We start from the raw sequence: 71,394 nt of genomic DNA, 5'->3' as shown, positions 1-71,394 counted from the left end.
TCAGAGTGTTTTAAAATTCCTCTTTGAAGAAAGATCCCCTGTTGGGAAGAAAAAGAAGAAGAAAAGAAAAGGAATCCAGGAATCCAGATGGTTTTTCTTCTGCCTCCCCGGCCCGTCAGTCACTGCTTTTTCCCTGGGTCAGGGCTCCTCAGAGGAAAAGAGAAAGAAAAAGGCTTTCTGCCCACGATTCACATTAACCCCTCTTATGACCGTATTTTTTCCTTCTGAATTGATATCTCCCTGTGCCACATTTGTTAGTCTTCTAAAAAACTGCCAGAAATGATTAGACAGGAGAACAAAAGGATTGGGGACTCTGAAAGGTAAAGACTCCACACGTTTGAATTCAATCACCTCTTTTATTATGCAAATACGCCCCCCTTTGATTCTGCCTCCCGTGTGTGGTTCAGTGGAGACTCCCAGGATAAATGGGGCACAGATGCAGAAATGAAGGTTCCACATTTCGCAAGCCCCCTTTCCTTAGAAATCGCCTCCCCACAGCCCCAACTGGTTCCTTAAAATGTGGTCCATATTCCTGGGGAGTGGGGTGGGGGGTATAAATTTTGAACCATTGTCCCTGGCTAAGAACAAAACCCAAACCCCCATTCGCTGGTGGCCTAGAGCTGCTGCCTCCGCCGTCCAGGTGCAGATCCGGGTGGTGTTTCCTGCCTGGGACAGGACATCATGGCTTTTACACTTCTGCTGAGCGCTTCCTGTTTGCCAGGCAGGGCGCCAAGTACTTTCCGTCCGCCCGTTGTCTCCGTTCACCCCCCACAGCTGCCTGAGGTGAGAGCTCGCTCCGATGATCTCGTGTCGCGGATGAAGAACCCAGGACTTAGGTGGAGTCACTCTGGGATGGAAGCCCAGAAGCAGGTTCAAAGATCTGGCACTGCGACACAAGGTGCACAGGGACCGGGTGCCCATGCCTGGGGTTCTGTGTCGTTCTGGACACGGAGTTTGTAGAAACACAGCCAAACGAGGAAACTGGCACCATGTGCTCAGAAGGAACAAATGAATGAGTGAATAAGCAAATGAATGGATACCGATCTAAGAACACTGCGGGACGGAACTGCAGAAAGAACAGGAACCGTGGAGCCCGGCCTTTGGGTTTCAGTCCCAGCCGTGCCGGTCGGTGGTTTGCAGGGTGGTTTTGTGCAATTATCTACCTGTCTGGGTCTCATTTTGCTCATCCGTCAAATGGTGCCAGAAACAGCTTTATCTCAAGGCCGTGGGGAGGATAAAAAATTTTAAATCCACAGGGAAGCTCCTTGTTAACAGCATCCTATAGAGGGAGACCTACAATTTATTGTCAAAACCAGATGTTACATGTTGATTTGTTATGATTCCAGATCCACTTGTTCATGGCTTAAGTGGAGTTGTTTTGTTCGGGGGGTGAATTTGTTTACCCTGGGGAAGCGGCGTCAGGATAATGTCATCAAAACGGTTGTGCCACTGAGCGTTTATCCGTAGGAACATACGGGGTTGACATTAGGACTAACGGACAGTGAAACCTTAAATACCGGGAATCTGTGAGGACGTACCGAGAGCCATCAGGTCTGGGCAAAGCTACTCTTTGCTGATCTAAATAGCTCTTCGAAGACCTTGGGACATCAGTTCCTGCCATGGCAAGGCCACTCTTTGCCGGCGGTGGTGAAAACCATACAGTGGCCCCCGTGAAGGAGATCATCTTGCCTGCCAACACTGGGGTCTTTGTTCCGCTAAAGCCTTGTGCCCCAGCAACAGCCGGCTTTCAATTCACGCTGGCAGCTGGACGTCAGCTGTTGGTTGGCTAAGCCAGCTCTTCCAAGAACTACGTCTTAGAAAGCTATACCTCGACCACACCTGGGCTTTCTTTCTTTCATCTCCCCTTTGCCTGGGAAAATGGTGTAATTAACCTATCAGGGGAGTATGGTATTTCTCCATTGGTTTATTAAGAGACATTATCCTGCATGCTATTGATTGTGAAAAATTATCATACATTATAATTCCCACAGTGAACCCGTGTTAAGTAAATTATTGGCAAAGACGCTCTCAGTCTCTGAGCATGATTTGGACAAAATACCAGGGAGACTGGGACCGGGAGGGGGTGTTATGCAAAATGACACCTCGTCAACGCAAATGAGGGGTCACTCTCCTTCCCAGTGTGCAAACTGTGACTTCGGCTTCCCCAAGAACAGAAGAGCAATGCTTCAGGAGGAGCCTGGAAGTGTTTCATCAGGTCACTAACCTAGCCTTCTTGGCACCTGACTTTGAGTACCCGGCTCTGTCTCATCCGCTCACCGGTCTCAAGGGGCACTTCATAAAATCATACTGTTTTAGGTGTGTGGTTTTGTGGGGGTTTTTAGCATGCTGTTTCAGTTTAATTGAGCAGAGATCGAGATGATGGATGCCAGGAGTCTTATTGTGTGTTGGAGTCCCATTTCTGCCTCTTACAGGCTGTGTGATCTTGGGTACGATACGTCACCTCTCTATGCCTCAGTTTTGTTCCCTGCAAAATGGGGATGTTAATCCCCACGCTTATGAGTTGTGTGAGGATTGGGTGCTGAGCACAGCCCCCTAGCACCCAGAAGCCCTTGATAAGTGGCAGTTCCCCTCCTTCCCTTTGCATGAACCGGGGGGCCGGTGTGAGTACTGGAAATTGACAGTGAAATTGGATTGCGTGGCTGTGTGAGAATATATGACCAGGGCAGAAGCAACGGGCACTCTGCTCCACGTGCCCACGCCCCCCCCAGGGGGAGCCCACTCAGAACAATACCTTGCACTGGCCTTTCTGCCTTCACTTTCCTCAGTCTCCACCGTACCTCCTGGCCTCACCTATAAATAAACCACCACCCCAAGACCTGTTCTTTAAAGAACCCAAAGCGAGAAGGTAGCTGGTACCTGTTATAGTCTGCATGCTTATGGGCCCTCCAAATTCATACGTTGAAATCCTAACTCCCAAGGTGATGGTACTAGGAGGTGGGGCCTTTGGGAAGTGATTCTGTCCTAAGAGTGCAGCCCTCATGATCGGGATAATGTCCCTCATAAAGGAGACTTCAGAGAGAGAGTCCCTTGCCCCTTCCACTGTGTGTGGATACGATGTGAGGATGGCTACGAAGGACAAAGCACACTCTCTCTAGAGGCCAAAGCTACTGGCACCTTGATCTTGGGGTCCAGAACAATGAGAAATAAATTTCTATTGCTTATAAGCCACCCAGTCGATAGTATTGTTATAACGCCTCCAACAGACTGAGACGATAGCTGACATGCACTAAGTGCTGGCTGTGTGCCCAGCGCTGTGCTGAGCACTTTGCAAGCACCTTTTTATGCAATCCTTGTAAAAATGTTACGAGATAAGTATTATTATTACGTTCCTTTTACAGATGAGAAAACTGAGGCACAAAGAGGTAAGTGATTTCCCCAGGTTCTTATGGTGACTTAGTAATTTTCCAAGACAACGTACCTGGGCCAGAAGCCAGGTTTGCACTGGTTGATTTAGAGGAGTGGAAAAAATGTTTCCCTCTTCCCTTCTAGGTTCTTTGGCTGATCTAATAATTAAATTGACATAAGACAGATTAACGGGAGAAAAACAAATTTAATGTGTACATACAGGAGCCCCATAAAAATGTGAGACCCAGAGGCAATCAGGCAACGGAGGCTTATATACTTTGTGTGTGTGTGTGTGTGTGTGTGTGTGTGTGTGTGTGTGTGACAGGGCGGGAGGATTTGCTGGCAGCAGAGGAAGGACAAGGAGGTCGACAGAAGTGTACAAGGTACCAAGGGCAGCAGAGAGGGCATTCCTGTGGCTCAGGCCTCCCCACCCATCTGGGGGTGCTTCTGCCACAGCTGGTTGTCCAAGGTGGCACCCGGGCCAAATGACATGCCGCGGTGGCGACACGCAGAGTGGGAGCTGCCCGGCCCCAGACTGCGCATGCGGTAGTGGTATAGAGCTCACTGCTCTGGGCGCAGGCGTAGGATCAGAGCTCGCGTGTGCGAGCACCAGCGCACTGTCAGGTTGCTGCTGTTGGTAAAATGCTTCCCATACAACTCACAGACGCCCCCAGGCCCGCGGCTCTTGCCCCCTGGCTCTGGCATCTTCTTGGGGGGACGTCTGGCTCTTTGCAGGTTCATTTCTCTGTTCCACGGTGGTAGCTCCCCAGTTGGTCCCCCTGGGGCCTACCTGAGCCCCACCATCAGAAGGAGCCCCAGGTTCCTGGACCCCCGCTGTGATTGCGGCTCCAGTGCCTGTCCACCCCCCCCACCTCCCTCCACCACCTGTGGCATGGGAGTGTGCTGGCTTCAGAGGGGCAGTGGCAGAGGCCTGTTCCAAGGTGGCCCTGCAGGGCTCTGAGGCTGCAGCTGCCCGTGGGTCTTGGGCAGTTGAGCTTGGTGCTCCTTGGTACAAATATGGGGACACGGGTCACAGGCGTAGGGCCACTCGTAGGGCCTGTATGCAAGCACATGTGCACTTGGAGATTAATGAGGGAGCCGAGGGTCTTTGCATAGACGGGGCAGGTGGGGTTCTGCTCACTCGGGGGCCTGTGACCTCAGCTTCTGACTTCACCTTTGCCGAGACAGCGGCGGCCACCTCTGCCAGGCCCGGCAGCCGGGCCTCGGGGGCCTCAGGTCCTGTCTGGTGGAAGGACAATCCTTGGTCCCACAGGGCACGTGCAGCAGCTTCCAGGCCCCTGTGAACGGTCTCTGGCAGCTGATGCAGCTCAAGGCTTTGGGGTTCTTGCATTCTAAGTCCTGGCAGGGGTCGGACGTCTACGAAGCTGACAGTCAGGCTTCTTGTGTTCCGTGAAAGCAGTGATGGTCTCCAAAGGAAAGGCCAACAGGCAGCGGCCGAGGTCAACAGATCTAGGTGTTTGTCAGTCCAGGACTGGTGGTGGCGAGGGCGGTGGATCAGTGGCATTGACAGCACCCGCTCACTCTGCGCGCTGAGGTCACCTGTGCGTTGGGGGCACCCAATGGAGTGGCAGGGTTCGCTCCGGGACCGCCCTGGTGCAGGCACTTCCTTTCCGGGAGAAGGCTCCAGCCCTGGCGCCAGTAGGGGAGGCGCATCTGGCCTGGGCTTCACTGGATGACAAGGCCCGGCCTTTGCATCTCAACGTCTGTGCTGGAGGCTGGCGGCTGGGGCCCGGTCTTCTTGGCAGGGCGTGCAACTGGCCTTGTGGCGGGAGGGACATAGGGAGAGGGCCAGGCGGGCTGGCCGCTGGAGGTGGCCTGGGCCAGGAGCCCTCAGACCGAGGGGTTCAGGTGAGTTAGCAGCTTGGGGCTTCCAAGGGGAGAAGAGCAGATAAGCACAGATGTATGGTAATGAAACGTTTGCCCTGCCATGCAGATAAGTCTTTCAGATAAAAAGGTTTCTTTGGCAATAACTCTCCTTCTGACACAGGACCTTTATCTAAATTCTTTCAGGCGCGTTAGGGAGAGGTAAAAGTTTCCCTGAGTCGGGTGGGTCTTGATTGCCTTCAGCTCAAAATAATCCCCGCGTCAAAGTGGCACATTTCGCGGTGGCCTGCTCTGCTCCCTTTCGATTCTGTTCCGCTATGTCTGTTTCATTCGTTTGATGTGAGCAATCCCTGCAGGGAGTTTGAAGGATTCCCCCTCGCGGGCGGTAGCGGGCGGATATCTAGGAGGATATCTAGGCGACACAGATGTATGGGTCAGGCGTCACGGATGGAATGAGGATTCTGACCAGTGGAAGAGTTTAGCGGAGGCTTAGCGGGAGGCTGTCAATGTGTTCTGATGACACTACTCGAGGGGTACAGGAGTTGGTTCCCCACCAGAGGCGTTCTCGGTCCTCTTGACTCATGGTGAGGGGCTGGTCCTCCCTGGGGCAGGGAACCCTGTGCTTCTGTGGTGAGGCGGGCGCCGTGCGGGGAACCCCACCCCCCCGCCATGTCATTCACTGGGGTGCATTTCTGGTGCGAGGGGTCAACAGACCTCTCCCTTCCTCGAACCTGCAGCATCCACCCAGCTCGGGTCTTTTGGCTTGTGAGTCCCTGCCGAAGCTGGGGAAACTGAGCCTCGCTCATGCTCCACGCGCACGGGGTGCCTTCCTTCTGACTCAAGTCAGACTCAAGTCTCCGTGGGGGCCATTCTGACACAGGCACGCTGAGGAGAAGCCTTTAATTTTAGCTCTTGCTGATGAATGTCTGACCCGAGTCCCAGGAAACTTCATTCCAAAATTAGATTCCAAGAACTGAAGTGTGGTGTTTTCAGTTTGGAGGAAATGAAAGTCTAGAAAACCTGAGGCTGGGAGGCCATAGAAATGAGACTGCCCAGTCGCGGCCCAGGAACCTGCCCTCCGGAGGCGCAGACTCAAACACCTGGCCTGGCCTCGTACTGGCCGAAGGCCTCCGGGCCAGCCGTATAATCTCTCTGCTCCTCAGTTTCCTCACCCAGAGAATGGGGATGATATCAGCCCCTGCTTCATACATTGCCGTGGGGACTAAACGGCAACGCGCACAGATCACTTAGCACGGTGCCTGGGGCATAATAAATGCTCAATAATCATAGCAGAGCAGAGGGCTCAGGGGGCAGAAGGCCCATGAAAGATGAGGGCAAGGGGACGACTCAGGGAGACCCTCAGACGGTGGTACAGCTCTGACATTTGGCCAGGGCAGCATGCAGTTGTAGAGCAAAGATTGTTCTTAGAAGACTCACACTGGACAGAAATGGCCGGGCCTGAGTGCCCCTGCCACGCCCAGCCACTGGCGGGTACTTCCCAGGAAGAGCGTGGCCTCAGCTAGAGCTGGTCCTGAGCTCTGTCTCCCAGCAAGAGGCTGGCAGCCAGACGCACGTCTTGGAACTAAGAAACTGTCAGGCCTCTCTCCAGCTTTTGGAAACCACTCCCCCTTCCACGGGGACTGGCTTCTCCCCAGGACCCACCTTCCTTCCCCACCACAGTGGCTTTCCTCAAGTCCTATCCTGTTTAGCACTGAGGCTCGGAGAGCCTGGGGACTAGGGGACACCCAGGGGTGGTCTTGGGGCTCTAGCTTCCCTAGTGCAGGCCCAGGTGTGGGTGTCATCCACATCTGCTCCCTTTTTATTTTAATTTTTTTTTAATGTTTCTTTATTTTTGAGACAGAGAGAGACAGAGCATGAACAGGGGAGGGTCAGAGAGAGAGAGGGAGACACAGAATCCGAAGCAGGCTCCAGGCTCCGAGATGTCAGCACAGAGCCTGACGCGGGGCTCGAACTCACGGACCGTGAGATCATGACCCCTGAGCCGAAGCTGGACGCTTAACCGACTGAGCCACCCAGGCGCCCCCACATCTGCTCCCTTTGACATCTCCCCACCTATGGGTGGACACACCCATCTATAATCTCGCTGGTCCAGCAGCTAAGTGGGGATCCAGCTTTGTCCCCTCTGCCACTGCTCCCATCGAGGGGCAGGGGCCAAGCCTCCTCCCCAGCTGACGCTACTCTTGGCCAGGTGACCTGCTTTGGTCAATGGGATACCAGTAAACACTGGGTAAACAGAGGCTTCGTAAGTGCTTGGGGGACTGGGACCTTTTCCTCTTAGAACACCGTCCTGAGGCCCATGCAAGGAAGCCGGTCTAGCCTATTGGAAGATGAGAGGCCATACGGAGGGGCACCAAGGTGTCCCAGCCAACAGCCAGCCTAAACTACCAGGCAGGGGCCATCTTAGACCTTCCGGCAACCAACGCAGCTGCATGAGGGAGGCCAGGTGAACCAGCCGAAGATCACCCAGCCAACCCACAGAATCAGGCAAAGTAACGAACCCTCACTGTTTTAAGACACTGCTTGGAATGTTTATTATGTAGCAATAGATAGCCGATACACAGGTACCCATACAAACACCGCCCGAGGAGAGAAGCGAATTCTCTGAAACCTTACAAGTCCCCAGGAAGGAGACACGTGGTCCCTAGCCGCCTAATTTGTAGAGGTTGCCCCTCACACCTAGAGTCACGCGAGGGATCAGAGGGGGCAGAATTTGCTCCCAGACTGTGCCTTCCGCATTTGGGAGTGGGACACGGGCCCATCCCTGAGTCACATAGATGATGTCTGCTCTCTTAGACAGCAAAGACTCAGAGGAGCCCTGAAATTGTCACACATCAGGGCTTGCTGGAGGATCATGCCCATCTCTAGTTTCTGTGGCAGGGGAGCCGAGGGGGGAGACTTCTTTTGAATGCATGAGGGGCTTATGCTTTAGAAGTCAGCCAAGGTGTGTGTGAGGGTGTGCTTGACTTGTTAATTAATCAGTGCATTCAGCAGCCACTTATTGAGGTTCAACTATATGCCATCCACTCTGGAAATTTTCTCAGAAGGAAAGGACACCTACTTTGACCCCAATATAAACCAAAAAGCACAGACTAAAACGTTTCAGCTGAGACGTGTTCGAAAATTAGAGTTATTTTATTTTTCCTACTTATGAAAGTAATGGTTACTCGTTGCAAAACATTTAGAAAAAAAAGCATATAACAGAAATAAATATCACTTGAGTCTCTGTCACAGATAACATTTTGGTATTCTTGGTTTCACCTGGATTTTAAGAGGGGCCATTTTGGTTGGGCTCTGAAGGATGAGTAGGGGTTTTCTGGGCATATCAAAGATGGAAAGGCCGTTCCAGAGATAATGGCATGTCCATGTGGAAGTACGTGGATGTGGTTTGTGAAAGCTGATGGGAAAGGGACAGGAAGGCCAGAGGGAAAATGCTGACTTGGACAGGCTGGCAGGGCCTCAACGGTCAGATCCAGGAACCAGAACTTTGTCAAAGGGCTTCAGGAGAGGGTGAGCCTGTTCAGACAGTGTGAAGGATGAACTGGAAGGGGGAATCCTGGCAGCAGGTGCCCACAAAGGCTCTGGTCCAAGTGAAAGAGACGATGGTCTGAAACAGGGTTGTAGTGACAGGGACCGCAGAAGGTACGCAACCTCAAGGAGTAAGAAGCAAACCCAAAGAGAGGTACCTTTTGATTGTTACTTCGCACAGAGACCATTACATCCTCTGTTGGGGAAGATGTGAAGAAAGGGGTCCTGTTGCTACAGTGGAAATTGGCATCACCTTTTTGGAGGACGGTCTGTTTACTGGCCATGTGATTTGGGGCAAGGGAGCCAACCTCTGTAGGCCTCAAGGTCACTGCATGAGAAATGAGGACAATAAGAGGATGTATCTTATAGACTTGATAAAAGACCTCAATGAAATAGTGAGTAAAATGTGCTTATAATGCCTGGCACTTCAAAGTCAATGCTAAATGTAGTCAGCTTCTATCCTTATCGTCACCGCCATCACCATCAAAATTTGAAAAGGTCACAGCCTACGACCCAGCTAATCTCACTTCTAGGAATTTCTCTTAAAGAAACAACAGTGTCAGGGGAATAGAAAACTACATACAGGAATATTCACCACAGCATTTTTTTTTTTTTTTTTTAAATAGAAAAACCACGGAAATAATGGCACTGTCGATTGATTGGGGAAGGGTAAGTAAATTCTAGGAATTATTATTTCGAGCTTCTGTAAAACTCCTAACAAGAATGAGGAAGACCTACCTTTGTCACCTTGAAAAATGTCCACAGTGGGGGCACCTGGCTGGCTCAGTCAGAAGCCCAGGTGATTCTTTTTGGTCTTTGGGTTGTGAGTTTGAGCCCCATATTGGGTGTAGAGATTACTTAAAGAAAGAGAAAATTTTTAAAAAGTAAGAAAAATACCCACGGTATATTTTTAAGGGGAAAGAATGAGGTTGCATGTAATTTAATATGTATACTAAGATTTCTTTGATTTTTATTTTTAAGTTTTGAGAGAAGAGAGGGGCGCCTGGGTGGCGCAGTCGGTTAAGCGGCCGACTTCAGCCAGGTCACGATCTCGCGGTCCGTGAGTTCGAGCCCCGCGTCGGGCTCTGGGCTGATGGCTCAGAGCCTGGAGCTTGTTTCTGATTCTGTGTCTCCCTCTCTCTCTGACCCTCCCCCGTTCATGCTCTGTCTCTCTCTGTCCCAAAAAAATAAATAAACGTTAAAAAAAAAAAATTAAAAAAAAAAAAAAAAGTTTTGAGAGAAGAGAGAGCACGACCAGAGGAAGGGCAGAGGGAGAGAGAGAGGATTCCCAAGCAGTCTCCACGCTCAGCGCAAAGCCCGACCCAGGGCTCAATCCCATGACCCTGGGATCGTGACCTGAGCCAACCAGGCGCCCCCTAAAATTTCATTTTTATAGACAAAGCCAAACCACACCCATTACAGGTGAGCATGCATGTTTGCATCCGCACATACGCGGTCTGGATAAACACAGACCACGTTATTCTGCAGGTTTCCCTCGGAGATGCAGTGTTGGGAGCTGGGACTGGGAAATGAGAAGAGGGAAGCTATCACTTGATCCATTTCCGTGTTCTCTTAGTCTATTCTTCGAAGCATGTATTATTTTTGCAGTGCAACTTAAAGAGCTCTTTAGGCCGGAGAGGTTGAGGCTAGACAGAAGGCAGGGGGAGGGGGAGGAGAGCAACGTGGAGCCAGGGCGGTTGCTGGGATGGGAATGAACAGAGAAGCAGGTGCGTGCCCAGAACTGAGCACCTGCAGGGCTCCAGAAGCTTCATTTTTTTTTTTTTTTTTTTTTTTTTTTCAAAAAGCAAGCTCCCTTCCTACTAGAGTCTCTACAGAGACATCCTGTCCACAACCCACACGTTGCCTTCTTGGGGGCATCTACTGTTTGCATGCAACGCTCTTCTGGGGTCCTTTGCACAGGCTGCTCCGAACGGAGTCTTAGTGGTGGGGTTTGGGGTCAGAGGCTGGCTCCGTCCCCTCCTTCGGGTGGCAGGCAGGCTGAGGGGAGGGCGGGCCCGGGCAGGACACGAGGCGCAGCTGCTGTACTGGCTCAGTTCTGCCTCTGCCACGTATTAGCTGGAAGCTCTCGGGCCGGGGCCTGAAATGTCACACTTGCATCTGTGAAGCGGTTATTTCACAGCGTGTCGTGAGATTCAGTGAGGTGGTGAAAAGGCAAAATAATTGCGCGGGGAACGTTAGCCATCTCCGTAAATGGGGGCTCACTGGTGTTTGGGTGGATTTAAATTTTTTTTTTTTTCAACGTTTATTTATTTTTGGGACAGAGACAGAGCATGAACGGGGGAGGGGCAGAGAGAGAGGGAGACACAGAATCGGAAACAGGCTCCAGGCTCTGAGCGGTCAGCCCAGAGCCCGACGTGGGGCTCGAACTCACGGACCGCGAGATCGTGACCTGGCTGAAGTCGGACGCTTAACCGACTGCGCCACCCAGGCGCCCCGAGTTTGGGTGGATTTAAAGGATAACACGCGTCCGTCCGCAGCGTTAGCTCAGCGGAGGACATTCATACACTGCGGTGCCTTAAAAGCCCCCCTGAGCACCCCCAAAGTCATTAAATTATTTGCAAGTAGTGGGGTGCCTGGGTGACTCAGTCAGTTAAGCATCTGACCTCGGCTCAGGTCATGATCTCACTATTTGTGAGTTAGGGTCCCGCATCGGGCTCTGCACTGACAGTGTGGAGCCTGCTTGGGATTCTCTCTCTCTCTCTCTCTCTCTCTCTCTCTCTCTCTCTCTCTCCTGCCTCTCCTCAACTGTCTCTCTCTCAAAATAAGTAAACTTAAAAAAAAAAAATTTGAAAGTACCCTCGATCTCCAGAACAGTGGTTCTCAACCCTGGCATGACCTGGGGAGCCTAAAATGCCAGTCTCCAGGCCACCCCCAGATACTGATGCAATTGGTTTGGATAACACCTGAGGCATGGGAACTGGGGAATGTTCCTCAGGTGGTTTTGGAAACCGGGCGTGAGAAACCCTACTCAGATGGGGCGCCCTCTTAATACCCAGCTGACTTTTACGGACGCATCTCCCCATGGCTGCCTCTCTCTGTGCCCAAACCCTCTCTTTCCTACTCTCAATTCGCCGACTTAGAGCTGTGGTCCACGCTTCTCTGTCCTCTGCCTCTCCTTCCTCCCTCCACTTGACATTGTCAGTCTCTACCTGCAGCTTGGGATTCCTTCCTGTTTTTCCTCCACTGTCCAGATTTTGCCCTTGCAAAATGGGCACTCATTCTTCTGGCCAGAGGGAAACATCTGCTGTGTTCCTGTGCTTCCTGCGTCTGTCCCCATCTGCACCCACCCCAGAAAGCGCCAGCTGATGGGACTGTGCCCGGGAATGGGGTCCCGGTACCACCCCGCCCCTTGCATTCTGAGCCAACATTATTATTCGATCTGTGCCAGGAGGTTGCATCCTTTAGCATTTCAATACAGTAGCTGGTTTAGTCTCTATTTTTAGCTTTTTATTATGTTTTTCTTTTTTTTTAAAGAAAAACTGTTCTCTGTGTTACCATCTTTCCTGGAGATTGCACATGATTAAAATACATTTCATTATAAACGGGAATAAGAGGGCAGAACGTGTTCTTGATTGCAATCACACACGATGAAGTGATTTCCTGGCCACTGGAAGCTAGCTGGGATGACCCCCCTGGACTACTAATGTTTGCCAAGCCGACACCGTGGCCATACTGGAAATGGCGTTTGTCTGGTTTTTCCATTCGAATGCTCTTGCAGAAAAAATAAAAAGACCAGGGAAGGAAAGTCATGATTTGGGGTTCTCCGTTTACCTCTTTAAAAAAATTTTTTTTTAACATTTAATTATTTTTGAGAGAGAGAGAGACAGGAGTATGAGCGGGAGAGGGGCAGAGAGAGAGAGAGAGAGAGAGAGAGAGATACACAGAATTGGTAGCAGGATCCAGGCTCTGAGCTGTCAGCACAGAGCCCAACATGGGGCTCTAACCCATGAACTCTGAGATCATGACCTGAGCCGAAGTCAGAGGCTTATCCAACTTAGCCACCCAGGCGCCCCAAGCGTTTACCTCTTTTAAGCTTCGCAAGACCAAAGAGTGGGTTTTACTGTCTCCGTTTTACAGATGAGAAAACTAAGGCTCCGAGAGGGGAACTGGCTTTTCCCATATCATGAAAATAGCAAGTGGCAGAGCTAGGATTTGACTACTGTTTCTCCCCTGCACAAAACCCTTCAGAATGAGCCCAGGCTTTCAGGATGAACATGATGCTCCTTCTCTGGGCACCGAAGGGATCTCACTACTCTACCCCACCCCCCCATCCCCCACCCAGGAGCTGGCATCTTCCTGAGAGCGCTGGCCTTTGCACAGCGTATTTAGCCACCCTTTCTCCGCTCTCCAGGTCCTCCCATTGACTGTTCCCTCCAACCAGAAGCCCCCATTTTCTTCATGGCCCCTTTCTCTTCCCCATCAGTAATTCCTCCTCATCCTTCTGATGTCAGATGATGTACCATTCCCTAAAGTCCCCGCCCCCCATTCCCAGCTCCCCTCCCGGAGCTTTTAGGGTTCATCCTCCTGGTGTCACTGGCCTGTGTCACAGCGCTGATGGCCCTGAGGGTACACCCTGCGTCCGTCTACCATTGTTCTGTGTTCTGCCCCACCCCCACCCGCATCAGGTGCTTCCACGGATAGATCCTTCCCTGCCTGTCCTACGCCAAACCTGGCCATCTTTCCAGCTTGCAGCTGGAGAGATCGTCTTTCTCAAAGCGTCCTCTCCTCTCTTCCCGAGTTGGCCTCGGAAATTCAGAGATGCAAGTTCTCCTGCCACCACCGTCCCTTGCCTTGGGACACCTGCGGTCAGCTGCGGGGAGCGTGGGGGGCTCAGCCGCGCGATCTCGCAGGCAATGCTGCGCCCTAGTGGCGCGTCTTAGCGCTGCAGCTCTCTCCCACCGGAGCTCGGAAACCAGGGGAGCCCGCTTGGGACTGGCAATGATCCTATGAGGCAGATAAAGCCAAGGCATTATTCAGCAGCCTGAACTTGACGTTCTTCTGCTTATAAAAGGAATACAGATGCATTCCAGAAAATATGTGACACGGAAAACTATAAAGAAAACAAGGATTGCCTGTAAACCCAGAGACACCAACTGTTCACCATTTTGGTGTATATGCTTCTAATACATCTTTTATACAGATCCGTGCATTTATTATTAGAAAACTGGGGTTGTCCTACACAGAGGTTTTAAAAAATAGTATTTAATGTGTCCTGAATTCCGGAGCCAAAGTCTGAAAACTCAGAAGAGCATAAAGGAGAAAATTTAAAAATCACTTATGGGGCGCCTGGGTGGCGCAGTCGGTTAAGTGTCCGACTTCAGCCAGGTCACGATCTCGCGGTCCGTGAGTTCGAGCCCCGCGTTGGGCTCTGGGCTGATGGCTCAGAGCCTGGAGCCTGTTTCCGATTCTGTGTCTCCCTCTCTCTCTGCCCCTCCCCCGTTCATGCTCTGTCTCTCTCTGTCCCAAAAATAAAATAAACGTTGAAAAAAAAAAATTTTAAAAAAAATCACTTATAATCCCATCATCCAGAGATTGACTTTCTTCTCGACTTATTTATATTAGCGACAATGGACTGTTATTAATCCATTTATCTATCTTGCAAGAATCCCAATCAGAAAATTTTTTTAAAAAGTTCCCAAGGAAGGGGCACCTGGGTGGCTCAGGATGTTCAATGTCGGACTTCGGCTCTGGTCATGATCTGAGTTCGAGCCTCACATCACATTGGGCTGGCTGCTGTCAGCGAGGAGCGGGTTTCAGATCTTCTGTTCCCTTCTCTCCGCCCCTCCCGTACTTGTGGTCTCTCAAAAATAAATGAAACCTTAAAAAAAATGAAAAGTTCCCAAGGGAAAACGTATTGTTATATTTTAGATTACCCTACAGTAGAGTAACTTTTTTTTCCCTGCCTAGTAATTTCTCTGGAAATACCCCTCAACCTCCCCCTTCCTCCAACCTCCGCCTGACCTTGCATCCATATGGCTCCTGTGGGAGTAGGCGGGCCTTCCAAGAACCTGAGTGTGCTCATCTGTGGGATTAATTCTTAGAAGAGGAATTGCTTAAAACAGGGCATGTGCTTTTGTAAGTTTTCATAGATACCGCGGACTGTCTTGCAGGGAAATCATAGCAGGTTGCACACCCACCGGCGGTCATGGGAGTGCCTGTTTCTCACCAGGATCCCCCACAGAGTGTTGTCAAACTTTCAGCCCCTGGGATCCGCACTTGAAGCTTAGCTACAAAGTGCTGAGGGCGTGTGCCCCGCGCCAGGCACCCGGCTAGTGTTGTCTCTTTATGAACACTCCCCGAATTCTCACAAGTAGCCCGTGAGGGAAGCGGTGTTATTTTCTTGCTACAGAGGAGGACACTGAGGTTCAGATTGCTTAGCCTGCCTCAAATCACAGAATGGAGCTGAATTCGACCTCAGCCTTTCATCCTAACAACACCGTGGTGGTTCATTAACGTTGGATGCATCAGAATCGCGCGGGGGAGGCTTGTTCAAAGCTGGCTGTGCCCCACCTTCAGACTTTCTGATTCAGTACTTATGTAAAGGGCCTGAGAACACGCATTTCTAGTTCCCAGTGTCGCCGCTGCTGGTCCAGGGAATGCATTTTAAGAACCGTCGCTCCTGATTCTTATTTTAATCTGGGACTTTATCTGGAAATGACCTCGCAGACCTACATGTTCCACAAACCTTATGTGTGTGTGTGTGTGTGTGTGTGTCTGTCTATGGGAATGTGAACAATCTTTCATAGTTCTTTGAATGAACCAAGTTAGGTTTGTGGCCAGTCATCCCACTTCTCCAAGTCTCTTTTCCCACCTTTGTTTTTTTTAAAAAAAATTTTTTTCAACGTTTTTTATTTATTTTTGGGACAGAGAGAGACAGAGCATGAACGGGGGAGGGGCAGAGAGAGAGGGAGACACAGAATCGGAAACAGGCTCCAGGCTCCAAGCCATCATCCCAGGGCCCGACGCGGGGCTCGAACTCACGGACCGCGAGATCGTGACCTGGATGAAGTCGGACGCTTAACCGACTGCGCCACCCAGGTGCCCCCTTTTTTTTTTTTTTTAAATTTTTTTTTTATATGAATTTTTTCCAGGTTTAATAAAAATCATAGCAGAAAAAACAGTCTCACAAAGGTGTGACTTACAGGAATGGAAGAACAGATTTTTTTTTTTATTTATATATGAAATTTATTGTCAAATTGGTTTCCATACAACACCCAGTGCTCATCCCAAAAGGTGCGCTCCTCAATACCCATCACCCACCCTCTCCTCCCTCCCACCCCCCATCAACCCTCAGTTTGCTCTCAGTTCTCAACAGTCTCTTATGCTTTGGCTCTCTCCCACGCTAACTTTTTTTTTTTTTTTTTTTTTCCTTCCCCTCCCCCATGAGTTCCTGTTAAGTTTCTCAGGATCCACATAAGAGTGAAACCATATGGTATCTGTCTTTCTCTGTATGGCTTATTTCACTTAGCATCACACTCTCCAGTTCCATCCACGTTGCTACAAAAGGCCATATTTCATTTTTTCTCATTGCCACATAGTATTCCATTGTGTATATAAACCACAATTTCTTTATCCATTCATCAGTTGATGGACATTTAGGCTCTTTCCATAATTTGGCTATTGTTGAGAGTGCTGCTATGAACATTGGGGTACAAGTGCCCCTATGCATCAGCACTCTTGTATCCCTTGGGTAAATTCCTAGCAGTGCTATTGCTGGGTCATAGGGTAGGTCTATTTTTAATTTTCTGAGGAACCTCCACACTGCTTTCCAGAGCGGCTGCACCAATTTGCATTCCCACCAACAGTGCAAGAGGATTCCCGTTTCTCCACATCCTCTCCAGCATCTATAGTCTCCTGATTTGTTCATTTTGGCCACTCTGACTGGCGTGAGGTGATACCTGAGTGTGGTTTTGATTTGTATTTCCCTGATAAGGAGCGACGCTGAACATCTTCTCATGTGCCTGTTGGCCATCCGGATGTCTTCTTTAGAGAAGTGTCTATTCATGTTTTCTGCCCATTTCTTCACTGGGTTATTTGCTTTTCGGGTGTGGAGTTTGGTGAGCTCTTTATAGATTTTGGATACTAGCCCTTTGTCCGATATGTCATTTGCAAATATCTTTTCCCATTCTGCTGGTTGCCTTTTAGTTTTGTTGGTTGTTTCCTTTGCTGTGCAGAAGCTTTTAATCTTCATAAGGTCCCAGTAATTCACTTTTGCTTTTAATTCCCTTGCCTTTGGGGATGTGTCGAGTAAGAGATTGCTACGGCTGAGGTCAGAGAGGTCTTTTCCTGCTTTCTCCTCTAAGGTTTTGATGGTTTCCTGTCTCACATTCAGGTCCTTTATCCATTTTGAGTTTATTTTGGTGAATGGTGTGAGAAAGTGGTCTAGTTTCAACCTTCTGCATGTTGCTGTCCAGTTTTCCCAGCACCATTTGTTAAAGAGACTGTCTTTTTTCCATTGCATGTTCTTTCCCGCTTTGTCAAAGATTAGTTGGCCATACGTTTGTGGGTCTAGTTCTGGGGTTTCTATTCTATTCCATTGGTCTATGTGTCTGTTTTTGTGCCAATACCATGCTGTCTTGATGATGACAGCTTTGTAGTAGAGGCTAAAGTCTGGGATTGTGATGCCTCCTGCTTTGGTCTTCTTCTTCAAAATTACTTTGGCTATTCGGGGCCTTTTGTGGTTCCATATGAATTTTAGGATTGCTTGTTCTAGTTTCGAGAAGAATGCTGGTGCAATTTTGATTGGGATTGCATTGAATGTGTAGATAGCTTTGGGTAGTATTGACATTTTGACAATATTTATTCTTCCAATCCATGAGCAGGGAATGTCTTTCCATTTCTTTAAATCTTCTTCAATTACCTTCATAAGCTTTCTATAGTTTTCAGCATACAGATCCTTTACATCTTTGGTTAGATTTATTCCTAGGTATTTTATGCTTCTTGGTGCAATTGTGAATGGGATCAGTTTCTTTAGTTGTCTTTCTGTTGCTTCATTGTTAGTGTATAAGAATGCAACTGATTTCTGTACATTGATTTTGTATCCTGCAACTTTGCTGAATTCATGTATCAGTTCTAGCAGACTTTTGGTGGAGTCTATCGGATTTTCCATGTATAATATCATGTCATCTGCAAAAAGCTAAAGCTTGACTTCATCTTTGCCAATTTGGATGCCTTTGATTTCCTTTTGTTGTCTGATTGCTGATGCTAGAACTTCCAGCACTATGTTAAACAACAGCGGTGAGAGTGGGCATCCCTGTTGTGTTCCTGATCTCAGGGAAAAAGCTCTCAGTTTTTCCCCGTTGAGGATGATGTTAGCTGTGGGCTTTTCATAAATGGCTTTTATGATCTTTAAGTATGTTCCTTCTATCCCGACTTTCTCAAGGGTTTTTATTAAGAAAGGGTGCTGGATTTTGTCAAAGGCCTTTTCTGCATCGATTGACAGGATCATATGGTTCTTCTCTTTTTTTTTGTTAATGTGATGTATCACGTTGATTGATTTGCGAATGTTGAACCAGCCCTGCATCCCAGGAATGAATCCCACTTGATCATGGTGAATAATTCTTTTTATATGCCGTTGAATTCGATTTGCTAGTATCTTATTGAGAATTTTGGCATCCATATTCATCAGGGATATTGGCCTGTAGTTCTCTTTTTTTACTGGGTCTCTGTCTGGTTTAGGAATCAAAGTAATACTGGCTTCATAGAATGAGTCTGGAAGTTTTCCTTCCCTTTCTATTTCTTGGAATAGCTTGAGAAGGATAGGTATTATCTCTGCTTTAAACGTCTGGTAGAACTCCCCTGGGAAGCCATCTGGTCCTGGACTCTTATTTGTTGGGAGATTTTTGATAACCGATTCAATTTCTTCGCTGGTTATGGGTCTGTTCAAGCTTTCTATTTCCTCCTGATTGAGTTTTGGAAGAGTGTGGGTGTTCAGGAATTTGTCCATTTCTTCCAGGTTGTCCAATTTGTTGGCATATAATTTTTCATAGTATTCCCTGATAATTGTTTGTATCTCTGAGGGATTGGTTGTAATAATTCCATTTTCATTCATGATTTTATCTATTTGGGTCATCTCCCTTTCTTTTTGAGAAGCCTGGCTAGAGGTTTGTCAATTTTGTTTATTTTTTCAAAAAACCAACTCTTGGTTTCGTTGATCTGCTCTACAGTTTTTTTAGATTCTATATTGTTTATTTCTGCTCTGATCTTTATTATTTCTCTTCTTCTGCTGGGTTTAGGCTGCCTTTGCTGTTCTGCTTCTATTTCCTTTAGGTGTGCTGTTAGATTTTGTATTTGGGATTTTTCTTGTTTCTTGAGGTAGGCCTGGATTGCAATGTATTTTCCTCTCAGGACTGCCTTCGCTGCGTCCCAAAGCGTTTGGATTGTTGTATTTTCATTTTCGTTTGTTTCCATATATTTTTTAATTTCTTCTCTAATTGCCTGGTTGACCCACTCATTCGTTAGTAGGGTGTTCTTTAACCTCCACGCTTTCGGAGGTTTTCCAGACTTTTTTCTGTGGTTGATTTCCAGCTTCATAGCATTGTGGTCTGAAAGTATGCATGGTATGATTTCAATTCTTGTAAACTTATGAAGGGCTGTTTTGTGACCCAGTATATGATCTATCTTGGAGAATGTTCCATGTGCACTCGAGAAGAAAGTATATTCTGTTGCTTTGGGATGCAGAGTTCTAAATATATCTGTCAAGTCCATCTGATCCAATGTCTCATTCAGGGCCCTTGTTTCTTTATTGACCGTGTGTCTAGATGATCTATCCATTTCTGTAAGTGGGGTGTTAAAGTCCCCTGCAATTAGCACATTCTTATCAATAAGGTTGCTTATGTTTATGAGTAATTGTTTTATATATTTGGGTGCTCCGGTATTCGGTGCATAGACATTTATAATTGTTAGCTCTTCCTGATGGATAGACCCTGTCACTATTATATAATGTCCTTCTTCATCTCTTGTTACAGCCTTTAATTTAAAGTCTAGTTTGTCTGATATAAGTATGGCTACTCCAGCTTTCTTTTGGCTTCCAGTAGCATGATAAATAGTTCTCCATCCCCTCACTCTCAATCTAAAGGTGTCCTCAGGTCTAAAATGAGTCTCTTGTAGACAGCAAATAGATGGGTCTTGTTTTTTTATCCATTCTGATACCCTATGTCTTTTGGTTGGCGCATTTAATCCATTTACATTCAGTGTTATTATAGAAAGATATGGGTTTAGAGTCATTGTGATGTCTGTATGTTTTATGCTTGTAGTGATGTCTCTGGTACTTTGTCTCACAGGGTCCCCCTTAGGATCCCTTGTAGGGCTGGTTTAGTGGTGACAAATTCCTTCAGTTTTTGTTTGTTTGGGAAGACCTTTATCTCTCCTTCTATTCTAAATGACAGACTTGCTGGATAAAGGATTCTCGGCTGCATATTTTTTCTGTCTAGCACCCTGAAAATCTCGTGCCAATTCTTTCTGGCCTGCCAAGTTTCAAAAGAGAGATCAGTCACGAGTCTTATAGGTCTCCCTTTATATGTGAGGGCACGTTTACCCCTTGCTGCTTTCAGAATTTTCTCTTTATCCTTGTATTTTGCCAGTTTCACTATGATATGTCGTGCAGAAGATCGATTCAAGTTACGTCTGAAGGGAGTTCTCTGTGCCTCTTGGATTTCAATGCCTTTTTCCTTCCCCACTTCAGGGAAGTTCTCAGCTATTATTTCTTTAAGTACCCCTTCAGCACCTTTCCCTCTCTCTTCCTCCTCTGGGATACCAATTATGCGTATATTATTTCTTTTTAGTGTATCACTTAGTTCTCTAATTTTCCCCTCATACTCCTGGATTTTTTTATCTCTCTTTCTCTCAGCTTCCTCTTTTTCCATAACTTTATCTTCTAGTTCACCTATTCTCTCCTCTGCCTCTTCAACCCGAGCCGTGGTGGTTTCCATTTTGTTATGCATTTCGTTTAAAGCGTTTTTCAGCTCCTAGTGACTGTTCCTTAGTCCCTTGATCTCTGTAGCAAGAGATTCTCTGCTGTCAGCTATACTGTTTTCAAGCCCAGCGATTAATTTTATGACTATTATTCTAAATTCACTTTCTGTTATATTATTTAAATCCTTTTTGATCAGCTCATTAGCTGTTGTTATTTCCTGGAGATTCTTCTGAGGGGAATTCTTCCGCTTGGTCATTTTGGATAGTCCCTGGCGTGGTGAGGACCTTTCTCTCGCACGCCGGACGTCCGCGCCGCAGGGACCGCGGCCGGCGACAGGGTCGGGGGTGAGGCGAGACGACGGGGACGCGTTCTCGCAGGTTCCGGCGGCCCCTGGGCCTCGGCGCCGTGCAGCGCCGCGCCTCCAGCCGCCCGCTCGCCAGGCTGCGCTCCCCGCTCCCGCAGGTAACCTGTGGCCGAGCCCGCCGCGCCCCTAATTTTTTTTTTCAACGTTTTTTATTTATTTTTGGGACAGAGAGAGACAGAGCATGAACGGGGGAGGGGCAGAGAGAGAGGGAGACACAGAATCGGAAACAGTCTTTTCCCACCTTTGAATGGAGATGAAACCTTTGGGGGAATTCTAAGGAGTGATATACGCAAAAAAAAAAAAAAAAAAAAAAAAAGCACGCAACCACTTGGAATATCATAAAATGCTATTCCAAAGTCCGTTATAATTATTCCTATTAATGGAGAAGCTGTGAAATACAGTGGGAACTACTTGAGTTTGACAGGCCTGGATTGAGATGGTGGCTGGGCCACTGTGTGACACTAGACAAGTTAGTGCACTTTGCTGAGCCTCAAATTCTGTTTTTTTAAAAAGTTTGAGAGAGAGAGAGCGCGCGCATGTGTGCACGAGCGGGAAAGGGGCAGAGAGAGAGGGAGAGAGAATCCCAAACAGGCTCTATTCTGTCAGCACAGAGCATGGGGCTCGATCCCACGACCCCGAGTTCACGACCTGAGCCCAAATCAAGAGTCGGACGCTTACCCAGCTGAGCCACTCAGGTACTCCTTCTCCTTCTCTTTAAAGAGATGGGGATATGATGGGCTCCTTGAGGATTAAATGTGCATCGTCCCAAGTGTCCTTTCTGCTCCAGAGGCTTTAGGGGCAGTGATGTCCTCAGTGACAAAGGAATGCTCCTTTGTCAAAGGAACGCAGCGTCAAAGGAATGCAGCTTGGTTGCTGGCAGCCATTTCCCCACTCAATTTCCAGGGACGATGTTTGTTTTGGGCTCTAGCCCCAGAAAATCGTACTCCACTCCTGACACATCCTGGTGATGACACAAAATGGATTCTTTTCTGCAAGGAAATGGGAGGCCGCGTTTTCAGATTCCTGGAAAGAGTCCAGTTTGAACCCAATGATCACACGGATCCTTGCCTGGTACCGGTTGTTCTAGGTGCTGGAGATATGGCAGTGGACAAAACAGAAATCCCTGCCCTCATAAGCTTATTGATACTGGTTTCCTAAGTACGTCAACACTGAGCCTTGAACTTTCTCGGAATCTGGTGGGGGGCAAAATATGCAAGAGGTTCGGCTACAGCCAGAACTTGTCAAGCTGTCCCTGGGGCTCCTGTTATCCTGCAGATTCTGGTTTGGGAGGTCTGGAGTGGGACCTGAGAAGTTTCCTTCCTTCCTTCCTTCCTTCCTTCCTTCCTTCCTTCCTTCCTCCCTTCCTTCCTTTCTAATGTTTATTTTTGAGAAAGTGAGAGCGAGAGCGAGAGAGCGAGAGAGAAGGTGTGTGTGGGGGGGGGGGGGGAGAGGAAGAGAGAAAGGGAGGCACAAAATCCAAAGCAGGGTCCAGGCTCCGAGCTGGTAGCACAGAGCCCGATGTGGGGACTGAACTCGTGAACCAAGGGGTCATGACCTGAGCAGAAGTCAGACGCTTAACAGAGCCACCCAGGCGCCCCAAGAACTTGCATTTCTAACACACTTGGATATTCTGGTCTATGGACCACACTTTGAGTATCTACATTTTAAGTGACGTCTTATATTCATCACAACAAACATGACCTTATTTTTCTTCAGCTTTCAGTAAAATTCTGCATATGCAAAACAAAAACAAACCTAATTTTGAGCATTCCAGTGGTTTACTTTTTCAGACAGGGCTGGAAGTCTGGGTGTCTGATCTTGGCTGCCACCGCAGTTTTCTAGTGACCAGGAGCAGCCCTGGGCATGCGCTTCACCATTGGAAGCCCCGCTTTTCTCATCTGTGAGCACAGGCTTTTCCTACCTTGGTCTCGTTTAGGCAAAACCTTGTTAGACATTTGACAGGATGGATCCAAGTGTCTCCGTTTGACCATTTTAACCTGGGAATTGCAGTTAGGCTGTGGGTTATCTCTGGGAAGGTTGGTGGGGTTCTAAAATCTTACCATGAATACCGAGGAACTGGTATTCTCCGTGTCTCTAGAACTCGCAAATATACCACGGGCAGCCATTCATTGAATGTTCACGAGGTGCCAGGTGATATGCGAATTGCTGTACGGGGACAGTCTTGCTCATGTTTACAGCTCTATGAAGTAGCTTCAATTATTTTCTCCACATAACCAAAGCGAACAAAGAAAACTGAAGGTCACAGAGAATGTCAGCTGCCCAAACACGTCGATTGCCACAGTGGGTACGACCAAGATTCTACCAGCTGTGACTTCTGGACCCACGTTCTTGAGTATAATTAATCTAAGTGATGGACGGAGGGACGGTAGCAGAACAGATGCAGAGATGTGAACGACAAGGTTACAATGCGCAATCTTTTATTAAGTCTGTTAATAAGGCGCTCCCCAATCTTGGGTTAACTTAGATTTTCTCTCTGAACGACAGAAAATGCTAGTTCCACATTAGCAGCAGACAAACAGTATGAAAGCAAATTCACCTCACCAACCATGTGCAGTGGGACATCCCCCCCCAACACCCCCGTGCTCATAACAAATGTTCCTGGAATGACACCATGGGGCGGGGGGCAGAGGGTGGGTGCCCGGCGCATATGGTGTTCGAGAAGGTGGAAGACTGGTCGCCCCACACAGGAAAACATTTCCTGCCAAAGGCACCACAGAAAACTGTTTCCTCATTAGGAGTTCCTGATGGTAGCCAGATGTTAAGTCTGAACGAAAGTACCATCGACTGTAACACAAAAACTGCATCGCCCTTTACATACAAATAAGAGAGATAATTTATTTTCATTCTGAGTTTAACATTTCATCCAGTTGAACGGAAATAATACATTGACTCCAACACTGGCAAAGACACCGCGCTAATACTGAAGTAATAAGATCTGCCAGTCAGTAATATGTACAATCATAATTATCACGTGACTAGAAATATGAACAACTATTTACCTTTATAAGCTCATTGCACTTCATGTGGACTTTTCTCCAGAAAAGATATTTCTAAGAGATCAGCGAAATTGCCAATCTTGGTTCATTTGTTCCTTTTTATAAACCATGATTAAATGATACAGTTAATATTTCTATATAAAAGCATCAGGGGTTGGAAGCCTCAGTAAGTGTTTAAAAAGACACATCCCCATGTTCATTATCCCTTCTACAACAGTGCTTTGGTCCTACCTTCCTGGTGTGTACAAAATTTTGGTTAGTTCATCAAGCGTCAAGCCAGTTGCTAGTTGATTTCTCAATGAAGGTTAGGATTCTTAAAGGGACCTAACAGTTAATGGGGGAGGGGGCGGTGAGAATTCTGAGATTAGCTGGGGCAGGTGGGGTTGGCGTCAAGCGCTTAGTTAGGTTAAAAACCACCCTTTCAGCACCTCATGGAGATCTGCCTTCAATTTCAGGCTCTTACCGCTACTTAAAGAGAAGCATCTACGGCAACAAAATACATCAGAATGTCATGGGGAACCAATTTGCTTCAAATGGTTTAAGACAGAAAATCTCAAAGAGAAAATTCTGGTGGCACAAAGGAAGGCTCGAGGTGCCCCCAAGCTTCAGATCCATAATCCTTTCAGAGAAAAAGAGAAACACGGACACAAGGCACACCATTTTTTCTTTATGAGGAAATACAGACTGGTCACATCGTCGGGAAAAATCTGTCGAAACTAGCTTCTACATTTTCCCCCCCACTTACAAGTCTCTGAATTACAAGTGAACTGAGTGGTCTTCACTCAACAGAACAACCACCTAGCATATGCCTGGAACATCTACAGACGTGAAACATAACCTGTTACCTTAAAAACAGGTGAAGCTACTACAGATGATGTAAACAGTGGCCCATGGATTCGTTATTTTCAAACAGGGTAGAATGCAATAGACAATATTCAAGGAAAATTCATTTAGTCACTGATTCACATACACAACATTTCTGCATCTTTCTGAAAGCCAAGGAGATCTAGAAGAATGACCAACACATGTAGCTAGCTGGAGCTGGGCTCTCACTCCTAAAGAATCAAACAAACCAGATCCAACCCAGTCACAGAGCACTGGTATTGAATATACTTCCAAAATCCGACACGTGTAACATTTCTGTGATTTGATTATTTGGTGTAAATAACCGAATCTAAGGTCAACAAGTGCAAGGTAAGATGAACTTCGTAAGAATGTAAAACAGTATAAATTTAGAAGTCAACCAAAGAAATCCCCCAGCAATGTGAATGCACATAATCGTGGCCGGCAGGAACAGCTCATGGCACTTGTCTATTACCGTGCCTTTCGGGAAGTACATGGGGGAGCTTTCAATCCTACAACTCCAAAAGATATGTCACTTAGTTGGGGTTGCCCACTGCCCAGACTGGAAGTAAAGTTCCCTTAATGTTTATGAGTCCAGTTTTTTACAGCTTAGCCTCAGAGCTTTGTGTTTTCCCAAATCACTGCTGAGTGATTTGAAACAAGAACAGGATAAACATTCAGTATTTCAAACAGATTTCCTTTTCGCTCACTGATAATCAGTAAGTATTTATTGAGTATATACTGAACATCTACTCTATGCCTAACAGTGCTTTTTAAAACTCTGGGGGAGGGCTGGTATATTGTCTTTGAAAAACAATTACTATAAAAGCTACAGGAAGGGTATTTTTGTAAATTACACCGTGATTCAAATGTAAGGGAGCCAACGGGTGTCGGGCGCCAGGCCCACACCAGGTGCTGTGCTGTAGGTGGCAGCTTGACTCTAAAAGGCTAATGTGGATCTTGAAAAGGTTTCTGTCACTGGGAGAACCCGGGTTGAACAGGCTTCTCCTCACCAGGTCTGCAGTAGGCGGGACAAGCTGTAGAGTTTCTTCCCCTATTTTATAATCCCTTGTTAAAGTACACGCGCCGTAACTCAGGATAGGTCTCTCGGATCTTGGCTTGCAGCTCAGCCTCCAAGCTCGTCACAGACATGGAACTGGGATAACGGAGAAATGACAGGATTATTACATGGGCAGAGCAGGGAACTAGAATCTGCAGACGGCAGAGAAGGGACCTTTCCGTGCCACCCCTCACCACCCCCCCATCCCTCCCCGCCATGACTGGTATTGTAAAACAGGGTCCTGTTTGAAAATGCTTCCTGGGCCCTGAAAGTGAGTGTCCAGCTCCTTTTAGACAATTAGTTGTTGCTAAAAATCCAAGAAATACACTTAAGAACCCAACAATTCTTAGTTTTTTTAATGTTTATTTATGTTTTGAGAGAGAGAGAGGGAGAGAGTGAGTCCTAGAGAGACAGAGAGAGAGAGAGAGAGAGAGAGAGAATCCCAAGAAGACTCCATGCCTTCAGCGTAGAGCCCAATGTGGGGCTAGATCCCATGAACCATGAGATCATGACCTGAGCCAAAATCAAGAGTCAGATGCCTAACTGACTGAGCCACACAGGAGCCCTAAGAACCCAACAATCATTAAAGCTTACAAACTTCTTCGCTGGGAAAAATAAGCAACACCACTCTCAGACCCTGCTGGTATTGGGAAACGTGGTAATATGCCACTGCCCAAAGAGAACAATCTAATGTTCACCATTAATAAAAAAGACATGTATTTAGTGGATTTAAAAAAAAATTTTTTTTTAACGTTTATTTATTTTTGAGACAGAAAGAGACAGAGCATGAATGGGGGAGGGGCAGAGAGAGAGGGAGACACAGAATCAGAAGCAGGCTCCAGGCTCTGAGCCATCAGCCCAGAGCCCGACGCGGGGCTCAAACTCACGGACCGCGAGATCGTGACCTGAGCTGAAGTCGGACGCTTAACCGACTGAGCCACCCAGGCGCCCCTAGTGGATTTTTTTTAATGTTTATTTATTTTTGAGAGACAAAGAGAGAGCATGAGCAGGGGAAAAGCAGAAAGAGAGGGAGACACAGAATCTGAAGCAAACTCCAGGCTCTGAGCTGTCAGCACAGAGCGAGATGCAGGGCTCAAACTCACGAACCGTGAGGTCATGACCTGAGCTGAAGTCGGACGCTTCATGGACTGAGCCACCCAGGCGCCCCCCGATTTAGTGGAATTTGTAACACTAACAATTCACTGGCACTAATATGCTTTTGTCCATTGTATAATAACACGTTTATTGCAAAACTTTTAGAAAACACTAAAATGGGGGCGACTGGGTGGCTCAGTCAGTTGAACATTCGACTTCAGCTCAGGACATGATCTCAGTTCGCGAGTTCGAGCCCTGAATCAGGCTCCCTGCTGTTAGTATAGAGCCTGCTTTGGATCCTCTGTCCCCCTTCTCTCTCTGCCCCTTCCCTGCTCATGTTCTTTCTCTCAAAAATAAATAAACATTACAAAAAAAGAAAATACTAAAAATTGCAAGAGAAAAATATCACTCACAGTCACACACCGAGAGATGACCTCTGTTAGTCTTTGATGAATTTTAAAAAAGTACTTGAATGTATTATATGCGTATATATATTAAAGCTTTTTTTTGTTATAAATGCATATTTATTATACAGAAGTACGAAGAAAAACTGTCCAGAATACTTACTACAGAAAACCTGGTAATATTTTGATATGTAATTAATCTTTTACTTTTAAATGTTTATTTCTTTATTTTGAGAGAGAGAAAGAGAAAGCATGCGCTGGTGAGGTACAGAGAGAGGGAGACAGAGTCCCAAGCAGGTTCCGAGCTGTCAGAGCAGAGCCTGACCTGGGACTCGATCTCACGAACTGTGACCGAGCTGAAATCAAGAGTCAACACTTAACCAACTGAGCCACCCAGTCGCAAAAATAAATAAACATTTATAAATAAATAAATAAATAAATAATAAATAAATAAATAAAAACTGGAGTAATATGTTTCTTGGCAGCTGAGTAAACTCCACCTGTAAAACCACCTGATTCTTGTGTTTACTTTGTAGGAAGAAGTTTAAATAATCCTTCTGCTTCCTTAATGGTGATATGCCAATTCAGACTTTCTAATGTTTTAGCATTGTTAACATTTTCTAGGAACCTGTCCGTGTGCCTGTTTCCAAATCTACTGGTGTAATGATGTCGATAATATTCATTTACCTTTTTAGACTCTGCAAGGTCTCTAGTTATACCTCTTTTTCGTTCACAACACGACTTGTTCCGACTGGCGTCACAAGATGACCATCCATTACTACTTCCAAAGAACCAACTTTTGACCTTTTGTTTCTGGGCCTACCTCCTTCCTTTCTCTTTCCCCGGAGTTTATTCTTTTTGTTCCTTTTTGAACTTCAGTTGGACATTTAGCGCATTGATTTTCAGGCATTCTTCCTTTCTAATATAAACATTTAAAGCCAATCATTTCTCTCAGAGCAACGTTTTTGCTGCTTCCCACAAATTTTGATAAGGACGGTTTTTATTACTTCTCATTTGTACAGTAGAATGGGTAACTGTAACATATTTATACAACAGACTATTATATAGCAGTCAGGTAAATGAACTTAGCTACGTGCAATAATGCGGAGGAATCTTAGCTGTAGGACATTGAATAAAAAAGAACGAATACCAGAAGACTCTACATAGTAATGACACCCTTGTCTAAAAAGTTCCCAAAGAGGCAAAACTAAACATTAGTAATACATATATGTGTGTGTATATACATTATATATATAAAATAAAAAATTTTAAGGGGCACCTGGGTGGCTCAGTCGGTTGAGCAGCCGATTTCGGCTCAGGTCACGATCTCACGGTTCATGGGTCCACAGGCCCCATGTCAGGCTCTGTGCTGACAGCTCAGAGCCTGGAGCCCGCTTTGGATTCTGTGTCTCCCTCTTTCTCTGCCCCTCCCCTGCTTGTGCTCAGTCTCTCTCTAAGATAAACATTAAAAAAAAATATTTTTTAAATAAATAAAAAATAAAACATTTTAAATGCAATTGTATGATAACTATGAAGTTCTGCATAATGGTTAAATCTGCAGAGGAGGCAGGGACATGGGCCGGGAAGAACCTACAAAAAGATGTAACTGACCGGTGATCTTTTTATTCATGAGTGGGCAGTGGGTGCACGGATGTTCATTGTATCATTAAAGTAAACAAAATAAAATAGGGTCATGCTTGGACCAATAAGAACAGTGTGTAAAGAACCAAGGAATAGGAGTAATCCTATTCTATGGAACTTATGAGCAAGAAACAAAAAAGAAAAATAAGCAAATGTAGAAGCAAAAAAAAAACCAGAGTGATAAGCTTCATTTTTAGATAGGGGAACACAAAAGAGTGCCCTTGGTCTCCCAAATGTGGAAACCACGTACTCTCCAAGGACAGGTGACCTCATGGCACCAGTAGTTACAGAAAAACTTTTAAGGTCCAAACCTAGAATTTAAATCAATCATAACAACAAATGTTAGAACAAATACAGTGTTTTTTCTCATAACACTTAAACAAAACCAAGGCCTATGTAAGGAGCTCCTTTATGGATTTTCAAATCCTTTAATCTCACAATTACAAAAGCTATTATTTATTAAGGGTTTACTTTGTATCAGGTGCTCTCCTCGGCATTTGACATACACTATTTCTGAGTCACCGAGTACAAGGTCAACTGTTGGACACTGGTATATACTGGAGAAATAAACTTTTCTTGCGTTAAGCCCTGAGATTCTGGGGTTTGCACAAGTAAATAGGTATGATTACCCCTCTTAGGAGATGGAAAAAAAATGCATCTGCCTGGGCTTAGAAGAGGTTCTAAAGGTCCTGCCCTCTCCCAGGGGAGGGCAGGGCTCTAGGCATCAAAGTGGTACAAGGCTCCCTCTCCTGGAGATTTAGTGCCCTATTTAGTACCAGTAGGAGCCAAACACAGAAGTGAAAGAACAGGTGAAAAGTGGAGTTCTCTCTCAGGTGGAGGGGACCTGATACAGTTAGTTCCAGAACACTTCATCATGCTTTGAAAGCCTAGGGCATTAAAGACCCTACGTTTGAAGCCTGTCGGCCCGTGAAGGTGCCACAAAGGCAGCAGCAGCCTGGTAATCCTCAGGCAAAAGCCAAACAACAAAACGCTGCTCTCTGTGCTTTCATGTTAGACCAGGAGGAGGCTGAAGACCTAGATTTATCCGATGCTGATTTAATGCCCGTCAGTCCCGTTCTTACATCAAAAGCAGGATCGAAGGGTGGCCTGGGATGAAGGCACACGATAAGGCGTTTGAGGCGAAAAGCCAAGTAGGAAGAAGGGAAGCCAATATACCAATCACTGAGACTAAGTGTGTGTAGCTGCTGTCCCTGGGGCGGATCTCAAATTCTAGTGCGTCTGTGTTACAGCTGCATTTGCCAACGGACTGGGCGACCAGGAGCCGTATCTAAAGTTTTCTAAAAGCACACTTGTACCAGGAGTTAACGTGATTCTTACAAAAGAATAAAGCATTTTCAAATGTGATGGTAGAGCTGGATCAAGAGAGTTTTGAAATTAAGCAGATGTGTGTTTGATTTCTGCCTCTGTCTTGTCCTTTGAGGGACGTGGCTTCATTCATCTTTGTGAATCTCAACGTCCATACAAATGAAATGGAACAGCAGCACCTGCGTCTTCAAATGGTTTTTAGGATTAAAGCTGGTGATCACTCCGAAGAATAGCAAATACATACCTTTTCTGAGGAAACAGAGCACAACACAGCGGCGTAGCAAACACCAAACTTAGGAAAACAGAAAAGAAAAAGACAAGTCAGAGCCTTTCCAATGGCAACTTTCAGATCCTTTGTCTCACTTTTATAACGATCCTTCAAATATTACATTTCCTCCCAAAAAATACGTCCTGTTTGTGTAATTTTATCACCAGGGACTGTCAAAATAAGTTTAAAAAAAATCAGAGAAATATCCAGAACTTAAAAAAGAATCACACAGAGTCCCAAATGTTGTAGGTTTCCCTTTGCTTCTATCCAATTGTTGGGACCGTAAGTTCCCTAAGTTCCGGGATCTGTTCTGGGTCTCACTTTCAAAACCTGTGTCTCACATTATCTACCCATTGCTTTGCCTTTCTTATGCTGTATATTTACCTCCAAAAAGGAAATTAAGTATGTAAAAGTGATTCCACTCACCAAAAGCCAACTAATCCAACTTGAATAGGTGCACTCATCCACGGGAACCTCTGTGTGGAGAAATAAATTACTTTGAATGCTTTTTATACAGGCTCTTCGAGACAATTTCTCCTGATTAGCGGGAAGAAAACTCTCCACACTACAAGACCCAGATTAGTGAAATGTGGGGGGAACACTGCAGCAGGCACGTTAGTTCTGACTTACTGCAGCCTCCTTGATCTGTCAGTAAATGCCCATGCAGAGATCAAGTGGCTTCTCATTTTTTTCTCTTGCACATATAATCTGAGAGATGCTTGGCTCTAAACAGGTGGAGAAATCATTACCATTTAATTGTAATTCACCTCTTGGCTGGGGAGGCTATACAGCCTGGTGTCAAGGTTGGAAGACAAACAAACCTGTACTCAAATCTCTGCCCTGCCAGTTCGCTCCTGACAGTGGGGGAAAGACAGGCAGAGCCCAAGTGCTCCAAGCTTTTGGTTTTCTCGTCTGCAAAACGAGGATCACAGCGGGTTTCCCAACAGTGAATGAGAGAAGGTATGTCAGGTATCGGTCATAAGGCACCTAGAACGGTGCCTGGAATGTAGCAGAAACCCAACATTTCCCTCCTCCCCTGCATCTTCCCTTTCTTGCTTTTAGTTGCTGTCAATATGGTTAAAACTATTGCTGGCACAGAAAACTTGTGCCTTTCACATTTTTTTTTTTTTATATGGAAACGAAGGAGTTGGTTGGTCTTTCAGAGAATAAGCAGTTAGCTTTTTAGTTTTCCAAAAGAAGTGGTACCAAAAAACACAATATAAAGAACGGTGGGGTATATGGTTATAGAAACAAGGCCACTGAAACGTCTGCAACCAAGTTGTGAACCGGTCGTTATGAAATCAGCCAACTTAGTGAAGAGTCAACACAAGCTGTTAAAAAAATCATGACCCCCAAGATGCTTGCATGAGAGGCATACCCTCGTCCCCGAGAAGACTCCTCTGGAGAACAGGTACATCACGCAGGGTAGTGCGGGGGGGAGAGAGGCATGTACTAGAGAGGAAGGGAGAAATGTCATCAAGAGAAGACACACCCACCCCTCCAAGGACAGTAAGAAAAGGACACACGGTATCTTGGGCAACTGGCTTGGAGTGATGATGGATTTTCATCAGGAGATGTAAATCCTCGCCCTGGCACTGCCCAGACTTGTGACGTCCGTGCTGGGTGACAGGAAGGCAAGCTCAGCAAGGAGATTTTGTGAAGGATGAACTTGAGCCCCTGAGAGCAGCCTTCTTATTTCAAGTGGACTCTTGTCTGAAGCGAAGGGGGCTAACCTATTAAACCAGGGAGCAGCTGCAAGTAATCTCCAAGGACGTGTGCAAGTGAGAGGCCGACTGTGCCTCATGCCAATGGTTTCCATGGAAAGGCTCTCGGTAGTGACAAGGATCCTGGAGAACTCTGACTTCATCCAACCTGGATGTCATCCTCTCTCCTGACTCCTCTCCAGCACCCCGTCCGCTCAACTCATCCCCACTTTCTAAACAGCACTTAGCCTGAGACTCAGGGAGCTGTGGATGTTTGGTCTTCCCTTATATGCTCCCACACCTCGAACTGTGCCAACAGAGGCTATCCTAAATAATAGTTTCAATGAATTAGAGACACTACCCATCAATTTAAAAGGTATATATTCATGAGGCCAATGTGCAAAAAGTTAATATGACTCTAAAATCTTCCCTCCGCCAGGATCGTGATCTTTTCCCCAACAGCTTTGCTGACTTATGGTAAAACGCACATATTTGACGTATAAAGTTTTGATACATGTATTTGGCTGAGAAGCCATCACGACGATCAAGATAATGAACATATCCTTCCATCCCTAATGCTTTCCTTGTGCCTTGTGCCCTTGGCAATTTCTGTTTCTGAAACCGCCCCCCCCCCCCCCCCCCCCGCACCCCATTCCCTGGCAACCTCTGATCTCTTGTCACTATGTATCGGTTTATATTTTCCAGCATTTTATGTACAGAATATATTCTTTTGTGTAATCATTTTGAGGTTCATTCAGGTTGCTGCACGTTATCAATAGTTCCTTACATTTGCTTGCTGAGTTAGGTCTTCTATTGCATGGATACAGCACAACTTGATAACCTATTCTCTTGCTGATGACCATCTGGGTTGTTTCTGGTTTTTGGAGATTGCAAATAAAAACAAAGCTGCTGTGAACATCCGTCTTTTATAGACACATGCTTTCATTTCTCTGAGGTAAATACCTAGGAGTGACATGGCTGGGTCAGGTGGTAAACATCTGTTTCACTTTTTAAGAAACTACCAAACTATTTTCCAAAGTGGTTGTACTGGTTTTCATTCCCACTAGCAGGATATGAGAGTTCCAGTTTCTCCACATTGCCACCGACATTGGCTATGGTCAGTCTTTTTGACTTTAGCCACCCCTGGAGGTGTTTAGTGGTAGCTCATGTAGTTTTTACGTGAATTTCCCCAGTAACTAAAGACACTGAGCATGTATATGTATATAAACACATATATACATGTATATATGTATATATTTGGGGAAACGTCTGTTCAAACCTTTTGCTCATTTTTTTAAATTGGGTTGTTTTCTTGAACGAGTGTTGAAGGCTCTTTATATCTTCTGTATAGAAGTCCTTTATCAGATACAAGCTTGCATAGATTTTCTCCCAGTCTGTTTGCCTTTTCAAAACTATAAAGTTTTCAAAAACAGAACTTTATCATTTTGATGAAGTCCAGTGTATCAATTTTTCTTTTATGGACTGTGCCTTTGCTGCTGTGTCTAAGAAATCTTGGCCAAACTCTCAAGTCTCAAAGATGGTCTCTTCTATATTTTGCCAGAAATTTTACAGTTGTAGATTTTTACGTTTAGAGTCTATGAACCATGGGGAGTTAATTTTTATATATGGTACAGTCAATTCCCTATACATAGCCCACAACCTGGCCATCTGGAAGTTTCCCAATAAGCCATGCTGTGTGTCCTCTCTGAGCTTCTGTGGACCATGTATCCTTGGCCACCATTCAAGTCTCTGCCCACCTCCTGCATTTGGGGGAGACATTTCTAATCCCTCTGTGCTGCATTCTGTAATCACCAAGTGTTGGAACCACTGCCTTGTGCCTCTTCCTGTCACTGTGCTTTCTGGCTGTTGAGAGCAGGGCTCTGTCTCTATGACTCAATTACCCAGCACATTGCTTGGATTGTAACAGGGCATTCAGCAAAGGGCTGCTGAGTAAATACATGAGTGAATGAACAAATAAACGCTACACTCACACTTAATTAACAGAAAATCCTGAAAATACACTGAGTAGACAGAGCTGTCCACCTTTGTTAAAAGGAATAAGGAAGAAGCAGAACTAAGGGATGAGGAACTATTATCTGATCTAAACCACAGTAACTTTATTTATTCCTAATGAAAGTGCCAGCAAGGTAAAGAGACCACAGGAGTTATTCTTCAAGAATACCATTCTTCAAAGTGCCAGATTTTAGGCAGTGAACTTTCTTATTTATTGCAAAGATTTCTGTGAGTCACCTGCCCACAGCTGATGCTTTTTTCTAGCTAGCACTCCACTTGGAAAAAGATAAAGCGTAGGGGGGACGGATGAGTCATACCGAATGCTCCCCAAGCTCACCATTAAAAAAGCCAAGAACGTCCAATTCGTTTCATGTTGGCAGAGGAGTTTGGTCATGTCCAAGGTAAAAGCCCAGGCAAGTGCATCCTTACAGAGGGGCACATGCGGCCGCTAGAGCTGTGGGAACAAACAGGGGGCCAGGCGAGGCAGACATCACCCACATGGACGATACGAGCTGCTGAAAAATGATCTCTGAAACCTCTGTGAAAGGAGCATGGTAAAGCTTGCCTTTCAAGATGCACATGAAAGTGCTCCGAAGATGGAAATGTATGGCTATTAACACAAGCCACCTCTGCCTATGTTTTAGTAGCAGCTACACTATCCCTTCAGTCCCATGGGAACTCTCTACTGCGCAAAATGCAGGACTTCAGCCTAACAGCAACCCTGCACTCTTTCGGGGAGTGGAATGTGTGCATGAATAGCTCAACATTTAGCCACTGCTTTTTCAAAGCAACGCCCTCCACTGAGGTCTGAAGGGGTGCAGCCACAACCAGACCCCCGGTAGCTAGTGAGACCCTGGGACTGATCCACGAGCTACTCTGACCGCCTCTCCCAACCTCACCCGGGGGATCTGCAACCAGCGGCCTCTGCCAGCTCCAGGTGAGGGGCGGAGGGGCAGGCTGGGGAGCGGGGCAGGCAGAGGGCTTCTCCGTGAAGGATGTGTGAGGTGGCATACCTCCAAATTATTATTAAGTACATGATATCCAGCGAAGCTAAAAACTGCAAACTGAGGTGGGGGAGGAAAACAAAATATGTATTCATTTATTAACGTGAAAAAGCTTAAAAGAGAGTGGCAATGGGGGGTTAACTGCCTGGCTCATTTGCTGCTTCTTTCATGCAGAAAATGCTGTTAGGACGAAACAAGAAAATGATGCAATATGCACAACTACGTCCCCTGTCCAGTGTTTGTCACTCAGAGTAACTACGGCAACTTTTCCAACAATGCCGAGACCCCAGGAGTGCCAAGGCACGACTGAACTGGGAGAATGATGTACCAGCCTCATTTCCATGCGTTTTCTCCAGTGACCTAACTTTTCAGCATTAATGTAGCTTCCAATGCAGACTTTCCTTGAGAATTTCTGGGATCCCTAGCCATGATCGGGATACGTGTCAGCAGCCACAGGGCACCACGTGCCCCCAGGCTGCAGCCAGACTGCAGAATTGAGTCCCACCCGCGGTGGAGGCAGTGAGACTCGGAGCCCCTGCTCCAGAGCCAGGCTGCCGAGATTCTTCTGCTGGGTGGCCTTTGAGAGACAGAGAGAAGAGGATGGGAGGGCTTCGGAAGTGGGGATGCCGTCACTGAAGGTGGCCTCCCAACAGCTTTCACAGTCACCTGCAGATTCATGACAATCATAACCTGGTGACACGATCGGCAGAATGAGCCACACTGATGACCCATCTCTTACAAAAGCGTCACTTTTATCGTCAGACGAACTATATAAGATGACAGCTTCCAAGTCTTGTAACCAACCTAGAAATTTGGTCTTGCTTTAAAAACCTGATTGTTTCTTCAGTTCAGCAGGAGTGGGGGGTTAGATTTATTTTGATCCTCCATTGCTCTTGAAGTTGGCACGCCAAGACCTTAGGAGCCAAAAAGGCTGCCTGGGCCGATGTATGCCCTTGCAGAAACAGTGGGATCCTAATGCCTTCCCAGAGCAAGAGCCGGCAGAGAAGAACACAGGGCATCAATTCAACGTCTGCAAAGTTAGGCATGTACTGGATGGGCCACTCACCACTAGCACCCTGAAGAGTGATGTTGAAAAACCCTGTTTAAATGAACGTCATAGGTGTTTTCCTTCAAAGCCAAAATCACTTCCCATAAGTAAAGCGGGGATCGACAGAGAAAGGAGCACTGCATTAGTTTTTTTCAGATTTTCTGAAAAGCACTGAGATGTCAAAGCTGATGAATTCCAGATGTGTATATAATCTGGTAGTTTTAGGATACAGTCACTGTTCAAGTACCTAAACTAATCCATTAGCAGCTTTTAAGAGTCCATCTTCTCTAAGCTTTGCACCAGAAGGAGAGATGGGCAAATTTTTTTCATTAATTCTTAAAATAACAGCTTAGTGAAGTAGGTAAAATGTCACGTGAATCCACAACAACACTTTGGTCTATACCGATACCTTTACTGCTTAAATACATACATATCTATCTATATATATATATATAGATATATATAGATATAGATGGGCATCTATATCTATATATATATAGAACTGTTTTGTATCTGGGGACAGTTCAATGGCTACAGGGCCACCATGACATGCTATTGCACAATTCATACTGATGTGCAAGACTGCTGTGGGAGGGTGCTCAGGAAATACAACTCTTTCATGTGCCCACAGCTCCCGAGAAAGAATACGAGAGAAGGTGCTGGAGAGAGGGTCCCCTTTCCCTAACACGGGGTTGATGCAGGGACAGGCCACAGCCTGGGTACATGGGTCAAATGAGGCACTCGACGTTACTATCTCCTCATGGCATACTTTCTGGTTTCCTTCTCTAAGAACATAATTGTATTGCAAGTGTTTATGAAGTGTTCACTTAGCGGTGACTGTAGCTTTCCTCCTGGGGCCCATTAGAATTCTCCTAATCGTGAGATTAGGATTAGGAAACCATTCAGGAAGTGTTTGGCCTGTGAACTAGGTCCTTTTTCAAAGCTTTATAGTGTCTCTTCGATGCTACGTTTCTGTTTCTAAGACCCAAAACGATTCACCCCAAGACAGCTGCGGTCTTCCCCACGAGACACCTGTTCCTTCAGCGAGGAGCCTGCCTCCTTTCTCCTGGTAGATCTAACAAAGCCACTTTCCAAACCGCATGAGCCACATGAGTCACCCGATTCTACCATATCCCACTTGTTAAAGCAGTGGAAAATGAAGATGACGCGTGAACACTATTGCTTTAAGCCGCAGATGCTACAAACAGCAGTGTAGGAGCATCGAGAGTCCTGGGTCACAGTTTCATCCCGCGATATTCTCAGACCTTGAAGGGAGGTGGCTGAGAGACTAACGAATTACTAGATATGATCACCAAAGAAAAATACACGGGGCACTATATTCAGGGTTCAACAAAGCTACTACTCCAAACGACGTTTCCATTTCCGGTAGTCGGCATGGTAACCTATCAACACATCACTCCAAATTCACACCATGTCTTCATTATCACCTAGCTAGGCATCCCAGTGATGACGAGGATGAGTGTGTCATTCATCCCGAGGGTGTGACCTCTCGAGAAGTGAGCAGCCACCTTCCATTTATGAAAGCTTTTTCAAATATCTGAGATCACAAGTAAAATGTTCCTCGAAACATCTTTTTAGTTACGTGAGTGCCCAAGTGCCAACGGCCTTCAAACTCTTTACTCGCTGTGTAGGAAATATTCTGCACAGTTTGAAATCCGAAAGGGTTGAGGCAGAGATAGAAGTGGGGCTTACCTTTAGGAAGGCTTTCTTCTCCAAAGTGTTCATGATAAATGGAGGGATGGCTGCGAGTAAAGACAGATCCACCTAAGTCTTAATATTTATTTTCAGCTTACGTTTTTTTCAACAATTTCACAAAACGCTTATGTCACTTTTAGGCTATTTTCACTGGCAGAGTGCAATTATTTGCAGTAATTCTTTAAAATACTTTAGTATTTAAAAAAGATTTTAAAAATAATGTGATGGTCTTTACCAGCCAGAAAATTTTATAATCTTGAAGGGAACTTTAGATTTTACTCTAAGTACGCAGTAGTACGCACATCAGGAACTTTTCTCTCCTGTGTTAATAAAACACATGCAACCTCCCCCAGGCATCCATCCCACGTGGGGGGAGAAAAAAGAGAAAAAAGAAAAAAAGATTCCTGCCTTGAGTGACCCTAGAAAAGTTACCTAACTTCTCTGAGCCTCCGCTTTCTGTTTTCCTCATTGATAAAGTGGAGAAAATTCTATCAAACTGGCTGTGACGGTCAGATACAATGATGCACATAAAACTTCGGGGAGTGGTAGTTCATTTATTATTTACTCACGATTTCCATCAGACTAAACTGTCACGTCAACCACTTCAATATGGCAATTACCTCTATAGATTTCACTGGGAAAGAAAGATTGTGTTTCTCCTCTGGGGACTAAATAATGTTTAAAATAACCAAGCCTCTAGAAATAGATCTGTTGGGCTGGCTGAACTCCAAAGGGGAGCCTTGTATTTCAAAATGAGAAAGAACAAAACTAAAATCAAACACAGATACGGGACAGAAGCAGGAGTTGCAAGCTTGATTTTGGCAAATCTGGAAATCCGGGCCCAGCAGGCGCGTTGGGGAGGGCACCGCGGCCCCTCGTAGGTTGGGGACAGTGTGTTGGTGCCAGACTCGGGGGGACTCTTGGCCTGTTTCAGGACTGCGGTTTCCACAGTGCACCCACCTCCAGAGCATACACTGCTGTCTCGTGAGGGTCCACGAGGGTGCCTCTGTTGAATGAATTAATGGTGGCGAAATCGGATAATCCCAATTGGCTGGGATGCCACTACCATGTTCCTCAGAGTTTTCCTTCAGGCCCTTTTCTTCAACTTTTGCTGCCTACTCCTACTTATCCCCTGATGAGATTCACAATGACAAAACGAACTTAAAGACAACAAAATATACTAGTGGGACAACCTGACAGCAGTTGATTAAGTAAGTGGGCTTCCCCGGAGAGCCTGGTTAATAGCCAAGTGCTTTCTGCATTCAGTTTAGATGATGAAATTAATCATACGAGTTTCCATTTGCTGCTGTAAACAGCACTAGACCTTCCAGACCATCTGGTTTCTGAGTAAGTCTGAGAATCTTCTCTCGGCCTTTGGTCTGAGGGTAGCTCTAGAAAGCCCTAGAAGTGGCCCAGAGTTTCTCAGAGGAACTAAACACAATGCAGATTTTGGCTGGCGCTTGTGTTGACTCCAAGCCCTGTGAACAAAACTGAGTAGAAGCTTGGTGCACATCTTAAGAGCTGCTCTAACCAACCCGACTTGGTGTGTGTTCTAAAGGGTCTCCAACTGATACAAATCAACCTCCAGCAGAAATTATTCTGATTCAAGAACTTTTCGAAGTTTCTTTTTAAGAGTGATGAAAATCAAATTCTTTGCCTTCAGGTTCTCATAACCCATACTGTCACCGCCCAGGTCCACACCTGTGCCCAACACTGGTCTGCTGTGGTGGGCCAGCTTCCCGGCCAGTCTCCCCAACCATCCCACCACCACTGCTGGCTCCCTCTGGCCTCCACGGGGCACCCACAGCGCCAGGTGTCATGCAGCAAAAGCCTGAGAAAGATGACCCCACGCCCCCGCCCAAACTGCCCCGTGGCCGCTCACACTACGGTCAGGCCTCGCTGACTGAGAGCTACTAACCCATGCCCGGGGCTGCCATGAGAATCCTGGAGACGACCACCTGTGCGATGGCTTGTTTTGCAGCATTGGCCGACTCGCCCAAACGGTCCCCACTCTCATCTGTCACGGGAATGCCGACTTTGAGTTCCCTGCCGAGCAAAACACATGCAAAGAGGTTCACAGACGCCCTCTCGTGAAAAGGCTGGAAACAGCACTGTGCCGTGGAAGATCAAGTCCCCACTTAATCCAACTAGCCACTCAGGTGTCATTTTTGGCACTAAGGGGCCTGTTTTCAAATACCACGGACAAGCTGTATGACGGACACAAGAGTAAAATAACACTAGCGAACTCCATTACAGAAAGTATCTCGTTTTTAGGAACGATAGGACTCAAAGGGCAAGTATGCTAACTTAAAGATAAAGCTAATTCCTATGCTCACGTGCAAACCTGAGCAACTCTCCAAATGAGAGACACATACATGATATGTGCCATCAGTGACCTAACTGCCTAGACTGACGCAGGACTCGCCAGTACGTGGCACTACTGGGTATTTAACTCTACTTACTAACAGTACAGCTCCTATTTGTTACCCTTCCTCGTTATCCATTCCAAGCTGCTTTTCCTTGTCCTTTCTTCTCTCCTAATTTTTTGCCAGTGCTATAAAATACTTTCAAAAATAGACACGAATATTATTTTAAAGCCAAGAAGACGGTTCTGGGCTGTGGTGGGGGAGAACCTATTTTAGAGAATACGCTTTCAGTGCAGAGACCTTCTCTCCCTAGCCCTAGCACAAACATTATGTTAGCTTGAGATCCACGTTTTAAACGTTTTACTACACATAAGCAGAAAGAATATTCTATCCCCCCACATGCCCACAGCCTACTTTAGTAACTAGCAGGTCATGGCTAAGCTTGCTTCATTAATGGACCCATCTCCGCGCCCGTGACGGATTATGCTGAAGCAAACCCCACGTCTCCCGTAGTCTCCCGTAATTCCGTCTGCAAAGATTAACATGAACTTGTAATAAAAGTTCCGACAAAACTAATTATTCCAAGCGGCTCCACTGTCAAGCACCAGTCCTTTCGACGACTGCACGTGGATCTTACCTTTGCCTCATTAACGGGATATTAATGCAATTAGCAGCAGCTACCGCAGCAAAGGGAACAAAACGTCCTATGAGTGGTGAGACGTGCTGCAGAAAAGAGAATTCCAAAAGCATTACCTTACTTTGCCCGGATGACTAAATGCAAACACTTATTTCTCCCTGAAAACCGCTAAAAACCCAGAGCCTTCTTTGCACGGACGCTCAGGCCAGGAGTACTTTCAAAACTCGTGGCCTGGTGGTGTCCATCTATTTCCCACATGGGCGCACTTCCGGGACACGTGACAGCTTAGCCTGGCTGACGGACTGGGGGGCTTTGGAGTCGCAGAGTCTGGAGTCCACGTACTGGCATCCCTACCTCTCCGGAGGTGTGGGCGCAGGCACGTTCTTCTGCACACAGCCTCTAGCGGGCAGTTAGGGTCAGGGGACACTGGGCACAGTGCCAGGGACAGACCAGGGGCTTGGCAGACGGTGTGGGTGACGGCACTTCCCAAGCTCACTGGAAGACACAACTGGACCTGAACTATTCTGGGAAATAACTGAGAGGCTTGGAGCCAGGCAGGTGAGAAGAAATTCAGAAGCTCTGCTACAGAAATGAGAATCTGGGTACCTTGGTCAATGCATTGAGTCCCAGAGCTGTTGCTACGGCTCCAGTTGTGGCGGAAACGTAAGCTGTTCCCAATTCACTGAAAAGAAAGAGAAAGAACGGTGCGTGAGAAAGGAGGGCACGTCAGGAAACTTGGGCTCACCGTTTTCTAAAGAAATGAGGGAAGATGTGAAAGAGCGTGACTAAGAGCGGAGAGCCCCCCAAACACACCCGCTATCGGTCTACACATAGAAACGCTGAAGGGGAGCAGGCGGACCCCGGAGAAGGGGCACCCCTCGCACACAAGCCGACTGCCACGTACGACGAGCGGCCACAGGGAGCCGGTTCCAGGGTGGGACGCAGGGGCTGTGCGTGCACGACGCCACAGTGCGGGATGGAGGGAGGAGCAGCCGCGTCTGCGTGTTGGCAGCACGGCTGCTCAAGCGAAAGATACTTCCCCAATATAAACATACACACCGAAAGCAAACCTGCGCCGCTGTCGTTCTTAAAACGATAGAACCTGTCGTATGGAACTACTGAAAGTCCCGTCCTCGACAGGCAGCCAAGCACAGCGCTTTTCTCTCACTTTAAAAGAAATTTTAGTTCAAAGGGTTGGAAGAAACGAAGGTGTGATAAACACTGCTGGTGGCGGATTTCCACAGCCTTTGTTCCATTTGGGGAAAGAAGACCGTGTGGACCGTCAAAAGCCATCTGAAGTGATGCGACGAAAAAGAAAACACTTTGAAGTGTTGTACAAGTTGAGCTGAAAGCTGTGGTTAGCTACAGGACTGTGGTTGTTTACAAGACTGGCTCTGTAGATGATTTATTTTAAAGACAAATCCTGGGGCGCCTGGGTGGCTCGGTCGGTTAAGCATCCGACTTCAGCTCGGGTCATGATCTCCCGGTTCGTGAGTTCGAGCCCTGCATCGGGCTCTGGGCTGACAGCTCGGAGCCTGGAGCCTGCTTTGGATTCTGTATCTCCCTCGCTCTCTGCCCCTCCCCCCGCTCATGCTCTGTCTCTCTCTAAAATAAATAATAAAAACATCAGTAAAACCCCAGAAAGACAAACCCTGTATGAGAGTCCCCCTGATTTCCGCAGAGATCGCACTACTGAGCCTGCTACTTTGGACACTGCTGTCTGGCCACAGGCTCAGGGTAGGTGGGGGCTGTCTAAACTTGCCACAGGCGTTCTGCAGGGGGAGCTCGAGGGTGTGGGAGACAAACCCACCTACCAGCACCACTAACAGCACGAGCCCTGAGAAGGGAGGAGAAGAAACACTACTGAAAACTATGCCCCGTGATATTCCGAACAGTATCAACAATTCGTACGGCACTGAATCAAGGGCACGCTGGAGAAGTCAGGGAACAGTTAACTCTCACAGTCTTACTTTACAGTGAGGGGAGCGTCTCCACTTCTGTTGGTGTAATTGACCACGGCATTGAAGGACTGGTTAATCCACTGCCAGAACAGCACCGCCGGCGTGGTCCTAAAACAGAGCGATCCATCACACACCGGCCATCGCCTGTGACCTAGCCGCTGTGCAGAACAGAAAATGTGAACACCAGTAACCAGAGGGGAGATGGACTGCGGAAGGAGGACGCTAGGGCAGAGACCGTGCATTCTGGGTCGAGGGCTTCGGACCTGTACGGCGGGGCAGATGCTCGCCCTCTGGTTCTCAGCTCCCTCGTTCTTTAGATACGAGTAACACCAAGCTCAAGGGGTTACAGTGAGGAGCAAGTTATCTTCCTTACATTTTATCTTAAATCTGTAAAGAGCCTGGCATACATACAGTAGGCACTCAACAAATGTCAGGTTCCTTCTCTTGGGGAAAAAAGAAGCCATTTGTAGGCAAAGTAGCCCTGATGCCTCCTAACCAACCACATGCACAAGCCTAAGTGTCCACGTCTACAGCTGCACCTACACCGTGTGTCATACGAACGGATTCAAAAGAGAATCTGCTTAGAGCGTTTTTTAATTTTCTTCCCTCCATCTCATCTCCTTTTGGGTCTAAGATTTAGGGAAACATTCAGTCTCCTTTTGAACAACGAAGAGAATACTGTTTATTTAGCACAGGGAAAAGTTAAAACAACCCCCTAGAGTTACAACATCTATACGAAGTGGAACTCAACGTGAAATGACATTTCTTCCCATAAAACTATTCACATATAAAACTGTACTTGAAGCTTCTGTGATGTAAAACGAACTGCTGTCACATTTCCAGAACTTACCTATAAAACGTCATCATACAACCTGTGATGGTCATGTTCATTGGAACCTGAGCTGACATTCTGCCTATCAAAATCATCTTTTCACCAGTGTCGGGATGAAAAGCTGAATCATAGATGTATTTTGCTCTCCATAACTCATTTTCTGTGAGACCAGGAGGAACAATTCCTTGCCTAGGGAAACAAGAAATAACAAGGGAAATTTCATCTTAATTATCTCACCAGTGCTCTAGAGATGTGTAGCTAGAAAGTTCTTGAGTTTCCGCTTACCTGAAACAACCGTGCCTGCAAGTTGCTAAGTGAGATTTTAGTAACACAAAAGACAGTAAACACAATGTACATTTCACACCCGTATATCTCAAATCGTCTGTAATTTTGAAAAACAAAAACTTACCTTATATCTTGAAGTACTCAACTCTGAAATATCCTTTGTTTTAAATGATGTATTTAAAAACGTATCTTGAGGGGCGCCTGGGTGGCTCAGTCGGTTAAGCGTCCGACTCTTGATCTTGGCTCAGGTCATGATCTCACAGTTTGCGAGTTCAAACCCCACGTCGGGCCCTGCACTGACAGCACAGAGCCTGCTTGGGATTCTGTCTCTCCCTTCCCTGTTCTCCCCCCTCTCTGTCTCTCTCTCTCAAAATAAATAAGTAAAACTTTTGATAAAATTAAATAAATAAATAAAAATGTATCTTTAACTTTGCAAACTCTAAAATATTTTTAACCAACTAGACAAAAGCCGCGGCAATCAAGAACATTATTTTTATTTATTTATTTATTTATTTATTTATTTATTTTTAAATGTTTTTTTATTTATTTTTGAGACAGAGCATGAGCAGAGGAGGGGCAGAGAGAGAGGGAGACACAGAACCCGAAGCAGGATCCAGGCTCTGAGCTGTTGGCACAGAGCCCGATGCGGGGCCCGAACCCACAAACCGCGAGATCGTGACCTGAGACAAAGTCGGAACTCTTAACCGACTGAGCCACCCAGGCGCCCCATTAATTTATTTTTAAACCTACAGTTTGAAACCCTAGGTTAGAAAGGCTCATTGTCTTGTTATCAAAGAAACGCATGTTCGTTGCTAAACATTTAGAAAACGCGGAAATTCATTACTGCAATGAAAACCACTCAAGCCTGTAACTCCTCATTCCCACGGGCACTGTTGTGGTAAACGTGCTGCCAGTGTCTTGCAGGACCTGAATACGCCACTTAGGACCTTTACAGAACACCACACCCACTGCTTTATGACCACCTTTTTAAAACGAGAAGTATTTTGTAAACATTTCTCTGGATCTTTCTTCTTCTATATCATCTATACTGGGTTGAATTCATATCCACCCAGAACCTCAGAATGTGACCCTATTCAGAATCAGGGTCTCTGCAGATGTAACAATTAAAATGAGGTCATGCTGAATTAGGGTGGGCCCTAAATCCAATGACTGGGGCCCTCAGAAGAGCCATGTGCAGACAAAGATGGCGGTCCCGTGGTGGCAGAGGCAGAGACTGGAATAATGTAGCTGCAAGTCAAGGAACATCAAGGAATGCCTCGGGCCACCAGAAGCTGCATGAGGGGAAGAAAGATTCTCCCCTACATCTTTCTCAGGGAGAGGGAGATGGCTCTCCCCACACCTTGACTTCAGACTTCTAGCTTCCAGAACTGCAACAGAATAAATACATTTCTGTTGTTTTAAGCCACTCAGCTTGTGGTAGTTGGTTACAGCCGCCTGCCTTAGGAAACTAACACATCATCCTTTCAAATGCTACAGCATTCCACTGAATCTCAGATAGCAGATTATCCCAATCCCTTATTGTTGGACATTTTAATTGCTGCTAATCTTTTCATTTGTAAAGGATGAGGAAGTTAATCTTCTTATAAATAAATCTTTTCTGGGGCGCCTGGGTGGCACAGTCGGTTAAGCGTCCGACTTCAGCCAGGTCACGATCTCGCGGTCCGTGAGTTTGAGCCCCACGTCGGGCTCTGGGCTGATGGCTTGGAGCCTGGAGCCTGTTTCTGATTCTGTGTCTCCCTCTCTCTCTGCCCCTCCCCCGTTCATGCTCTGTCTCTCTCTGTCCCAAAAATAAATAAACGTTGAAAAAAAAAAAAATTTAAAAAAAAAAAATCTTTTCTGCATCCAAGATTATTTAGAAACGAGTACATTTGCTGTGGCAAAAGTTATATGAAATATTGAGACTCTAAATATGCCTTTCATCCTTTTCTTTACTTGACTGTTTTTTTTATTATCAGTGGCAGCAGCAACCTCACTGTTTAAGCAACTCACATGTACACTTAACACACTGTGGTTGATCTGCTTAGTTGTGTTACCGGCTGCCCAGAACATGTTTATCTTTATGTGGTCAGGTAGGAACAAATACCTAGAAAGGCCTGACCCACTGCAAGGTTGTACAAACATTCACCTCTACGTCCTATACTTTCAACATTGTTTTGTTGTTGTTGTTGTCAATGAAGTTTTTAGTTTACTTGGAATTTATCTTCAGTTATGAAAATGTGAAATTTGCTTAATTTTGCTTTCCCCCTGGCTGGTCTACCGTGCTAACACCAAGATTTAAATGTTACAGTCATCATCTGCTGACATCCTGTGAATGCCAGGCTTGGTTTTGGGGCTTTCTGTGCAGTTCCCACTATCTACACCTTGTGGGGCCGATCCCCACCCTTTTACAGACAGTCCATTTTATGCCTGGTAAGAACAGAGGTCTCTCCTACCACGACTCCTCATTTTCCTTTTCAAAAGCCCCTGAATTATACTCATTATTCTTCCAGACAATGCTTAGAATTATTCTGTCAGTTTTGGGGGCGCCTGGGTGGCTGAGTGGGTTGAGCGTCTGACTTTGGCTCAGGTCACGATCTCGCCCTTTGTGAGTTTGAGCCCTGCGTCGGGCTCTGTGCTGACAGCTCAGAGCCCGGAGCCTACTTCGGATTCTGTCTCCCTCTCTCTCTGCCCCTCCCCCACTTGTGCACACACGCATGTGCGATCTCTCTTTCTCTCTCTCAAAAAAATTAGTAACTACTAAAAAAAATTAAAAAGAACTATTTTGTCATTTTTCAATATTGATTTACTTATTTTAGAGAGAAAGAGTGGGGGGAAGGGGCTGAGAGAGAGGGTGAGAGAAAAACCCAAGCAGGGTCCAGCACAGAGCCTGATGTGGGACTTCATCCCATGAACTGTGAGATCATGACCTGAGCCGAAACCAAGAGTTGGGATGCTCAGCCGAATGAGCCACCCAGGTGCCCCTATTTTACCAATTTTATATGTGAACACAATTGTATTTGGATTGAAACTCTGTCCAGACTGACTGCATGTTTCTCCAGTTACTCAAAGGCTTCTCTTAATGACCCTCTGTGGTCATCTAACTGCTTCACGCCTCCGGGTAAGTATATGCCCAGATGTTTCATATACAGGTATATACGTGTTTTGGTCTTAGGAATGATATTAAAAAATATTGTCTTATTATTGCTGGTATACGGCAAACTATTAACTCTTTGTGTGTAGCCCACTCATATTCTCTTATTTGTTCCACTAGCTTTTTAGTTGATTGGTAAGAGTATCGAAAGGAAGGAAGGAAGGAAGGAAGGAAGGAAGGAAGGAAGGGAGGAAGAGGGAGAGAGAGAGGGAGGGAGGAAGGGAGAGTGGGAAGGAGGAAGGGAGAGAAGGAGGGAGGAAGGGAAAAAAAGAAATTGTCTCATGTTTTTAGATCTCTACATCTTTTTTTAAGTTTATTATTTTTTTTAATGTTTATTTATTTTGGAGAGAGAGAAAGAGCATAAGTGGGGAGGGGCAGAGAGGGAGACACAGAATCTGAAGCAGGCTCCAGGCTCTGAGCTGTCAGCACAGAGCCTGATGCGGGGCTCAAACTCACGGACCCCGAGATCATGACCCGAACCAAAGTCGGACACTCAACCGACTGAGTCACCCAGGTGCCCTTTAAGTTTATTTATTGAAGCAATCTCTGCATGCAACACAGGGCTTGAACTCAGGACCCTGAGATTAAGAATCACATGCTCCAATGACTGACCTGGCCAGGTGCCCCTCTTCCTCCTTTTTTTTATGTTTACTGAATTAGTTAGAGCTTCTAGAAAAATACTATACAATAGTGAAGATACAAGCATCCCTGACTTGCCCCTGACTTTAGAGAGAATGCCTTCTAGTGCAGGATTTTTAGGAGTGTTCTCCTGGATGTAAAAAGGGCCCATGTTCAAGTTTGAGAAAAAGGATTCAACAGCTTTCTTTAGTCCAAGACTTTGTGGAATATTTAAAAAGTCAATGGGATAGGACATCCTCAAGAATGGCATGCAGGGGCATGCCTGGCAGGCTCCATAGGTGGAACGTGCAACACTTGATCTGGGGGTTGTAAGCTTGAGCCCCATGTTGGGTTTGGAGATTACTTAAAATCTTAAAAAACAAAAAAAATGGGATGTAAACTTATTCCAATTTGACTACGGAAGCCACCTTGTCTCTCCCTCTCTGGGTGTCTCTCTCCTTCTCTTGGTCTCTGGTGTTGGGGGGAAATATTCCACAGGATTGCTTTTCTGCAGAACTGTCTGGGAAGTTCAGTTCTCCTGTTTCATCATTTAGTGCGATGCTGGCTGCTACTGTGGAATGTGTATTTTTTACCATATTAAAGACACACTGTACCTTATTCCCAGCTGAGAAATTACTTTCTGAGAAACACATGGATAATTTCACCTTCTTTTGGGCATCTATCAAGATGTGACTTTCCTGCTTTGGTGTGATAGATTATAGTGATAGATGCCCTAAAGTAGATCATCTTTTTTATTCCTGGAATAAACCCTACCTGTTCAGGTTTTAACGTAAGGCTGGATGTGATGTGCCAGGATTTTATTTCGGAGTTTTGCCTTATGAATTTGTAAGATGGGCCACTGCTTTCTTTCAGCACACTTCTGTCATTTACAGTACCAGGGTTGCACATGAATTGGGAAGCATCTCCTTTTTTTCAGGAAATTACATCAGCTTTATTAAGGTATAATTTAAACGCAATAAAAGTCACCCATTTTAAATGTACGATCTGATGAGTTTTGGAAAACGTACACAGTGGTGTGGCCACCTCCAGAATCATGGTATGGAATGTTTTCATCTCCCCAAAAGTTCCTTCTGTTCCTTTCTGCCACTTCCTGGCAAACCCCAGTCAGCTTCCACCTTTTCCTCTGTATCAGAACTGGCAAACTACAGCCCATGGCCTGCTTCTGAATGGTTTGTGTGCTAAGAGTGGTTTGTACATTTTTAGACAGTTGTTAAAAAAAAAAAAAAAAAAAAAAAAAAGGCAGGGTGCTTGGGAGGCCCAGTCAGTTAAGTATCTGACTCGTGGTTTCGTTTCAGGTCGTGATCTCGTGGTTTCGTGAGATCGAGCCCCACATCAGGCTCTGTGTTGACAGCGCAGAACATGTTTGGGATTCTCTCTCTTTTCCTCTCTCTCTGTCCCTCCTCACTCATGCTCTGTCCCTCCCTCTCAAAATAAATAAATAAACATTAAAAAAAAAAAAAAGCAAAACAACACAGAAGAATATGTAAGAGAGAATATGCAGACTGTATGGCCCGCAAAGCTGGAAATATTTACCACCTGGCCCGCTGTGGGAAAGGTGGGCCACCCCATGCCCTTCACCACTGGAAGAGCACCCTGGTTCGCTCCCCACGTCTTTGTTTCTACTCTCTCACCAAGCCAGCTCCGTCATTAATGCCCTGCCACTGCCTCCCGGGAAGCTTCATCATGCTCTGACAAAGAACTGTTAGCTTCTTTGCAATGTGTTTGTGCCCTTTCAACCCCTCTGTCTTTTCCTCTCCACCTCTCCTCTTTTTATAGCGCTTGTTCCAGATTCATAGGACACCTGCTTTTCTGAATTCCTGACTGTGCTTCTGCTGTCCTCCTTGCCTTGTTCTTCAGTACTTTTGTATATGCTTCCAGGACTGCTGTCCGGCTATTCTCTCTTTACGCGCAAACACATGCTAAGATCCGGCCAGCCTCAGAGCTTGTCACAGAGTTTATAGGCTGCCCTTGGTTCCTTCCCCAACCACCCACGTGACCAACCATCAAACACCCACCTTGTGTATGCGGCTTGTGGCCCGAGTGCCCACTGCTCCGATTCTCAGCTTCCGGCGGACTCTCCCCGAGAGCAGGAGTCTGTAAACTACTGTTTCTGGCTTGTCTGCCTCACTAGCTAAGAGTGGCTTTTAAGTTTTTAAAAGGATTGTTTAAGAAACAACAACAACGCAAACGCCAAACTAAGAAAAACAGACGACAGAAACCCTTTGTGGCCCACAAAGCCCGAGATATTCTTATGTGGTCTTCGATGGAGACAGGTGTGACCACTGCCTACTAGAGCATCTCTCTTCTCTGACCTCACGACCGACTCTTTGAGTTGATGAACTGCAGCCCAAACCTACAAACCTGCCACCAGCATCTTTCCATCTGAGCTCCTGCCTGTGCGGTTTATTCACTGAGGTTCCAGCTCAGAAGCAACCAACCTACCCTAATTCTTAACAACTTGTTTTCTACACGATGCTGTCTCCATCTGGAGACAGAAAGATACACAGGGGGCTACAGATGCTGGGGTGTACTTAAGAGGAGGAGGCAGAGCGCTGGGAGAGGGGACCTCACAGATTGGTACTTAGGGAGCTAGAGGGATGGCTGTCTTATTTCCAGGTTACTGTGAACCCTGGATATCTGCCTTCACTCAGCATAAAACAGGATAAGCTGTGTGTTCCTATTTCCTCTTCTTTTTGGTTAAAAAGAAAGTTGTAAAATCACTAAGTGAAGGTTTAGAGACAATAGGTCACGTGACAACCTATTACTATAGTCACCAAAAAGCATAGCCATTAACGTTACCTGTAATCATGCACCACTCTTCTAGCATTCTCTAGTTGTTCGTTGCTTAACAGAATATTCCTGGGGTCTGTCACAGTGAAGAAATGATTGGCTCGTCCAACAAATGTGCTTTGATCCCATCGAGGTTCCTTGATGTTAATGTTTGCTGGAAGTTCTCCAGACATCGTCCTGGACTCTGCAGAGGGTCAAAAAGACAAGTCTAGTCAAGGCTCACGATGTTCCAACACGTTTTACAAACTTAGAGTCACATCAGCCTTCAGGCAAAAATTTATGTACATTCCTATTTACAAAAATAACTTGGCTATAACTGGCAGAAGGACCATCTACACCCAAAGCTTACTTTGTCCATAAATCCCACCTGATCTTAACCAAATTTCACTAATTTCCCACATATTTCTCTTTATAAACACATAGTATTTCATCACTCCTTAGCTTTTGGAAGCCTAGAAATACTCTAGAAAAAAAAGAAATATAAAAAGTTAAAATTAACATCAGCAGTAACAGGGTCTGAAGTTTGAACCCCCTTTTCTCAAACTACTACTGCACTCTGGCCTATTAAATTTGTTGTTTCTACCAGTAGAAGTGACTAATTATGCAAAAAAGGGTTAAGTAAATGCTAAACATCCTACAATTAGAACAAGATTCAGATTCAGGCAGGCTTGTTGAGCATATAAGCCACCAATCAAAAAGACAAGTTATGTTCTTCAATCTAACATAGTGGAAAAAGCACAGTGACACAATCCCATGAATAAGAGTAACACTGTAGCATTTAGTGTAGTTTGTGGCTAAGGACCATTACTATTTTCCCAAAAGTAAATAATTTCTTTCTCTGAGTGATACACACTTATTTTTAAAACTGCACTGTATTATTAAAATGCATGCTTATGGTAGTATTCTGAATAACATAAGCTTATTGTAGAAAACACAGAAGAAACAAAACCTCTGCTAATTTAGCCACACTAAAATAAACATCTTTAATGTTTTGGTAATTCCTTGCAGGCATTTTTTTATACATATTATCATATAAATAAAAAAATAAAGTTGATATCATACTCTGTATTTTAATTTCCTGATTTTTTTTGTTTTGTGCTTATTTCATGAGCATTTCCCATGGCACTAAATATTCATTTTGGGTATATAACAACACCTTTAATGTTTAAGTTATTTCCAGTTTTTCACCATGATAAATCATGTTGTATCCTTGTCTCTGATCTCTTCAAAGCTGGTGATCTCCTTAGGCTTGATCTCTGCATGACATTAGCAGATTGAAGGACTGGATCACTATGAAGGCTTCAAACCATTGCTTTTGTATTCCTGTCTCCTTCCCCTACATTTCTAATACCAGTTCGAATAGCAGCTTTCTTTTCCAGGTGCTTCACAAGTTCTTAGGTACGGTAAGATGCCAGGTGCAGACGCTAGGCACTCTGGTCACCGGGCTTTATCAAACTCTCAATACGTATCACAGCCCACCGGATCAAAAGCGAACGTGTTAGGACAACAGACGTGAGAAATCTAGTGTGTGTGACATAGCTGGTCAGGAAGAGTGAGAAGGTAAAAATCAGGTCTGCTGTTCATAAAGCCAGCTGGACTAGCAAACACAGATGAAGCCAACTGCAAAGTTAATGGGAAACCATACTTCTCCCAAGGTCACGATGCAGCTGTAAAGTGTCATAACACTGTCCCCTTCTTTGAGTGACCACTGCTTTCTTATCTCACCCAGACACCTTGTTTTCTATAATCACAAACTGTTAGAAACTTTGCTATTGGAAATCCAACAGAAAGAACAAAACATTCCACTCTTCACAAAGAAAAGGAGCCTGCTAGTATCCAAAATCTATAAAGACCTCACCAAACTGAAAAAGACCTCACCACACCTGAAAAACAAATAATCCAGTGAAGAAATGGGCAAAAGACATGAATAGACACTTCTTTAAAGACATCAAGATGGCCACCAGGCACATGCAAAGATGCTCAACGTCACTGCTCATCAGGGAAATACAAATCAAAACCACACTGAGATATTACCTCACGTAGGTCAGAGTGGCTAAAATGAACAAATCAGGAGACTACAGATGCTGGCGAGGATGTGGAGAAACGGGAACCCTCTTGCACTGCTGGTGGGAATGCAAACTGGTGCAGCCTCTCTGGAAAACAGTGTGGAGGTTCCTCAAAAAATTAAAAATAGATCTACCCTATGACCCAGCAATAGCACTGCTACGAATTTACCCAAGGGATACAGGAGTACTGATGCATAGGGGCACTTGTACCCCAATGTTTATAGCAGCACTTTCAACAATAGCCAAATTATGGAAAGAGCCTAAATGTCCATCAACTGACGAATGGATAAAGATGATGTGGTTTATATATACAATGGAATACTACTTGGCAATGAAAAAGAATGAAATATGGCCTTTTGGAGCAACGTGGATGGAACTGGTGAGTGTTACGCTAAGTGAAATAAGTCATACAAAGAAAGACAGATACCATCTGTTTTCACTCTTATGTGGATCCTGAGAAACTTAACAGAAGACCATGGGGGAGGGGAAGGAAAAAAAAAAGAGAGAGGGAGTCAAAACATAAGAGACTCTTAAAAACTGAGAATAAACTGAGGGTTGATGGGGGGTGGGAGGGAGGGGAAAGTGGGTGATGGGCATTGAGGAGGGCACCTGTTGGGATCAGCACTGGGTGTTGTATGGAAACCGATTTGACAATAAACTTCATATTAAAAAAAAGGAAAGAAAAGAAAAGGAGCCTGGATTCCCAGCCTAGGTGTGGAGTTTATCACAGAGTTTCTGGACACGACATTCCACAAATTTTTAACTCTGTAATTTCCAAGGAAACAGGGCAGTGGGACCACTTCAGGGTCTAGACCTTAACACGCAGCCCTGGTTGAAGCCAATCAAAATACTGTTTCACTGAACTTCATCTAAAGTCCACTGTTCTCCAAGATGCTCTGTAAGATTTATCTCCTCCTTTGTTGGTTCCTCTGGTGTGTGGTCTCCCTCAATGCAAGAAGCCAATGAACGTGACTTTGTGGACTACAGCTTTGTCCCTGCTGGGTTTTGGCTGACTGGGCTATGGTAAGAGAAAACGTCTTAAATTTCAAACTAGAACACATCAAAATCAAGGGCTATGTAGTACACATCAAAGAGTTGTGCCACTGTTATGAGAAATGTCTAAATTATGAATTCGAATACATCAAATGTGTTACTTACAAAACATACAAAAAGCAAAACAAAAACTCCAATTCACACCCAGGAGAGCAGTAGCTTCCAGACCTGTCTGCTGAGACACCTTCGTGCCCTGCAGGGAGTGGAGGGGATTCAGCAGGTGGGGCTACAGCAAAGGATGTTGACAAGGAGTGACCAGCATGAGGAAAAGCAGGACAGGGTGGTGTCCTAGAAAACACGTCAAGTGAATCCCTTGGTAGTCCAGCTGGCCAAAATGAAGAACACCTTGGTAGGTGGTTACTCCCATTTTGGGAATGTGAAGACGGGAGAATACGGCCCCCTGAGGAGCCAGTCTAGGGGGAGGGGAACACTGCAGAACTCTGCACGTTCTAAAAACTCTCAGCAATGGTGGCTGCAAGTAGGGAGAGATGGTACACACACGTTAAGTGTTCCTCCTTAGGGAACGGTTTGTCCCCGCAAAGGCAATTACTATCTCCTGTCTAGAGATTCTGACCCAGTAGGCCTAGCAGAAGGCCAGGCATGAGATTTTTTTTTTTTTTTTTTTACATTTATTTGTTTTTGAGAGACAGAGAGACACAGAGCACAAGTTGGGGAGGGGCAGAGAGAGAAGGAGACACAGAATCCGAAGCAGGCTCCAGGCTCTGAGCTGTCAGCACAGAGCCCGATGCAGGGTTCGGACCCATGAACCGTGAGACCATGCTCTGAGCCGAAGTTGGACGCTTAACCGACTGAACTACCCAGGGGCCCCTGACTCGCCATTTTTAACTGCACCACACAGATGAGGAGACGGAGGCCCAGAGGCTGCAAATAACTTGCCCGGGTTGTGTGACTGGTGCTGGTGGCTGAAGACAAGCTGGACAGCCCAAAGCAGGACTGCACTCCTGGGCACTGGTCTGCCAGCTCTCTCTACTCTACTCGACCGCTCTCATTTAGCTATTTTTCCCCTCAAAGTACATCAATTAACGCCTGCACAGAACTGGTATCTTTGAGGCCCTCCTTTTTTGTTTAAATACTAACATGTCTACGGACACTATGAAGTTCTGCACTACAAGGACCCTGTGGTGACCCTAGAACATGTGAGCAAGAAGAAAGCTGTGGAGGCCTTCTTTGCCTAAAGAAGGAGTCCTTCTTTAGGCAAAGGAAAAGGGGAGAGATGGAAGAAAGAAACCCCAACACGTCTGGAGTTTCTATTACATGCCAGGAACTGGGCTAGATGCTAGCCTAAGAGTGCCAGCTCCTGCTACACGCTGTGGCAGAAGAGTCTACCTCAGCTCTCCTGACAGCGTGCTCAACGAGGAGGAAAGCAAGATTCTGAGATGCTACTCACAACTAATCCTCACCTACCCAGCAAGGGAGCTAGGAGGCTGATCTTCAGACTCCCGGCCAAGCCCACCAAAACCCCAACCCTGAAAGCTTTTAGTGATGGGCCCTGTAAGGACCTGTGGTTGGCAGAATGATGCCCCTCCCCAACATGTGCACGTCTTAGCCGCACGCACGGTCACCTTCTGTGACCAAGGGACTCTGCTGCTGTGACTAAGGCAGGGCTCTTGAGACTGGGAACCACCCGGGCTTACTCAGGTGGGTCTGATACGATCACAAGAGCCCCCACGAGAGAAAGAGGAGGGCAGGTGAGGCAGAGCCGGAAGAACAGATGTGAGACGAGCAGAGACTGGGGTGACGTGAGGCGGTGAGCCAAGGAACGTGGGCAGCTTCTGGAAGCTGCAAAAGTCAAAGAGCCTCCAGAAGTAACACAGACTCATTTTAGACCACCGGACTCCAGAACTATCAAATAATGTGCTGGTTTACAAATATTAATTTTGTCGTGGTCTGTTATAGTGGCGAAAGAAAACTAATACAGCACCGTTCTCCCTACTTAGAAAGGATTTCAAACAGCACTGTACATTGGCATAAGAAATACCAATTAGCCTTCATAACCTGTCTCTGCCCCTCATGCATTTCAAAAACATGAAGCCTCATCAGGAATGTCATATTAACACACTTACCAAGACAGCTGGTCTCAAACCAGGTAAATTTTTAATTATTAACTGTGATGCCCATGTTTCAATTAGACAAGCCTTTTTCACACATGAACCTTCAAGCACACTTCCACTTTCTCAACTTTAATCAACCAGTGTCTAGAATCAGGAGTTCCACTTTCGGGTTTTTTGGGTTTTTTTTTCTTTTCAAAAATGTATTTCCTATTCCACATTAAAAACCAGTAGGGCCATGGGGCACCTGGGTGGCTCAGTCAGTTAAGCGTCTGACTTCAGCTCAGGCCATGATCTCACAGTCCGTGAGTTCGAGCCCCGTGTCAGCTCTGCACGGACAGCTCAGAGCCTGGAGTTTGCTTCAGATCCTGTGTCTCCCTCTCTCTCTGCCCCTCCCCTGCTCATGCTCTGTTTCTCTCTCAAAAATAAAATAAAAACATAAAAAAAGGGGGGGGGGGGCCAGGAGTGGTCCTGCCACTGCCCTGGGGTACTTGTCTCCCCTCCTGTCCACGCCCGGGCCTGGGTGCTCTGACTGCAGACCAGACAGCAGCACTTTGTGCACCGAGCCAGGGTGCTGGGGGCTGCAGGCTGAGGGGGCACCGAGGCGCTGCTGGGGACCCCTCTTATCATTACCCCAGGCACGCTGCATTTTGTACCTGGAGCTGGCTAAGGGAGGGGGCCGAGACCCATCTGGGCCTCTGATCACGCAGCCATCTCCAGGGTGAATGAGCCAGCGTGGCCTCTGCCACCACGCGGGGGTCTCTGAGGCATGCCCCCTTTCTGCCTGCTTGCTGGGCCATGACTGGGCCTGACCGCTTGGTCAAACCACCACATCTTGGGTGCCCACTGACTGGCAGATGGCACTGGCCCCCACATACTGAGTACTGACCAGCTGTTTGCGCTGGAGGGTTGGGGGTGCCCCCCTTGGGCACCTCTGTAGGGAGGAAGCCGAGTCCCCAGGGGTGGGAGGAGAAGGAATGAGCTTGGTTTCCTTACAGTCTGGTTTACCCATAAAATGAGCAGTCATCTGAAGGTTTGGGGTTCCTGGGCTAGCTCCCTCACCCTGACTGGCTTGAAACTGGTCCAAGATCAGACACCTTTTTATTTATTTTTTTTTTCAACGTTTTTATTTATTTATGGGACAGACAGAGACAGAGCATGAACGGGGGAGGGGCAGAGAGAGAGGGAGACACAGAATCGAAAACAGGCTCCAGGCTCCGAGCCATCAGCCCGGAGCCTGACGCGGGGCTCGAACTCACGGACCGTGAGATCGTGACCTGGCTGAAGTCGGACGCTTAACCGACTGCGCCACCCAGGCGCCCCATATCAGACACCTTTTTAGAGAGATGTTCTCAAACACAGCTGAGCACATGGTTCTGACAGTTTTTCATGAACAACGGATGCTGACAGTTTTATGACAGATACTCATCAACTAGGAATTTCTGCAGAGAACACCGGAGGAAGTCATCATGATGTACAACCTTGTGATACTGGTGGCAGGAGGAATGATCAAGAAGCCAAAATGGTTCAGAAGAAAGTTTCAGAGAACAAGATGTACATCTCTGGACTGCCAAAGCAGCACGGATGAGGAAAAATGCAATACCTTAAAGGGATGCCTGCACGGGACGCCAAATAATGTGTTCAAGAATACGTGAGTTTACCGGCTTTATCACACCTGAAGCGAATGAAAGAGTCATCTCGAGAATCAGAAGGCAGCAGTGGGGAGGATGTCCCCTTCGCACGTCTACCTGAGGCCTTCACAGTTACGCAGAACTGCTGAAATACCTTCAGAAATGATGCCACGGAGAGAGAGACAGGACTGTGGAACATCACAGCCACGGAGGCAGTAAGTGAAGACCTCCCCCAGCAGGAACTTACGAGCCAGTTCCCGGCCACTGTGACAACTGCACATGCCCAACAGCAAAATGTTACGGTTTACACAACACTATCTTGGCACACTTCTGATGTTCAACAGACTCAGCTTGCACGATCTGAAATGATGGAATAGGGGTTGCTGAGGAGGGAAGGAGGCTGTGAAGAGTCCAGAACAGAGATATTATGGGGGAACGGCTGGTGAAGGTGACCTCTTTATATGTTTAAGTAGCTGTAAGGAGCTTCCTGAAGCCTGACCAAATGAGGTATGAACTCTTACTCAACAATCTTTTCCATGAGGGGTGCCTGGCTGGCTCAGTCAGTTGAGCGTCTGACTCTTGACATCAGCTCAGGTCATGATCCCAGGGGGTTGTGGGATTGAGCCCCACGTTGGGCTCTGCACTAAGCATAGAGCCTGCTTAAGATATTCTCTCTCTCTCCTTCTGCTCCTCTCCTCAGCTCATGTGCTCTCTCTCTCTTAAAAAATACATACATACAGGGGCACCTGGGTGGCTTAGTCAGTTAAGCATCCGACTCTCGGTTTCAGCTCAGGTCATGATTTCACGGTTTGTGAGTTTGAGCCCCACACCTGACTCTGTGCAGGCGGTGTGGAGCCTGCTTGGGATCCTCCTTCTCTCCCTCTCTCCCTCTCTCTCTGACTCTCCCCCGCTTCTGCTCTCTGTCTCTCTCAAAATAAATAAATTAAATAAGCAATTAAATAATAATTTAAAAAAATTTACAGACAGACATACTTTATAAGTTTTCTGTGGATGACTGACATCACTTTGCAATTAAAAGAAAGCCAAAGCTTTATCACTTAGAGACAAAATCACTTGGAATGAACTCAGGATGTGGCTATCTGGCACCATTAATAATTAGAGAATTAGACCGGATTTAAATGACATTTCCAAAGAGATTATTTTACAAATTATAAATGTTGATTCATTAATTAACCCCTGAGAGGGAACAGAAATAATCTCTTAGGAGGAAAACTGTCAGGATTCAAACCCTTGGCTAAGGGTTTGCATAAATATAGTATCAGGGAGCCTCATCAAAATAAATTTCTCCAAGCCTTTTTATTCATTAATTCACAAAAAAAATTACTTGATATATTCAGTATCCACTGAAGGCCTCCCTTGTATCCAACACCGGCTTGGTCTTGCGTTTGGAAAGACCCAATATATACTGTGAACAGTAGTTGAAAAACAAACATTTTAATGATCACAACCTAAATTTCCCCCCAAAAACCTGCAGACATCCTTCGTACACAGAGCTTATTATGCATGGACATCGCCCAACTCTGCCGATAAAGTCTTTAACTGAGTTATCAGATCACAAATCTTGCTGAGTGGCTCTGGTATCCAAATCTGTACATAATTCTCAAGAATATCCGTTATATGGAGTAAGCCTGCTCTGAAGTACACAATGACTAAGTCACAGAATCCATAAGCTTTTAAAGCCAGAGTGGCATGACAAAGTTCCTCTACTCATAACACAGGACTACATTAACTATCATAGGCCTACTGGCAATGTTAATGAACTCCATCTCCTTCCAAGTCATTATTCAAATTACATCACAATCTTCATGAACAATTCTGGGAGGGCATTTCTGTTAGATGTCACACAGTCAGTGCACAGCTATACAAAGGCGAAAACCACCCCCCGGTTCCTAGAACCAGGACCACCTTCTACTACATATAAGCCTTCACGGCTGCTGAAGTCTGCACCAATTAGGCAATGGTGATCTGTTTGGTTTCCATCCGTCTGGTTGTACTTAACCAACCGTCTTATAACTTGGGATCCCTGAATGGAAGGTATAGTGGTTAGGAGACTGTGTTTGTGGAGGCAGCAGATCTGAGTTCAAATCCCAGCTCCACCAATGACTCTGTGACCTTGTATGCATTAGCCCACTGTTCCAAGTTTCTGGATCTTTATGGATGAAACTGGGATATTACCTAATAACCACCACTAATATTTAACAACCATCTGTTCTAAGAGCTCTCCTTAGATTACCAACTCTTCTAACCCTCACAACAGTTCAGTTTCCTGAGCTAACTTGCTCAAGTACGTAGGGGCGTTGGAATGTTAACCTAAGTCCTCTGGCTCCTCCAGAACCCTGCTCCTGGGGGAAGGGGTTGTAACCAGGATAGCATGTCCCCGGAGATTCCGATTCAGTAGAGCTGTGGATGGGGCCTCGGAAATAGATTTTTAAGAAGTACACCAGGGGAATCCTGTGATTAGGTAAGTTTGGGAAACACCATGGGAAGAAGATAAAAAATAATAAATAAATAATGACCAGATGCCCTCCCAGTTAAGGGAAGATGCTTACCCTTTTGGAGGGCCAGTGTAGACATTTAGATGACTCCCTGGCCGTTAATACTGGTTGCTGGGTCTGTTCTTTCTGGCTGGTTCCTGATGAGAGTAGCTTCCTGCCCTATGGCCTGGTCCTGCGAGCACTTACCCTGACAGTGTATGGAATCAGAACGGGACTGGACCAAATGCACTGTGGACTAGAGTCCTGATTCTGTCACTTCCTTTGTAGGCATGTCACTGGGTGACTCACTTCACATCTCTGAGCCTCAATATTATCATCTATAGAATGGAGATAAGAGGTGGCTCATAGAGCAAGCTGAGGTACACAAGAGAGCTTTAAACCTTTATTAATTGCAAAATGCTAAATAAAGGTAGGAAACATTTCTAACAAGCCAGTTTCCTGTGAGTGGATGTCCTCACTGGCTGAAGTCCTGCCCATAAATACAGTCACTGGCAATGGTGGTGGTGATGGGGTTGGGAGAGAAACGGACTGGAGCTTGGCTGCCTGAAGATGATGATCGAAAATGTCTATCAAAAGTAACTTCCCTCCAAGACAAACTTTGTTTCAAACTTTTAGCTGCATGCCAAGAAAATGCTTAAATATTGGAAAAAAATTTTTTGCCAAAAACTTTGCAGGAAACAAGTTAGCAGAGAATATGCTTTTTATCAGGGACTTAGTAACAAAGACCTTTAACCCTGGCTAAAGATTAACGATGGAAATTAAATTATTAAACTGTACCCTTGCTGTTGATTAAAACAACTGCAGTTTGAAAGAGGTAAGAAAGCCTAGTTGCCCTGGTTTAGTTAGGGCCAGGCAGGTGTGAGACACCCCGTCAAAGTCACTGTCTGGGCGATGTGACTGAGTGCCCACTATGCCAGATGCTAGGTGTTCCGGGATTATTCGATGCCAAACCCTCATTTCTGTTCTCCAAGAAAACGTCCCCAGTTTTGTAGAGTTGCTCAGAAAAATCAAGTTCCACACCCAAGATGGCACAACCTGGAATCAGTGCTTCTGTCTGACTTTCCACCACGTTTCTGACCCCGGGGGGCCCACAGGTGATGTGCCTGCCAGGGGCAATCACCCTAACTCAAGAAGCCTAAACAGCACATTTACTAATTTGTTTGGGCTGGTCGTCCAGGCACAGGGTTCCTTTCTCGAGGGTGTGGCCACACAGGAGACCAAATTACAGACCAGAAAGTTGAATCCTGTGCAAAGAACTAGATTCCTTCAAAGCGCATTTCCACTCATCAATGGCTTTCTGTTGCACACTCTCCTCTATTCCAGGGGGCTTTTCTAGAACCGAGGGAAGACATGGAGAATTAACGCCTTCTGCCTATCTCCCTGTCAGCACCCTCCCCGCCCCCTACTTCCCACCCCACAATGCAGATCCCACTCTTGGATTAACTTTAAAACATCCCAGTGACAATACAATCATCAGTCATATTCCAGGAGTCAAGATCAACTTTGGGTATGGGTTTCTTAATCAATTTCTTAGGATGGGGTGAAGTTCTCATCCATTTTCTTTCTTTTTTTTAATGCTATTGGTTTCTACTTGAGATGGTGGCATCAGCCTATACAAATGTTAACATACTATTTTAGACATATTCAGTTGAATATTTTACCACCTGCTTTAAAGAATCAAATCATGGGGGCGCCTGGGTGGCTCAGTCGGTTAAGCGTCCGACTTCAGCTCAGGTCGTGATCTCGCGGTCCGTGGGTTCGAGCCCCGCTTCGCGCTCTGTGCTGACAGCTCGGAGCCTGGAGCCCGTTTCGGATTCTGTGTCTCCCTCTCTCTCTGCCCCTTTCCCCGTTCGCGCTCTGTCTCTCTCTGCCTTTCAAAAATGAATAAATGTTAAAAAAATTTAAAAAAAAGAATCAAATCATGTTATAGATACTGTACCTGAAAATATGTGACAAAGTAACAGTTAACTAAAATGTCAATAACTTTGAACTTTGTATAATTACATACAGGTTTGATACTTACTTTAATTTTTCACTTTCCAGATAAGTCAGCCTTTTTTTTTTTTTTTATTTGATTACTGCTACCGATGTCTTACCTTTAACCTCATACAAAAGGTCGGTTCCACCCGTGATTATACTCCAACTAAATACATCTGACCACTGCCTGCATAGGAGGATGGACGTAGATGCCATCCATATTTTTATTCTAAGGCACTGGAGGGCAAAGAAGTTGGACGATGGACCGATTCGTAAGGTCACTGCTGCTCTGGTCGTCCTCTAAGATTTCTGCCCAGGAAGCGAAGAGGGGGAGGGATGTTTCCTCCCTGTTGGCATCTTCCTACATCCATCTGCATGAGATTTCATGAGACTTCTACAGAGCATTAAGAGCATTCTAAATATATGACCACCTCTGAAGTCCAGCCAGACTTTGCTTTGCTATGCAGGTTCCTCTCTGACAACTACACCAGATACCGTCCCTTTTCTGAAGGCCCACGGGGCTTAAAAGCCTGCACCCTCAATCTAACCCTTGAGGGCATACTTAGAGCAATTATACGTAGGGCTAAGACAGGATCTGATAGATCTTCCCTTCCAAACACTGTCATTTTCGCAAGCCGGACACCTGCAGTCCTAGGGAGAAAGGACCTGCTAGAGGCCCCAGAACTTCTTGGTAGAGCCTCCACGCATCTTTTCAAAGAGATCCCCCCCCCCCCAATCCTGTATACCTTGTATGTCAAGTCTGACTCCAGCACCGTTAGAGTCGCAGAGCCTCCTTATTTCCCTGCATATCCACCTCCCACCTACTGCAATGCCTGGAAGCAGCTCAGCGAACCGGGGCTAGACCAAGGAAGAGAAAAGCAAGAGGCACCCGAGGTCAAAATCTAGAAGGCGAGGCAGAAGAGAGATTATGAGTTTGAGAGAAGTACAAACAAAATGCAGTGGGGGTTCAGAAGGCAGCTGTCCATGAGGTGGTTAAGTGCTTACGCTCCGAAGTCACTCGGAGGTAGGCGTTGTCATTCAGGCACCCAACGCATATTCATTGAGGGTCTACCTGGTACAGGAGATTGCTGGATGTCGGTAGGGACAGATAGGTGAGCACGACAAACAGGCCCTGATCACAAGATGAGAGAAGAAAACGAGCAAGTAAACACAGTTAATTCCAACTGGTGACAAATGCTATTGAAGAAAACCCACAGGGGTAACCTAACAAAGAATGGATGCGTGAGGGGGCAATTTTAGACAACACAGTCATGGGCAAGTAACACTTAAGCTGAGACGTGGCCTTGCTCTACAGATGGCCAACTGTGCGACCTTGTGCTGGTTACTTAACCTCTCTGAGTACCAGCTTCCTCATCTGGATCATGGACAACACCACCAAGCACCTCACGGGGCTGAAAGAATGTAAAAGTAAATGGACCGAAAGAAATCACTGCACAAGCTTAGCAGATACCGTGGTTGTCATTCCGGGGAGGCTGGAGACCCGTGACACGTGGGAAAGATCAAGAGGGCATGGAGATGCAAGGTGGGGCCAGGACCACTCGCTCCCCTCTTTCCTGCAAGATCGCGAGTTCTAGGGCAGGGGCCGGGTGGTCTCTAACAGGATCAAGGAGCCCTGCTCTGCGCCGGGAGGAGAAACCAAGAGCTAAGAGTGTGGGGACATGAGGGTAGGGTCGGTAACACCTGGTCACCAGGCAATCACTCGCGCCCGTAGCGCGGTGGCCTGTCCCCGCGGCAGCCATTTTGGGTGTCCTCACCGCGGGGAGTCTGGTCACGCGGCCGAGCACAGCGTGGCAGGGCGCGTGCGGGCGTGGATGGCTGAGCCCCTTCCCGTCCGGGGCGAGACCGCACTCCACCGCCGGGGCTCAGGGGGCCTCGGGGACAGGTCGGGCTGCTGCAGGTGGGGGGCGGCCAGACAGCGGGAGGGCAGGGGTCCCCAAGGTGCCGGGACCCCTGGCCCGGGAGTCCCCGGCACGGCGCGGGGGTTCCCGACCTCCGGCCCGGAGGGGGAGAGGGGTCTCCGCGCAACCCGCCTGCCGGCCCGCGCCGCTCCGCCCCTGCCCGCGCCCCTCCGCCGGGCTCCCCGCGCGCTTCCCACCCACCCCGGCTCGGCCCGACGCCCGCAACTCACCGCTCCCCGCCACCCGCCGCCCGCGCCGCCGGCACTCCCCGCTCAGCGCTGCCCGCGCCGCCACCGGAAGCGATTCTCCCGCCAGGGCGGCCCCGCGCGCCGCCGCCGCCCCGCGCGCGCCCTCGGAGCGCGTCCCCGCGCGGAGCCAGGCGGCCGCGTGGAGCCCCGGACCCGCCCCCGACTCGCCGCGCCGTCCGCCTGGCCTCGCGCTGCGCCCGGCGCGCTCCCTCGTGCCCGCGCTCTCGCTTCTGGCCCCTCCCCGCTCTCGGGCCCCGCGGTGAAGTCCCAACTTCGACCTGCAGGCGGTCGGGGGCCCTCTCTGCTCAGGCCGGTGCCAGCGCTTCCCATTTGGGCTTCCCAATGGAAATTGGGCAAATCATTTCTTCAAGGCCAGCGTCTGGTATAGAGTTCGCAGCCGCTCATTCAGTCGCTCATCCATTCATTTAAACCCGTGTCCCCCCGAGTGTGGAGTTAGCCACAACTGGTGCCACAAGGCCATTTTAGGTGGTACAGGTGCCACGGTCTGACTTACGTCTTTGAAAAGACTCGCTCTGGCTACGGTATGGAGAATAGGCTGCAGGACATGGAGACAGAAAGAGGTCGGTAGGGTGGCTACCCTGGTTAGCCAGGGAAATACGATGGCGGTTTGGACCAGGTTGATACAAGTGAGGCGGTGAGAGTTATTTGGTTCTGGGTATATCTTGGGGATAGATGAAATGCAGTATATGGTGAATTACATCATGTTCATGGAGAGGAAGACTCCATTTTTTAAGTCCTAAATTCTTCCCCCAAATAACCTATAAATGTAATGCAATCCCAAACAAAATCCTGACAAACCCAGTGGGTGTAAGAGTGTGTATGCACAGCTAGATAAAAGGACTATAAAATGTATAGGGAAAAACAAAGAACCAGAAATAGCCAAAACAATTTTGAAGAAAAAGAGGAGGGGGGAGTGATTCATGCTATAAATACAGAGAGGTAGGGCGCCTGGGTGGCGCAGTCGGTTAAGCGTCCGACTTCAGCCAGGTCACGATCTCGCGGTCCGTGAGTTCGAGCCCCGCGTTGGGCTCTGGGCTGATGGCTCAGAGCCTGGAGCCTGTTTCCGATTCTGTGTCTCCCTCTCTCTCTGCCCCTCCCCCGTTCATGCTCTGTCTCTCTCTGTCCCAAAAATAAATAAACGTTGAAAAAAAAAATTTAAAAAAAAAAAAAATACAGAGAGGTAGTATGTTTGTGCAACAAATAGCTTAGTGCAGCCAAACAGCAATACCCTACACGGACCCTGCACGTATAGAAATGTGCTCTGAGCTGGCATCCCAAGTGAGGGGCGTAGGTTAAATATTCACTAAATGATACTGGGGCAATTGAATCTTTACTTGTACCATACACAAAACTCAGCTCCAGGTGGATTAAAGACCCAAGTATGAGAAACAAAGCTCTCAAGTTTCTAGCAGACAATAGAGGAGGGTATGTTTATGACCCTGGGAGGAGTCATTCTTAAGTAAACACAAAAAGTACAAAATAGAAAGGCAAGATTGAAAAGTTAAACCTTATGAAAACTCAAAAATTCATGCTCACCAATGATACCATAAAAAGTGAAAAGTTCACAGACTGGGAGGAAATATTTTCAATGCATGGATATGGTAAAGAATACCTACCCAGAAAATATTTTTTAAAAATTTATGAACTAATAAGAAGAAACCACCCAATGGAAAGACATACAAAAATCATGGCTATGCAGCTCACAGAGAAGAAAAAAGAAATCGTCCCGATGCATAAGTAAAGATTTTCAAGCTGGTCAGTAATTTATTTGGACACTCAGCACGGGTTTCACAAAATTTTTAAAATTTTTTTTTTCAACATTTATTTATTTTTGCGACAGAGAGAGACAGAGCATGAACGGGGGAGGGGCAGAGAGAGAGGGAGACACAGAATCGGAAACAGGCTCCAGGCTCTGAGCCATCAGCCCAGAGCCTGACGCGGGGTTCGAACTCCCGGACCGCGAGATCGTGACCTGGCTGAAGTCGGACGCTTAACCGACTGCGCCACCCAGGCGCCCCAAAATTTTTGGTAGCACTCCTTATCCACAGAATTCCTTCGAATGTTGAAGCAGTTTATTATGTTCCTTACCAAACCCTGTGCAAGTGTTTGGCTCAAAAAGATGGAAAAAAAAAAAAAAGAAAGAAAGAAAAGAAATGGTTCCTTCACAGGGCTTATTGGCAAGGAGATAGAGATGTAAACAAGTAATTACAAGAAATGATTACAATTCAATATAAGAATTGCAACAGTATAATGCGGGCTGTATAGCTAAGTGCTGAGAGCTTGGAGGAGGGACTGACTAGCTTGCCTGCAGAATGGGGTTGCAAGAGAGGTAGAGTAGATACAGAGCGTATCAGTTATCTGTTGCCACAGTGATGTTCCAGCACAGCCACGAAACCTCAGGAGTATACAACAATGAACATTTATTTTTGTGCCTGAGCCTATGTTGACTGGAAGTTGTGCTGATAGGAGCTGGGCTCAGCAAAGCTTACTCATGTCTGGTCAGCTGTGGGCTGTCAGTGGCTTTGTGGATCTTAGCAGGGCTCTTTTACATGTCTGGGGACTCAGCTGGGACAATTGGACCGGCAAGGGGGTGGAGGGACAGAGATAGATATAGAAGAAGGAAACTCAGTGCTTCTTGAGGCAAAGGCTTAGGAGTGACACATCTTCAGGATGCCTGGGTGGCTCGATAGGTTAAGAGTCTGACTCTTGATTTTGACTCAGGTCGTATCACAGTTCATGAGTTCGAGCCCCGTATTAGGTTCTTCACTGACAGCCCACAACCTTCTTGGGATTCTCTCCTCTCTCTCTCTCTCTCTCTCTCTCTCTCTCTCTCTCTCTCTCAAATAAATAAATAAACATTAAAGAAAAAAAAAGAGAACTGACATGCCGTCACTTCCAATTCATTCCCCTTCTTGTTTCATTTGATCCTTGTCAGATCATCAATCTTTTATCTTCTCATACCTACCACGTTCTGGGTACGAGACCCAAGCTGGACCAAACAGAATCCTGTCCTGTGTTTATATGTAGACTCGTTCCCCTCCCTCGCCCCTATTAGAGCTGCAGAGCTGGGAGAACACGGATAAGGGGCTATTGGTCAGGGCGGACTTTCTGCCAATCTACAGAAGAGAAACTAAGCTGAAAGATGCAAGGGAGACAGAGTTCAGATGACATCATTTCAGGCCTTGGAAAGCTACTCACATACACTCTTTTCTTTTTCTTTTCTTTTTTAAATCACAAAGTTCTTTCAAGTTAGATTTCCATTCCTGATTGATTTGGGGGAAGGGGACTCCCAGAGATGGTTGCACTCAGCTCAGATTTGAAAAAGTAGGAAAAGGAGGCAGAGGAAGGAAGTAGAAAGGAGCTGAGGATGCAGAAATAAAAAGTGTCCGTTGTATCAAATAAACGGCCTTTGGAAACAGCTTCCATGGAAACTAAGATGGTAGTTTTCAGTTTTGTTGATAAGGAAGCTGAGTGCTTGGGAATTCTTGCGAGGCTTGCATCAACAAAGGTTGCAAAACCCTTGCATTTTAATGCGGACTTTGAACTGTTCAAGGCATGGCAAAAATAAAACAATGCTTAAGTCAGCAAAGAAGGGGGTACATTTCTGAGCATAGTAAAAGTTCAGTGAGCTGGAGAAAGATCTTGCTGAGTATCTCACAAGATGACGTTTTCCTCACGGTAGAACAGGGAATTTGGTGAGAATCTTTTTTTTTTTTCCTTTTATGTTAACATGCTAGTGAAAACTTTAAGCTCCAGATTATATCGGCAAAGTTATTTATGATGATAAACTAAATACATAATCGTATGAATGTGGAAAGAATGGAAAATTCTTGTACACACTCCATGCTATTCCCCAACGCTCTCCCTGACAGACTTTTTTTAGTAAGTTTCCTTCCAGTATTTCCTTTTCTTTTCTGACCCACCAAACTTCGGTTCATCCCTGCTTTGGCTTCTGCTTTCTGTCCATATAACAGAAGCATGTGGCCCAGTGCTTAAGAACACAGGCTCTGGACGCAGACCAACCTGACTTCTGGTTCCATCTCTGCCCTGATGGGTTACGAGACCCAAAACCAGTGGGGACCTTAGCTTCTCTGTCTCTAAAAACTTCGCGGTGCTGCTCTGAAAATGACCTGAGCTGATCCTCTCCTGAGAAGGAAGGACCTGGAGGCTGTGTCTCCAGCAACTCAGCAGAGCCTTATCGAAGGGAGGAAGGGCAATAATAGTAGTTGTGTGCCCACTGTGAGCTGGGCAAAGAGCAGTCCTTTTCACAATGCTCTTCTCTAGTCGGCACAGAAACCCTGAGGGGTGAACTACTTGTAGCGGTCAGGGTTCACGAGTCAGAACCAAAAGGATACATCTCTCTTTCTTTCTGCCCCCCCTTCCTTCCTCCTTCCCTCCCTCCCTCCCTCCCTCCCTCCCTCCCTCCCTCCCTCCCTCCCTCTTCTTTTTTTCTTTCTTTCTTTCTTTCTTTTTCTTTCTTTCTTTCTTTCTTTCTTTCTTTCTTTCTTTCTTTCTTCCTTCTCTCTCTTTTTTTTTCTTTCCTTCCTTCTTTCTTTCTCTTTTTTTCTTTCTCTTTCTTCCTTTCTTTCATTCCTTCTCTCTCTCTTTTTTCTCTTCCCTTCCTTCCTTCTTTCTCTCTTTATTTTTCTCTTTCTCTTCCTTCTCTCTCTTTTTCTTTCTTTCTTTCCTTCTTTCTCTTTTTTCCTTTCTTCCTTCCTTTCTTTCCTTCCTTCCTTCTTTCTCTCTCTCTTTTTCTTTCTCTTTCCTTCCTTCTTTTTTTCTCTTTCTTTCTTTTTCTTTTTCTTCTCTTTTCTTTCTTTCTTCCCTTCCTTCCTTCTTTGTCTCTCTTTTTCTTTCTTTGTTTCTTTCTTTCTTTCTTTGTTTCTTTCTTTCTTTCTTTCTTTCTTTCTTTCTTTCTTTCATTCTTTCTTTCTGATGAGAGTTTCTGATAAGGAATTAGCTCACACAGCTGGGGGGAGCAGGCAAGTCTGACGTCTGTAGGGCAGGACAGCCCCAGACAGGAGTTGATGCTGCCGTCTTTGAGAGACGGAACTTCTCTAGGGAAATCAGTCTTTGCTCTCAAGGCCTTCAACGATTGGATGAGGCATACCCTCATTGTGAGGGTCATCTTCTTTATGTAACGTCACCTGCTTGTAGGTGTTAATCACATCTACAAAGCACCTTTGCAGCAGTATCTCGAATTGTGTTTTATGGAATAACTGGGTCTATAGCCTAGCCTAGTTGGCACTTTAAACTTCATACTCCTCTTCACCTGATTTTACAACTCCACTTCCACTCGTGCCGCTAATAATCCATTCTCTGGTCTTTTGAAAAAGTGAATCAGATCATGTCATCTCTTGTTTTAAAATCCTCAGCATCTCTCAATTTTACTAATCATAAAATATGAACTCTTCACCATGGCCTGTGGGCCCTCATGCTCTGTCTTGTCCTATTTGTCCAGTGAGACCATATGCCATCCTTCCCCTTGTCCGTGTTAATATTGCCAAACTTGGGGCGCCTGGGTGGCGCAGTCGGTTAAGCGTCCGACTTCAGCCAGGTCACGATCTCGCGGTCCGTGAGTTCGAGCCCCGCGTCAGGCTCTGGGCTGATGGCTCAGAGCCTGGAGCCTGTTTCCGATTCTGTGTCTCCCTCTCTCTCTGCCCCTCCCCCGTTCATGCTCTGTCTCTCTCTGTCCCAAAAATAAATAAACGTTGAAAAAAAAAATATTGCCAAACTTGCTGAACCCTGAACAGGCCAACTTATTCCTACCTCAGGACATTTGCATATGCTGTTCTCACTGCCTAGAATGCTTTCAGGTTAAATGTTTCCTCCTCAGAGAAGCCTTCCTTGGCCACCTGAGTAGCCTCTCCTACGCACACTGGAGCTCATCGTTCTTTTCCTTCCTTTCCTGTATGGTCACTATCCAAAATGACCTTGTTTATTTGTTGACTTGTTTCTTCTCTGTGTCATCTACCATCAGAGCAAGTGTTTTATCTGCCGTATTCTCCACTGAATCACTCCAGAAATTTCCCTCATGCCCTTTCTTAGTACATTCCTACTCCAAATGTAACACTATCCTGATTTCTCTTACCTACTTTCCATGATTTCCATCACTTGTTTCTAACTGGTTTTGTCTGTTCTGAAACTTCATCCAAATGGAATTATACAGCAAATGCTTGTGTGTGTGTGTGTGTGTGTGTGTGTGTGTGTGTGGCTTCTTTCACTCAATATGTTTTTGGGATTTATCCGTGTTGTTGGATTTAGTTGTAGCTAGTTTTTGCTCATTGTGTAGAATTCTGTTTTATAAGAATTTACCACAGTTTTGGGGGAATGAACATTTACAGTGTTTCCAGTTTTGGGTCATGAAGAAAGTTGCTATGAACATTCATATGATTAACTTCTTATGGATATAAGAACAGATTTTTTTTTTTTTTTTTTGCATTTAGTTCTCAATGTGCTTTGACCCATAAGCTCTGCCTCCGGGGTGATATTTCCAAGATATGAAGCTCATGTTACACTGCAGCTGAAAGCCTGTTCTTGCCCTCCAGTTAAGTTCAACCTCCTTGGTATGGCATTCAAGGCTTTTTGACACTGACCTCAACCTCCAATCAGTTTCACCTCCTGCCTTACACCTGCTACAGGCACATCTTCCAGCTCACTGTTTCCAGAATGCCCCAAGCTGTTTTCCTCCTCCTGCCTTTGCATACACTTTGGCCGGAATAACTGTCTCCCAGAGAGTCTTGATACGCGGACAAACTGTTACACGTCCTTCAAAGCCCAGCTCGAAAGACACCTCCTCCAGGAAGCTGCCCTTCATCTGCCAGGCACTTTATTGTACTTGCCATTGGGTGCTTTAGTGTTAATCTCTGGCATTCATCATGCTTTGGTTTTAATATTGTGAAATCACATATATTTCTGTAATCGCGGTCTGTTTCCTCTTCTTGTCTGTGAGCTGCTGGAAGGCAGACAAGGAGCTCGGAGTTGTGAAGTGACATACCTAAGGCCACGCAGCTGCTGTGACGCTAGGTCGGGTGCTCTT

At 46.2% G+C, this 71,394-nt stretch overlaps 1 protein-coding gene and 1 pseudogene across 3 annotated transcripts; both read right to left on the bottom strand.

The window, feature by feature from the left end:
- Positions 1 to 3,783: 3,783 nt before the first annotated feature.
- On the bottom strand, positions 3,784 to 6,422 carry LOC112860527 (zinc finger protein 296 pseudogene; annotated as a pseudogene).
- A 17,055-nt stretch (positions 6,423 to 23,477) lies between these two features.
- Positions 23,478 to 64,465, bottom strand: SFXN1 (sideroflexin 1). Of its 3 annotated transcripts, none has more exons than XM_086720051.1 (11): positions 64,317 to 64,465; positions 50,865 to 51,039; positions 44,009 to 44,179; positions 43,168 to 43,266; positions 41,804 to 41,879; positions 41,198 to 41,283; positions 40,113 to 40,240; positions 38,192 to 38,241; positions 31,137 to 31,186; positions 30,687 to 30,734; positions 23,478 to 26,072 (listed from the first exon to the last, which is right to left on the bottom strand). In XM_086720051.1, the coding sequence occupies exons 2-11, from the start codon at positions 51,026 to 51,028 to the stop codon at positions 25,976 to 25,978; spliced, it is 969 nt and encodes a 322-aa protein (XP_086576177.1). In that variant the 5' UTR covers positions 51,029 to 51,039; positions 64,317 to 64,465; the 3' UTR covers positions 23,478 to 25,975. The 3 variants fall into 3 exon arrangements, with proteins under 3 accessions (XP_086576177.1, XP_086576256.1, XP_086576103.1); XM_086720130.1 differs by lacking the exon at positions 64,317 to 64,465 and adding an exon at positions 62,982 to 64,003; XM_086719977.1 differs by lacking the exon at positions 64,317 to 64,465 and adding an exon at positions 60,245 to 61,523.
- Positions 64,466 to 71,394: the final 6,929 nt, after the last annotated feature.

The sequence above is a fragment of the Puma concolor genome, chromosome A1, assembly GCF_028749965.1.
Source record: "Puma concolor isolate L17-30 chromosome A1, mPumCon1.1.hap2, whole genome shotgun sequence".
NCBI classification, from domain to species: domain Eukaryota; kingdom Metazoa; phylum Chordata; class Mammalia; order Carnivora; family Felidae; genus Puma; species Puma concolor.
This window is presented reverse-complemented; position numbering and strand designations above follow the sequence as displayed.

Excerpts from the sequence above, each read along its gene's own strand:
- SFXN1 (XM_086719977.1), bottom strand. The coding sequence starts at position 60,269 with ATGTCTACACTGGCCCTCCAAAAGG. Across the intron at positions 44,180-50,864 it reads AGAGTGGTGCATGATTACAG|GCAAGGAATTGTTCCTCCTG; the intron begins GTAACGTTAATG and ends TTGTTTCCCTAG. Across the intron at positions 30,735-31,136 it reads GTTGGATTAGTTGGCTTTTG|TTTGGTGTTTGCTACGCCGC; the intron begins GTGAGTGGAATC and ends TGTTTTCCTAAG.